The 72,089-nt window shown below is 40.7% G+C and overlaps 1 protein-coding gene across 1 annotated transcript; it reads left to right on the top strand.

Annotated features, from left to right (window-relative positions):
• The first annotated feature begins 29,093 nt into the window (after nucleotides 1-29,093).
• On the top strand, nucleotides 29,094-29,270 carry LOC100817291 (uncharacterized). Its single transcript, XM_003552037.5, has one exon. The coding sequence runs from the start codon at nucleotides 29,094-29,096 to the stop codon at nucleotides 29,268-29,270; it is 177 nt and encodes a 58-aa protein (XP_003552085.1).
• The last annotated feature ends 42,819 nt before the right edge of the window (nucleotides 29,271-72,089 follow it).

Here is a 72,089-nt window from a genome sequence, read left to right as displayed (position 1 = left end):
TGTTGAAGCTTTGGAGTTCCTCCTACTAGAGTGTGGAGTGCAACATTGAAGTTTCAAAGATGCGGAGAGCCATGAATGAAGCAAAGCGGATAGTGGAAGGGACTGAGAGGAAACAATATGCCAAAGTATTTGAATATGCCCAGGAATGGTTGAGGAGCAATCTTGGGTCAACAGTAAAGATCTACACAGTTCCATGTCCAGAAGGTACATGACACTTGATAGTCATCATCCAATAAGAACGTGACATGTGGCAGTCAACATCACTTGTTAACGATCAATGTCCAATTGTGGCCTGAGGGACCAACATTGCACAATTTTACAAAATAGGAGGACCAAATTCTTGAACTAAATTATTGGGGACCAAATCCGAAACTGGAGATAAACTGGGGGACCAAAAATGCCATTTTGACATTAAACATTAACATTCATAAGTCCTCGTTAAGCAGTATTAGTATTCATAAAATTTATAGACTAAAAGTAATTGTTGGTTCTTTGTAAAAGTCTGCTACTCTTAAACTTGCACAAGATCAAAAAGAAAAAAACATAAAACACAGCAAACAAACACAGCAGAGCAAGAACCCAAAGATTTACGTGGTTCAACAATGTGCCTACATCCATGGGAAAGTGCATCTCCTCATCATCACATTGATCATGAAATTACAAGTTCAATACAAGCAGCAGCTAGCTTTGATCTCTCTTGGTTTCTCTTTTGACAAAACCTCTCTCAATCACCTAGCTCACTACCTCCCTTTTGAACTCTCTGATTTCTGCAGTTTATCAGCTTCTCTGTTTTCAGCCTCTTAAAACCACTCACTGCATTACATGATCAAGAATATATATGTACACTCTAGCTATGCTTTGGTGCCAAAAACCAATTTAGTTATAATAACTGAAAACAGTTATGACAGCACTACTTTAAAGTCTTCTCACTTGTGCCATTTGTGATTTTGAGTCACACACCACAAATTTCCACCTTGACTCTAAATCAGCAAGTGTCTACCTTGTGATTCAGGGCTGCACTTCTACCAATCTGCTTTAGGCATCTTCAAAATTTATCAAGTCCAAGCAGTGCTTGAACTTGACACTAGAGAGGGACTTTGTGAACATATCAGTCGGGTTTTCTTCTGTTGAAACCTTCTCCACCTTCACCTTCTCAGATTCAATCACATCTCTGATGAAGTGTAGTTTCACATCTATGTGCTTTGTCCTCTCATGGTACATTAGGTGATTTGCTAAGTGAATGGCACTTTGACTGCCACAATGAATTGTGACACAAGCTTAAGCTATTCCAAGTTCATTAATCATACCTTTAAGCCAGATTGCTTCCTTCACTCCTTCAGCTAAGGCCATGTATTCTGCTTCAGTTGTTGAAAGAGCAACAATTGATTATTGATTTTCTTTCCAACTAATTGTTGTACCAAACAAAGTAAACACATATCCTCTTAAGGACTTCATTGTGTCTACATTTCCTGCAAAATCTGCATCTACATAGCTTGTGATTGCTGCCTCGTGTGCTGTCTTCTTGTACCTTAAACCAGCTTTCAAAGATCCATTTAGATACCTTAGTGTCCACTTCACAGCTTCCTAGTATGCACTGCCAGGATCTCCCATGAATCTGCTTATAATACTTATAGCATGAGCTAAGTCAGGTCTACTGCAAACAATTCCATACATTATGCTTCCAACACCACTGGCATAGGGTGTTTGATTCATTTTAGACCTTTCTTCAGCTGTTTCTAGTGCTTGAATAACATATAGCTTTGTATGATGACCAAGTGGTGTGCTAACAGGTTTGCTTTGATGCATCCTAAACCTCTCCACCACTTTCTTGAGGTAATTGCTTTGGGACAAGAATAGTTCACCCTTTGCTCTATCCCTATGAATATCAATCCCGAGTATCCTCCTAGCTGACCCTAGATCTTTCATCTCAAATTCTGTGTTCAAGCTTTCTTTGAGTTGCCTAATCTCCTCCTTGTTGGCACTTGCTATGAGGATGTCATCCACATACAAGAGAAGGTAAAGAACACACACTTTCCTCTTTTTCAAGATATATACACAGCTGTCATATCTGTTTCTAATGAAGCCATATCTGATCAAGCACTCATCAAATTTCAGGTACCACATTCGAGGACTTTGCTTCAGTCCATACAAAGTTTTTTTCAGCAAGCACACCTTGTTTTCCCCTTCTTCAAAACCTTCAGGTTGGTTCATGTAAATGGTTTCCTTCAGATTTCCATGGAGAAAAGCTGTTTTAACATCCAGCTGTTCAAGTTCCAAGTCATATTGATTTACCAGACCAAGTATGATTCTTATTGAGCAATGCTTCACAACTGGTGAAAAAAATCTCATTGTAATCAATTCCTTCAACCTGTGTAAAGCCTTTTGCTACCAATCTTGCCTTGAATCTAAGCCTTTCTACCCCTAGAATGCCTTCTTTCTTCTTGAAAATCCACTTACATCCAACAACCTTCTGCTTCTTGGGTTGATCCACAAGTATCCAGGTCTTGTTCTTTCTCAAAGATTCTATTTCTTCACTCATTGCCCGAAGCCACAGTTGGCTGTCTTCACTTTCAATTGCTTCCCTCCAGGTCTTTGATTCTGAATTTTGAATCTCCTCAGCAACACTCAAGGCATAGAAAATAATATCAGCATGACCATACCTCTTTGGAGGCTTTATCACCCTTTTTTCTCTATCTCTAGTCAATTGATAATTGGACAAGTCATGCTGAGTATCCAGCTCTTCATTATCTCCAGCTTCTCCTTAATCAGTGAGATCAATAGCATCTCCACTGCCATGATCTAAAATTTCAAAATGCTCCACCTCAGAATTGGTACTCTTACCACTTGAGCTGTTATCCTTCTGCTTCTTATTTTGCATTGCCATTCTGCTCTCATCAAAGGTCACATCCCTGCTGATGATACATCTTGTCTCACCCGGTTCTAATTTCCACAGCTTGTACCCTTTAACTCCTTCAGGATAGCCAATGAAAACACACTTTACAGCCTTTGCATACAACTTTCCTTGTTTAACATGAGCAAAGGCCAGCGATCCAAACACCTTTAATTCTGAATAATCAAGTGGTTCACCACTCCAAGCTTCCATTGGTGTCTTGAAATCTAAGGCTGATGAATGACATCTATTAATCAAATATGCTGTTGTGTTTGCAGCTTCTCCCCAAAAGGTCTTTGGCAGTCCTGCACTTAGAAGCATGCACCTCACTCTTTCCAAAATGGTCCTATTCATTCTTTCTGCCAAACCATTCTGCTGTGGAGTGTGAGGGACTGTTTTATGCCTTTTGATGCCTATTTTCCTGCAAAACTCATTGAATTGCTCTGAAACAAACTCCAGGCCATTGTCAGTTCTTAAAACTTTTAATTTTGTACCAAGTTGATTTCCAACAAGAGTATGCCATTCTCTGAATTTTTGAAAAACTTCCGACTTATTTTTCAAAACATACAGCCATACTCTTCTTGAGAAATCATCTATGATGGTGAGAAAGTATGAGCTTCCACCATGAGTTTTCACTCTAGATGGTCCCTATAAATCTGAATGCACATACTCAAAAGGCCTAGATGAAACATGAATACCCGTGCCAAAGCTTATTCTATGGGATTTACCAAGCACACAATGATCACAAAATTCAAGTTTATCTAGTTTATCACCACCTAACAGATTTTGTTTCTCAAGTTCATGAAATCCTCTTTCACTAACATGACCTAATCTCAAATGCCAAGGTTTTGTTTTATCAATCACTGTATTACTAGCTATCAATGCATGTCCAACAATGGTGGAACCTTCAAGAATAAACAAGCCATTACTTTTATTCTTGTTACCCTTAGCTATGATTAAAGATCCATTTGAAATCTTAAGAACACCATTTAAAATTCTAGTTGAATATCCTAGATCATCAAACATGTTTATGGAAATAAGATTTCTTTTGAGTTCTGGAATGTACCTTACATTTTTGAGTAGATACTCTCTGTTATCAAACATCCTCAATCTCACAGTTCCAATGCCTTGTACCTTGCAGGGGTAGTTGTCTCCTAGCAATACAGCTCCTGCTGGTTTCAGTTCCAAGGTTTCAAAATAGTCCTTTCTCGGGCTGCTGTGATATGAGCATCCAGAATCCAGAATCCATAATCCATTCTGTTTGTGTTTTGGTATTAGAAGCTACTAAAACACCTGCACTCTCATAACCTTCAGAGGCTTCAACAATGTCAACAGAGTCCAAAGATCCTTTCTTGATCTTGTCTGGGCAGTCTTTCTTGAAATGACCAGTTTTGTGACAATTAAAGCATTTGAACTTTGTTTTTTGGCCATTCTTTGAATCCCTTGACCTTGATCTGGACTTCTTTCCTCTTGTTCCCTTTTTTTCACTCCTTCCCCTTGAAATATTCAGGCTTTCACCATTATCCTCAGATTTGGAGTCTTGTTGTTTTTGCATCTCCTTGGTCCTTATTGAGGTCTGGACTTCTTCTAGGGTAATGTCTTGATCTTTGCCATAAATAATTGCATCCTTGAAATATTCAAAGGATTTTGGTAAGGAATTCAGAAGCAAAAGAGCTTTATCCTCCTCTTCAAGCTTTACTTCAATATTTTCCAAATCATCAAGAATCTTGTTGAAATCAGCCAATTGTTCAGTGGTTGTTCTTGACTCTGTCATCTTGAAGGTGTACAGTTGTTGCTTCAAGCGTAGCCGATTTGCAAGGGACTTTGTCATATACAATGACTCTAGTTTCAGCCACATTGAGGCTGCTGTCTTTTCTCTTGCAACTTCTCTTAAAGCTTTATCTCCAAGGCATAGAATGATTGCACTTCTAGCTCTATCAATCATCTCTGATTTCTCCTTTGAGCTTAGAGATTCAGACATCCTTTCTTCTCCTTTAAGAGCTTCTGCACAGCCATGTTGAATCAAGATTGCTTCCATCTTGATTCTCCATAACCCGAAGTCATTTTCCCCCATGTTGAATCAAGATTGCTTCCATCTTGATTCTCCATAACCCGAAGTCATTTTCCCCTTAAAACTTCTATATATCGTACTTTGTTGTTCCCATCTTTCTTGATCTTGATTTCCCCATAGACGGTGCCACTTGTTGGTTCTTTGTAAAAGTCTGCTACTCTTAAACCTGCACAAGATCAAAAAGAAAAAAACAGAAAACACAGCAAACAAACACAACAGAGCAAGAACCCAAAGATTTACATGGTTCGGCAATGTGCCTACATCCACGGGAAAGTGCAGCTCCTCATCATCACATTGATCATGAAATTACAAGTTTAATACAAGCAGCAACTAGCTTTGATCTCTCTTGGTTTCTCTTTTGACAAAACCTCTCTCAATCACCTAGCTCACTACCTCCCTTTTGAACTCTCTGATTTCTGCAGTTTTTCAGCTTCTCTGTTTTCAGCCTCTTAAAACCACTCACTGCATTACATGATCAAGAATATATATGTACACTCTAGCTATGCTTTGCTTTGGTGCCAAAACCAATTTAATTATAATAACTGAAAACAGTTATGACAGCACTACTTTAAAGTCTTCTCACTTGTGCCATTTGTGATTTTGAGTCACACACCACAGTAATTTTAGATAATTTTTTGTTTTGAATAAAAAAATGATTAAAATATGTTTTTAGTTAAAAGAAATATAAATACTTAAAATTCGTTCTTGCGTTATATGTTTTTTCTTCTAATAAAATTGAAATTTATTATTTTTTCATCTGAAGTCTGGATTGATTTTCACAACTATTAGAGTGTTCATTTGCATAAAAAAAGAATGGAAGAAAAAAAAAAGTAAAATAATGTGAATTTCACTCAACTTTAATTGAAATTTTTTTATCTAAATTTCCACTTTTTTTCATTTCTTTTTACTCTATCGACCCCAATGTTACTCTTTTACGTGTCAACCTCTAACTCAAATTTTTCTATTACACCAACCTACCCCTCATCCTCACCCCACCCCTCAAATTTGAATTTGAAATTCATCCTCACCCCTTCCAGCTTCTCCTATATGTTTCTATGTTTCTTACTTCTTTCAGAAGAATGTGAATCTTCTTTTTCCTCAGGATTTCAGTTAATCCTAACTTGCAAGTTCTGTTAGGGCATCACTGGTCTCCATAACAAAGTAAGTCAATCTTTTTCTTTCCTCTTGGCTGGTGAGTTTGTTCTTTTCTTTTTCTATCTTATTGATATTCTACTTTCCCTCTTTTTTCCCTCATTTGATCCATTCTTGACCACTTAACAATGAAGAACTTATATACCAAAAGGAGAAAAATTGTTCTGTCATCGAGAATTAAGGTGCGTGCATAGTCACTAAGATGGTGGAAGAGGAATTTCTCAAGTACCAAACATGTTCATAGCTCCTGCTTGAGGTAAAAAAATCATTAGAGTTTTTTGTGTGTTTAATTTTCACCTTGGTCATTCTTCTTTCCCATTGATATTCTATTTTTTTTTTCCTTTTTTCCCATTTGATGGATTGCTAGTTGTTTAACAAAGAAGAACTTAAAAACCAACAAGAAAAAATTTGGTCCATCATGAAGAATTAAGAGTGTTGCATTGTCACTAAGATGGAAAGTTTTTCTTTTGTTTAGATAAGATAAGGTTCTGCATAACAAAATCCTGATCAATTGTTCATATTTGAATAATTTTAGATTTATCTGTTTTGATAAGATTAGATTTTGATTTACAAAATCCTTATCAGCCTTATTTTGAATTTAGTTTGGATTTAGAAGTTTAGATAGGATCTTATCAATTAGGTTCTTTTTCTTAAGCATTATAATTTCTTATTGATATTTGTAGTCTTCACTACTAGAAAAGTTATTTACTATGACGCGCTAACAACATCGGTGGGTGTATCACCGTCTTTGAAACTAATGGGATGGAATTTTGGTAATTAAATTGTAAATTTAAGGACGTTCGTTATAGAGACCGTCGTAATGCTTTTCTTACAAAGACTTTTTTACCCCACCGTCTTTAAATGTTTATATTTTTATCATTTCATCTTATCGGTGTCAGCTGAAACGTTTCCTTACTCTCATCTTCTCTCTCTTCTCCTTCAAGAAATGTTTCCTTACTCTCAGCTTCTCTCTCTTCTCCTTCAGGAACTCCTCAAGGAGGCTTTTAACTCTCACATTCAATCTCATAGAGGTTTCAAAATCAAAACTGGTTTCATCCACCTCCAATTTCAAACCCTTTGAATCCTTTTTCAATTCCAAATTTCTCTTGCTCCCTCTTCAAAACCCTAGACTCCACCGACCCCAACTTTGCCGCGTGCCTCCGCTAAGCATTCGCGCCCGATGCTTTGGTCCAGATCCTTCTCGTCCTCCTCCATGCTCCAACACAATTCCCCATTCCCAAAATTTATCATTCTCCCTTTCCTCTCCGAACCCAAAATTTCATACTTTCATTTCGTTCATTCGGCATAGAAGCAAGAGAGAGAGAGAGAGAGAGAGGGAAAAAGGTTGCTACCAACAAGAAACAAACACAGTGTTGCTTGATTCCATGGTGGCGAGAACCAACGTGAGCGGCGGAGGAGAGGGGCGAAACGGTGGTCTTCAGGGTTTTTGTTCTTCTTTTTGTTGTTTTTGTTGTTTTCTTGCTGCCGGTGTTGATAAATATTTGAATGTTTTTGGGTTTTAGGTTTTAAGATTTGTTTGGATAAAGTTTGGGTTTTTATTTTTTTCATTTATGAAATTCCCCTTTTGTGATTTTTTGTGTGTGTGGTTTAAGATTTGTTTTATCTTTTTAAGCTCTCATAATTTTTCTTCTGTTTTCTTTTGCCTAATTCTTCTCTTTTCTGTTTTACTAGGAACTTTTGTGCTCAACTATTGGCCAATGCAGAAGTCGCAACAGAAAAGAACAAGGTTGTTATTCTCTTTAACCTGATTTTTTTTTGGACTTTTTAGTTTTTACGTATCTGATTTTCAAATAAACCAGTGAAGAAATTTGTTTTTTTTTTGTGACTGCTATGTCTCTAACTCTAAGTGAATGGTTGTTATCCAAAAACCAAGCACTGAAGTGAATAATGGAGCAGTGTTGGCAACTGATGGGGTTGGTGTGCATAGGAAGATGTTTGTGTGCATGACTACATGGGTTTGAGCTCATGCCAGAAACTCTTTATTTGACCTTGAACAATGTATGTTTGCAGGTTAATGACATTGTTTGCATGTTAATGGTGTTTTTTTCATTATGTTTGTTTAAACTTTTTTCATTAGAATAAAGAAAAATGAGGATTTATAAGGGAAATTTTCTTACAAAAATGTTATTTTCTATAATTTTTCTCTTTTCTTGTTATTGTTTGTATATGTAAATTGACTGCTATTTTACTCTTTTGTTCTATTTGTTAATTGTTTTATTTTGGGGCCTTTTTCAGTTTTCCATCCATGAACCAGGTGTCACTCATGTTTTATTTTAGTGTGCGCATGATAACAACTTTAAGAAAATATATTATGTTATTGATATTTGTTATAATTAGTGTTGATATATAATTCTGATATGATTGTTTCCTTATTTACATTAGGATTGTTTCCTTATTTATGTTGTTGATTTAGTTTTGTAGTTACTATTTTTTATTTAATTGATTAATATTTAGCTTGATTATTATTATCCCTACAATTAAGGGATTAGATTATTATTGTAATTAAACCTGAAGAACATACTCAAATTCGAATACGTGTGCGAGGTAAGGAGGGGCTTGTTTTAACTTTTGCATTTCTAACTTTATATCATTGATTTTTTTTCTTTCTACTTGAACTTGTTTCTTTTGGCCTTCTTAACAGGCTTTTTGAATCTAATGTTGAGTAAATTACTGGGGAATTGTCCCTGATCTTTTAGGTATGTCACTCATAGTCTTGCAAATGCATGCTTGTTTTATATCTTGTAACAAAATTTATATGCTTTTGTTTTGAAATGGATAAAAGGAGAGGTGAGAAAGAGGATGAAAATGATTCTAGGAAGGGTTAAAAATTATCCTTTTATTCCTGCTATTGCACTTAACTTTTTGTAATTGAAAAGAGATTTTATTTTTAAATTATCTGTGAGGCCATAACTTAAAAAATGGGAGTAATAAAACTCTTTGGTTATTATTGATTAGAGTATAAGCTCAAATAATCCATAATCCATTTAATAGGTGCAATCCTAGTTGTCATACCCTAATTTCGTCCGGGGACCTTTGCTCGATGACGTGCGACCATTCTTTGGTCCTCGTGAGGTGCTTGGCACCCATCATTAGGCAATTTGTGAAATTCCAGGACATGCCGAAAAACCAAAAAAAATATTGATGCATAATCCGTAAGTTTCCGTGACACACCGGAAATCAAATGGAAGCATCGTTGCATAATTAAGTGAGGTTCCGTAACATTCCGTAAGTCAAAAAGGGGATGATTATGTAATCCGCAAGGTTCCGTAACATTACGGAAAGAAAACAAGTATCGTTACGAAATTCGTAAGTTTCCGTAACTTTACGAAAAAAGAATCACCAAAAAACAGCAGAGGGGGGTGTACTTAGTAAAAATGGGGGTGCAAATAGCACCCAGGCCCACTTGGGCCCTCCGGAATATTCCTCCAGAAGGCGGTTGCTTCTGGAGGAAGCAACCCTGCTCGCCTGGGCGAGCTGAGCTCGCCTGGGCGAGCTGGGCGGCAACCACCTCCCCTATTTTGCTATAAATAGGGGAGGAAGTGAAGAAGGAAGGGGTTCAGCCCCTTAGGCACTTCTCTCTCTTTCGAATTTGCTTGGAAAAATTGTTTCCGTGAAGAAAATCTAAGCCGAGGCGCTTCCGAAACGTTTCCGTAACGTTTTCCGTGAGGAATCTCGCAAAGGTTTCAACCGTTCTTCGACGTTCTTCATTCGTTCTTCATCGTTCTTCGATCTTCAACGGGTAAGTACCTCGAACCAAGCTTTTCGATTCATTCTATGTACCCGTAGTGGTCCACATTGTGTTTCGTGCATTTTTATTCTCGTTTTGTTTACTTTTTATACCCCCTGTTGACGTGCTTAAGCCATTTTACTTAAGTCATTTCTCGCTTAACTTAAAAATAAAATAAATTTCCACCGAACGTTTGAATTGTATTATCCATTAACTTCGGTTAAAATAAATTCCGACCGTTCGGTCGTGCCGTAACCACGTTGGAAATCAAAAAGAGGTAAAAAATAATATAATAATCAAAAAGACATCTTTTAGTAAAATAAAGCGGAAAATCAATCGGACGTTTTCTCTTTGGGATTTCTCATTCTTAATCGAATTGATTAATAACTAAAGTGAAACTAAAGGCTAAAATCAATTCGCCTAGTCAAGCTCGTCCATAAAAATAGGCTTTTGAAGTTTGTCATTTCATTTTCTCACTAAGTAAAATGGATCATTTTTTAAGGTCCAACGCCTTAAAATGACCACCACTTAAGTAAAAAAGAATCACTTGATAAGCAAGAACTACGTAGGTCTGATTTCCTCATCGCAATTGAGGATACGTAGGAGCAAGAGCCCCGCTTTTGTCGACCACCCCAAGAGATCGTTAATGGTCCAAATGCCTTAACGTTTCTCTCCTTTCAAAAAACAAGAGATCGTTAATGGTCCAAAGCCTTAACGTTTCTCCCCTTTCAAAATCAAAAGACCGTTTAATGGTTCAACACCTTAAATGACCTTTTGTTCAATAAAAACATATTTTGCAAAAAAGACAAAAACAACTTAACCAAACACTTTGTTCCGAAAGAACTACGTAGGTCTGATTTCCTCATCGCAAATTGAGGAATACGTAGGAGCAAAGGGAAACACCCTTGTCGACCACAAAAAAGGAAAAAATATAAAAAGGGTATAAAGGATATAGAGACATAAAAAGGGAACATAAAAAATCAAAGTCATGTTTGCACATTCGATTAAAGGCTGCCGTCCCTTGGGACGGACGTGTGGGGTGCTAATACCTTCCCCGTGCGTAAATACAACTCCCGAACCTTTCACTTAAAAGTTCGTAGATCGCGTCTTTTCCGGTTTTTCCGACGTTTTCCTCAAATAAACGTTGGTGGCGACTCCGCGCATATTCCTTTCGTGGAACACGCATCCCGCGAGTCTCGCGTCGCCCTCCCACCGAAGGGTAGGTTGCGACAGTTGGCGACTCCACTGGGGACTGTTTTTTAGAGAGTTAGGCCATTTAATCTTGTGCAATGTTTTATCATGACTTTCTCCTTTGTTGGTTTCCCTTTATTTGTCTTATGTTCTTGTGTATATAAACTATTTGTTGCTTTTAGTGTGTTTTAGAATGTATGCATGAGGTAAATATTTATTCATTTGATGCACACAAACACCAACACTATTTGCACACACTGTGAGTGAAAAAGGGCCCTATACCCGGGTTCATGGGAACATAAGGAGTGGAGGTGAATCTGTGATCATGCTAGGTCTCCGACTTGCTTGATTATAGTGAACCCTCATCTAGAGCTTTTCTCTTTGAAAACTTATTGTTGCTAGTAGTCCCTACTGCTGCAATATGTTCTTCGAAGGGGATGATACCTCTAGAAACCATCAAGAGAGATATGACTACCTTGGGGATTATTGCTAAAAGCCTAGTTAGTTCTCTCCCTTATAGGTCCCTTAAATAGGGGCACGGAGCAAACACGCTGCGTGCCATTTTTCACACTGCCATGCATAAGTATCATATACCCGTTTGCTTATGTTCAGTGAATATTATCATACTATGTACATCCTCGTATTGTACCTTTCGCATGTGCATCATGTGCGGGTTCCGTCTTAATCCCCTCTCTTGGGCAAACCAACGGAGGGTCCGTGTCACCTTCTTAAATACATACGTTGGGCACTTTGCTACCCCAAGACGTTGTATCTAAGAAGGAGACAATTTCCCGAGCTCCCGTATTCATAAATTGCATCCGTGTCATATGCATTCCTTCATGCATTCATCCATTCCACCCATGATAGATGTCGGAGTTTTGATTCGCACTAGATTTTATTTCACTTTAGTAAAACATGGGATCAAGTCAAAAGCCTTCACTTAAAAAGAGGTTTTATCAAGTCAAAATCAAGAGCTTAGAGGTCACCAGTTTACGAAAGTTGGGGCAATTAATGGGTCAACTTCAACGGCAAGCCTTCCGCAAAGCCTATGGTAAGCATTTGGGACCTAGCTAGGGTAGAAGTCTCCATGGAACCAATTGCCTCCCTTGCCCAGTATTATGATCAGCCGTTGAGGTGCTTCATCTTTGGGGACTTCCAGCTATCACCAATGGTGGAAGAATTTGAAGAGATCCTAGGATGTCCTCTAGGGGGAAGGAAACCATACCTCTTCTCAGGGTTCTACCCCTCATTGGCCAGAATTTCTAAAAAAGTCCAAATCTCGGCGCAGGAATTAGACCGCCAAAGGCAAGTCGAAAATGGGGTGGTCGGAATACCGAGAAAATATTTGGAGGTAAAAGCAAGAATCTTGGCAGATAAAGGCGAGTGGACCCCATTCATAGATATTCTCACACTGTTGATTTTCGAGGGAGTCCTCTTTCCAAATGTGGATGGGTTGGTGGACCTGGCAGCGATCGACGTTTTTCTCGCCTATCATAACCACAAGGAATGTCCGGTTGTCGCTATGCTAGCCGACCTATATGACACCTTCGACCGAAGATGTGAAGAAAGCAATGCAAGGATTGTTTGTTGTACTCCAGCTCTCTATGTGGGGCTGGTTTCACACCTTTTTCTCCAAGAAGGTAGGCCCGTCTATCCGCTACAAGGTTACCGCTCGTGCGTCGAAAAAGGAAAGGCGAATTGGGACCAACTCTTGGCTAGCATGGGGGGGGCGTCTGTTAATTGGTTCCCTCGCTAGAAGGAAGGAAGAATCAAGATTCTATCTTCATGCGAAGGATGTCCAAATGTTCCCTTGATGGGAACAAGGAGTTGTATTAATTATAATCCCGTTCTCGCCATAAGACAGCTTGGCTACCCCATGAGAGGAGCGCCATTAGACGAAAGCATCACGCCTTTCATCGCACGGGGTTTTAGTGACCACAACGCGAGGGTACTCCAAGGAGTTCGCAAGGCATGGGATGCGGCGTGAAGAAAGGACAGAGAGCTTAGGGGAAGCAGTAATGGGATCATCGGCGGCTATCATAAGTGGCTGAGAGTCCGAACACAAGGATTGGATTGGCTCCCAAATCTAAAGACTGTGAGGGACGATGAGGGTAAAGCTTCGGAAGAAAGTGATGAGGTACAAGCCCTAAAGGCAGAGCTTGAAAGAGCCCGAGTAGTCGAAGAGAAGTTCAAGTCCATAGCCATCAAAGTCTGAAAAGAGTATGATGAACTAAGGGACATCAATATGGCCACCGCTGAAGCCTTGGAACGAGAAACCAAGAAGGCCCGAAAGGAAGAACACGTGCCAGCAAAGTTTTGAGGGGCTTTATAAGGAAGCAATAGTAAGCTCAAGCTCCGAAGAGGTGAAAGGAATCATCACGGGTCAAAGGCATGATCTTGAAGGACGAGCTAAAGGCTTACCTTAGGTCGAAAAGAAATTTGTCCCAACAGTTAAGCGAGACTGAAGGGAATATGTGGGCCGTCATCGATGAGTGCAAAGAGAAGCTAAATCTAGCGGCGACTCACGAGCAAAGGCTAGAGGATGAGTACGCCAAGATATCAGCAGAAAGCGAAGCAAGGGATAGGGTAATTGATTCATGGCACCAAGAGGCAACAATGTGGACGGACCGATTTACTCTTACTTTGAACAGGAGTCAAGAACTTCCCCGATTGCTAGCCAAGGCCAAAGCAATGGCGGACACCTACTCCGCCCCCAAGAAGATCCACAGACTTCTCAGCTATTGTCAACAGATGATAGACTTAATGGACCATATGATTAGAAACCGCTAGGAAGTTTGTATTGTCGCTCAGATCTTGACTAGTTATAACTTTTTGAATAAAATGAGTTTATCCCACGTTTTTACTCCAAAAATCAGTGCGAATCAAGTCACTCCCGCATTTTATCTCTAGCATGCATTGTATGTTGGTCTCGTCCTTTGTCACGGGAAGCCGGAAGGTCCATATCACCTTCTTAATTGTACACATGGGGCACTGCGCCCCCAAATGCGCAAGTAAGAAGAGATAATTTTCCGGGCTCTCGTGTCCGTAAAATGCATTCATATCATGCATCGCATAAGCATCTCTTCATAACATCATAATGGACATATCCTGCATTTGTCCGTTATCATATTCCAGCCTCACATTTTGCATGAGTCATGGCATCATCATGCATATGCGTTCAACAAACTTTTTGATCTGCAAAATTGCATACCATTTGTTTTCATGTTTGCTCATCCTTGCGTTTTCCTCTACAAAACAAAAACAAAAAAGGGGGAAGCGTGAAGCTTCACACTACATTCTTAGTTGCATGTGTTAGGCACCATGAGCCAACCATGTTAGGATCATAAACCCGTTTCACTTAAAAAACAAAATGAGTGAACATGGTACCTAATGCATGGTTAACTAGGAAATGGTGTTTCTTCGGGCATCTCAATTTCATAATTACATTTTCCATGCATAGCTTAAAGTATGCCCGAGTCATTCATCCCTATGAGATGTTGTTGAAGTATTGGCGATCAGAATTGCCATTCCTTGGATTATAGGGTTGAACCAAGCTCATGCTTTTACAAAAAGGTTCATCAAGTCAAGTTGAAATATGGAAGTAACCGTCCTGCAAAATTGGGGCAAAAGATGAATTGAGTCACATCACTGCTTTGTCTACTGCCAAACATATTTAGGATTGTTGATGTCCTTGTTACTTCCAGTTTCACCTTGACAAAGATGTCATGGACCATGTTGAAAATCTAAATTGATTCAACCCCATATCCTGCGTAAAAATTCGCAATACTTCGACTGTACATCATTCGCATGCATCCATGCTTTTCATTGGTTGCATTGCTCGTTGCATTCTTTCCTTGAAAAATAAAATAAAATAAAATAAAATGAACTTAATCATTGTTATAAAAAAAAAAAACATGCTTTACGGCGTCCTCACCGAACTTGTGCTAGAGCTAGAGTAATGGGTGAAGTAGAGGAGATACAAGAGAAGATGAAGGCCGACATGGAGGCCATTAAAGAGAAAATGGCCACAATGATGGAGGCCATGATGAGCGTGAAGAAGATAATGGAAGCCAATGCGGTTGCAATTGCCGCTACCAGCGTTGTTGCTAAGGTGAACCTGATGTCCCCATCCGGCATCAACCAAATGAATCATCCAACCTCAGATATGGTAGGCAAAGATTTGGGAAGTACGGGCAGCCCCCATGATGTGCAAATTCAAAACAAGCACGCCTTCCCGCCATATGGCTTGCCTCCCAAACTATACACCACCCAATGTGGCGTACATTCCCAATGAGGATGTCAAAAACTCCACTTCCATACTCATTAAGAGCCAACAACCTCAATCTGATCATGCACATGTCTCTCGACCCATGGAGGAGACACATGGAATGCCCCACCACAATCTAGCCGACTTCGAGCCTTGCCTCGGATATGCCACTGAAGGGCAAGCAGTTGGTGGTATACCCCTGCAAAACACTTTGGAGGGCCCTCAGTGTCATCCACAACCACAACCCTCACGTTCCACAGCGGTTAAAAACCCTCATGACTATGGCAGGAATGGGAAAGTTGGATCATCTAGAGGAAAGGCTCAGGGCCATTGAAGGAGGTGAAGATTATGCCTTTGCTAACCTAAAAGAGTTGTTCCTAGAACCCAATATCATCACCCCTCCCAAGTTCAAGGTGCTGGACCTTGACAAGTACAAGGGGACTACTTGTCCCAAGAACCATTTAAAGATGTATTGTCAGAAGATGGGGGAATACGCAAAAGATGAGGAATTGCTAATACATTCCTTCCAAGAAAGTCTTACTGGGGTAGCTGTTACCTGGTACACTAACTTGGAATCTTCCCGAGTCCATTCTTGGAAGGACCTAATGGTTGCCTTTGTTAGCAGTATCAGTACAATTTTGATATGGTTCCGGATAGGATGCAACTATAGAACATTTGCAAAAAGGGGGACGGATCTTTCAAAGAACACGCCCAAAAGGTGGAGGGATCTGGCGGCCCAGGTGGTACCCCCAATGATGGAAAGGGAGACGATGATCGTGATGGTAGACACATTATCGATACTCTACTATGAAAAGATGGTGGGCTATGCACCCTCAAAGCTTTGCGGATTTGGTCTTCGCCAGTGAAAGGATCGATGTGGGTCCGAAAAGAGGCAAATTGATCATCCTACTAGGACGACTGAGAAAACTGGGGCAAATGAAGAGGGTGAGAAAGAGGGAGAAACCCATGCTGTGAATGATATTCCTATACGGCCAAGTTTCCCACCAACCCAAAAATGTCATTACTCAGCCAATAACAAACCTCCTTACCCACCACCCAGTTATCCACAAAGGCCATCCCTAAATCAACCACAAAGCCTGTCTACCGCACTTCCAATGACGAAGACCACCTTTAGCACAAACCAAAAAAAACACCAACCAAGAAATGAATTTTGCAGCGAAAAGCCTGTAGGATTCACCCCAAATTCCGGTGTCATATGCTAAACTTGATCCCATATCTACTTGATAATTCAATGGTAGCCATAACCCTAGCCAAGGTTCATCAACCTCCATTTCTCCGAGAATACGACTCGAACGCAACGTGTGCTTGTCACGGAGAAGCCCCGGGGCGTTCCATTGAGCATTGTAGGGCTCTGAAGCGTAAGGTGCAAGGTCTAATTGATGCGGGCTGGCTGAAATTTAAGGAGAATCGCTTGTTGAATCATAACATTGATTCAACACCATACATGGGGCAATTTTGAAAGCTGTTGTTAGGTGTCCCTAATGACTCATCAGGGTTTCCAAGTTTATGCCATTATTGTAAACCACAGCTACAATGTTAAATGAAATGGATAAAGTTGATATCTTTGTCCCTCATCCTCTCACAAACGCATGTTTGCTTATTCAACTTTCACCAGAATGTGGGTGTAAGCCATTGGTCTGTTTGCTCAAGCAACCTGCGCTCTTGAGTGTTGACTTCCAAGACCGTTCAATCAGAGATTACTCATCTTGCGCGTTGGTGGGGGTGCCATAAAACAACGAGCAAAGTTCAAAACAAATAAGTTTCAAAATAAAAAATAAGTTTCAAAATAAAAAATAAAAAGGCATTTGATTGACTGTGTTTTCAAGTAAAAATATAGACGTTCATGTGACCTCATTTTTAGAGAGAAGTGAGTTATCAAGAATAGGATGTTGGACAAATGGCCTCAATTACCTTAAGAAAAAGGGGGGTTGAATTAAGATGCAAAGACTATTCCCCAATTGAACTATCAATCTCTCTTTTCGAATTAACAATGCACACAGGGATAACCATTCCCTTGTGTTCAAGAATCCTCTACTACAAGAGACCCACGGTCTCTTAATCCCTTTTTCAGAAATAAGAAGAAGAGAAGAAGAGGTCTCTCGTAAAAAAGGTAGATTGTAAAATGAAGATCAATCAAAATTCCTTATTGAATAAGCAAGTGGTTGACCAAGGAATCTTTTTGAGAGGATAAGACATTTCAGTTCAGAAAAACTCTTGATCTTTCGAGAGGATAAAACTGTTTGGGCAATGAAAACTCTCTTTAAAACATTTGAATGGCCATTCATAAAACATTTGAATAGATATGTCTCTTGGAAATTATTTTCTGAAAATCCCCTCTGGTAATCAATTACAAGACTTATGTAATCGATTACAGGTTTTAAAAATTTGAATTAAAACATTTTTAACTAATGGTAATCGATTACCAGAGAGCAAATCTCAATTTGAAATGATAGAATTCTTTGGTCAAACCTTTTGCTTCTTCAATTTGGAAACTTCTTCCTAAAGATTCTAAGAGATCAAACTTGATCATATATCTTGACTTTCTTGGATTCTTGTCTTGAATAAAACTTGGAAGCACTTGATCCTTTGGCATCATCAAAACATCAAAACATCTTGCTTCTACATAGGAGTCATTAGACTTAATCCATCAACTGAAAGATCCTTCAACTATTTCTCTTCCTTGGAAAATTCTTTTTGCAAGAATCAACTGCTTCTTTCATTCTTCCTCACTACGAGGTCGTGAAAACAAGACAATGATTGGTACCTCAAAGCCTTACACTGGGGCAATGAGGGGCACCGTGCATGAGCCTCAAGCGAACCTAGGGGCAGATTAGAAGTTCTCACCCAATAGGTTCCCTCCTACAAGGTCATGACGAAAGACAACGATTGGTACCTCAAAGCCTTACACTGGGGCAATGAGGGGCACCGTGCATGAGCCTCAAGTGAACCTAGGGGCAGATTAGAAGTTCTCACCCAATAGGTTCCCTCCTACAAGGTCATGACGAAAGACAACGATTGGTACCTCAAAGCCTTACACTGGGGCAATGAGGGGCATCGTGCATGAGCCTCAAGTGAACATAGGGGCAGATCAAAAGTTCTCACCTGTCGATGTTTTTAAACAAGAAAAAGAAAAGGGGGGACAAACCCTAGGTTTTCAATGGATTGATCAAACATCAAACGACTCCATTGCCGTCACTCCAAAATGGTCAAGTGACTAAATCAAACAGAACACACACTCTGAGGGAGTTCCCGGAGAGATTTGCAAAAAAAGATAGGATGAGGTTGCATGAATTATCAACTCTTTCAAAAGGACAGTCAATCTGTGTTTTCCAAAAAAAAAAAAAAAAAAAAAAAAATTAAATCAAAATCAAAATCACAAAATAGGGAAAGAATGTCATGAACATTGTACAACTTTCCATTACATTGCATTGTTTCATATGAAGTCTGCATTTACCAAAATTTCACGACAAAGGTTGCATGCATCTGCATCCCCAAAAATTATGTTAACTGCATAGATTTCCTACATCTAATGTCCAAATCTGGTGGATTTGGGATGACCGGCCCTCTCGATGAGTCGATCTCTTGCTTTCTCATAAGGGTGGAGCCTTGGGTACTTGTACCTATCACCTTTAGAGGACTACACGTCCTCGCCTTGAGAGGACTACATGTCCTCGCCATCAGAGGACTACATGTCCTCGCCATCAAAGGACTTCATGTCCTTGCCATCAGAGGGCTGCATGCCCTCACCTCCAGAGGACTACCTGTCCTCGCCTTGAGAGGGCTACACGCCCTCACCTTGGGTACTAGTTACCCTCACCAGTGAGAGGACTACACGTCCTCGCCATCAGAGGGCTGCACGCCCTCACCTTCAGAGGACTACACGTCCTCGCCTTGAGAGGGCTACACGCCCTCACCTTGGGTACTAGTTACCCTCACCGTTGAGAGGACTACATGTCCTCGCCATCAGAGGGCTGCACGCCCTCACCTCCAGAGGACTACCTGTCCTCGCCTTGAGAGGGCTACACGCCCTCACCTTGGGTACTAGTTACCCTCACCGTTGAGAGGGCTACACGTCCTCGCCATCAGAGGGCTGCACGCCCTCACCTCCAGAGGACTACCTGTCCTCGCCTTGAGAGGGCTACACGCCCTCACCTTGGGTACTAGTTACCCTCACCGTTGAGAGGACTACACGTCCTCGCCTGGAGAGGACTACACGTCCTCACCATCAGAGGGCTGCACGCCCTCACCTCTAGAGGACTACATGTCCTCGCCTTGAGAGGGCTACACGCCCTCACCTTGGGTACTAGTTACCCTCACCGTTGAGGGGACTACACGTCCTCGCCTCCAGAGGACTACATGTCCTCGCCTTGAGAGGGCTACACGCCCTCACCTTGGGTACTAGTTACCCTCACCGTTGAGAGGACTACACGTCCTCGCCTTGAGAGGACTACACGTCCTCACCATCAGAGGGCTGCACGCCCTCACCTCTAGAGGACTACATGTCCTCGCCTTGAGAGGGCTACACGCCCTCACCTTGGGTACTAGTTACCCTCACCGTCAGAGGACTACACGTCCTCGCCTTGAGAGGACTACACGTCCTCACCATCAGAGGGCTGCACGCCCTTACCTCCAGAGGACTACATGTCCTCGCCTTGAGAGGGCTACACGCCCTCATCTTGGGTACTAGTTACCCTCACCGTCAGAGGACTACACGTCCTCGCCTTGAGAGGACTACACGTCCTCACCACCAGAGGGCTGCACGCCCTCACCTTGAGAGGACTACATGTCCTCGCCTTGAGAGGGCTACACGTCCTCACCTTGGGTACTAGTTACCCTCACCATCAGAGGACTACATGTCCTCGCCTTGAGAGGGCTACACATCGTCACCTTGGGTACTAGTTACCCTCACCATCAGAGGGCTGCACGCCCTCACCATCAGAGGACTACACGTCCTCGCCTTGAGAGGGCTACACGCCCTCACCTTCGGTACTAGTTACCCTCACCGTTGAGAGGACTACACGTCCTCGCCTTGAGAGGATTACACGTCCTCACCATCAGAGGGCTGCACGCCCTCACCTTTAGAGGACTACATGTCCTCGCCTTGAGAGGGCTACACGCCCTCACCTTGGGTACTAGTTACCCTCACCGTTGAGAGGACTACACGTCCTCGCCTTGAGAGGACTACACGTCCTCACCATCAGAGGGCTGCACGCCCTCACCATCAGAGGACTACATGTCCTCGCCTTGAGAGGGCTGCACGCCCTCACCTTTAGAGGACTACATGTCCTCGCCTTGAGAGGGCTACACGCCCTCACCTTGGGTACTAGTTACCCTCACCGTTGAGAGGACTACACGTCCTCGCCTTGAGAGGACTACACGTCCTCACCATCAAAGGGCTGCACGCCCTCACCATCAGAGGACTACATGTCCTCGCCTTGAGAGGGCTACACGTCCTCACCTTGGGTACTAGTTACCCTCACCATCAGAGGACTACATGTCCTCGCCTTGAGAGGGCTACACGTCCTCACCTTGGGTACTAGTTACCCTCACCATCAGAGGGCTGCACGCCCTCACCATCAGAGGACTACACGTCCTCGCCTTGAGAGGGCTACACGCCCTCACCTTGGGTACTAGTTACCCTCACCATCAGAGGGCTGCACGCCCTCACCATCAGAGGACTACACGTCCTCGCCTTGAGAGGGCTACACGCCCTCACCTTGGGTACTAGTTACCCTCACCGTTGAGAGGACTACACGTCCTCGCCTTGAGAGGACTACACGTCCTCACCATCAGAGGGTTGCACGCCCTCACCTCCAGAGGACTACATGTCCTCGCCTTGAGAGGGCTACACGTCCTCACCTTGGGTACTAGTTACCCTCACCGTCAGAGGGCTACACGCCCTCACCTTGAAAGGACTACACGTCCTCGCCAGCAGAGGGCTGCACGCCCTCATCTCCAGAGGACTGCACCTCCTCGCCTTGAGAGGGCTGCACGCCCTCACCTTTAGAGGGCTACGTGTCCTCATTTTCAGTGTGCTCGACATCCACACCTTAAAAGAATTTAAGGTCCTCTGCCCTTAAATGCTTAACCGAGACTTGCACTTTCGGTTAAGGGGCCAGTAGTTTCCTTTTAACGGTTCCTGGGCCACCCCCTGATATTGGAGGAGGGCCAACTGTGCGAGCACAACCAGAGAGGGAGGCTATCACACAGCTACTATGCATACCGGGGCAAGATTTCACCCGTGCCTGCAAAGAGACGAGTGCGGATCATGCGCACTAACATGACCACTCTTACACAGATATAGATGACATTGCTACTTAGCAACATTCTGCCCAGCGACCGCAATGCCAATCTCCCCCTGCAAAAGTATCAGTTGGTCTGTGTCGTCCCAACATGGGTAAGTATGCATATAGTTCAACTGATTTCTGATACCATCTATTGTTTGCAGGGATCGCACCCAAGAGACACCCAGTGGACCCGGAAAAGTCCAACAGGGCCCTGGGGTTTCCAGCTCTGGTTACGGGCCTCTATCAGTCCTACAGGGTGCTCGTACCCCCCCGACAAGGTCACATCATCATAGGTAAGTATGCACATCGCTCAACTGATTTCTGATTTCATCTATTGTTTGCAGGGATCGCGCCTGCAAGACACCCAGTGGACCCGAAGAAGTCCAACAGGGTCTTGGAGTTGTCAAGCTCTAATTACGGGTCTCTGTCAGTTCTACAGAGTACCTGTCACCTCCAGCAAGGGCATCAGGCCCCCTACTAATCGAGCTTTCATCAAGAAGTACTGCGTCTCCAGGCAGGCGCAGGGTGAAGCACCACAGCAGCATTGGGATGGTCGGTAGCAGGCAATAGACGCACCGCCACCACCTTTAGAGTTCACCTCTGCTCATCCACAAAAAGGTTTGAGTATTGCCTACGCAACATGGCCGACCAATAGGCGACCAAGTCCAAAGCCAAATGTAAGAAAAGTACTAGGTCAGTGACCGACAAGTCATAAGGCGTCCAGCTAAAGACGTTAAAGAAGCGCTACTAGGAGGCAACCTAGTACCTTTTGAATCTATGCTTGTTATTTGATCACTTTTTATAGTAGGACGCACCTAGTTGCTCATGATCCTGGGAATTTAAATAAAACAAGCGCAAGCTCGGAAGGTAGTCATACCTTACAAAACATATATATGTATGTTTAGGTAGTGAAAATACCTTAGATATGCATGTATGTAAACAAAAAACACTTCACAAAATATATATATGTATGTTTAGGTAGAAAGATACCTTAGATATGCATGTATGTAAACAAAAAATACTTCACAAAATATATATGTATGTTTAGGTAGAAAGATACCTTGGATATGCATGTATATAGCAAAAATACCTTACAAAACATATATATGTATGTTTAGGTAGCAAGATACCTTGGATATGCATGTATATAGCAAAAATACCTCATAAAAATATGCACATGTTTAGGTAGCAAAATACCTCATGAAAAAAAAGAAGAAAAAAAAAACAAACAAGAAAAAGAAATAAACAAATGATAATGATAAAAAAAAAGAAGGAGAAAAAAGAAAAAATAAGTTGTCAAGCTGAAAAACCAACATGCTTTTGAAAAGAGATGATTTCCAACTCTTCTTCGAAAAAATTCACTGATCATAACCGATTTTTGAAGAGGAAAAAACGTGTCTACACCTGAAGGGTGAATGCTGTGAAATTTCCCCGGACGCCCGAAATGGACCCAGATGAATGCACAAATTGATAAAAGAACATATTTTGGAAACATTGGGTTGATTTAAAATAGAGGAAATGAATCCTGAGCCCTAGCATCACATGACCATAAAAGTTTGACACTTGAGTGTCCACATAGGTGCATGCATAACCAGTTTTGCATAAAATTTCCAAATCATCATTTTTGCATTTGTGTCATGGAAATAATGTGGGGCATCCCTTTTTATCCTTGAACCAAACCAAACCCTGACATGTATCATGTCTAGCCATTCTACAAGCCTTGAGCCAAAATCCTGACTCACCATAAACCTTACCCTCGGAAGCAAAAAAAAAAAAAAGGGAAGAAGGAAAGGAAATTTCCAATCAAAGAGAAAGCAAAAAAAGGAAGGAAAGGAAATTCCCAATCAAAGAGAAAGCAAAAAAGGAAGGAAAGGAAATTCCCAATCAAAGAGTGGGAGAAAGCAAAAAGGAAAGAAAGGAAATTCCCAATCAAAGAGTGGGAGAAAGCAAAAAGAAGAGAAAGAAAATTCCCAACCAAAGAATGGGAGAAAGTAAAAAAGGAAGGAAAGAAAGTTCTTGATCAAAGAAACTAGAAGAAATGTGCAGAAAGGTCTTTTGACCAGACAATATCTGAACAATACAGAATTGTCACCAAATGAACGAAAAAAGAAGGAAAGGGAACCACGACCTAAAATGGTCTTCTCCCTTTAATTACCAACCAAAATCCCGTGCGCTAGCGACTTTTTTTTTCTCGCCCCGCACTAAACAAAAAAAACAGAAAAAGGAAAAGCCAGAAAAATCAAAAGCCAAAAACACACAAAAGCCGAAAAAAAAACCACCAAAAGAACCCATTCCCAAGGGAAGCCCTATTGATCCATGATCACGCATGTAATTTTTGATTCGATAGGAAATAATTTGCAAAGTCAAGTCATGACATATCTATGGTTCGGAATTAGGATGAAACACTTACCTGTGCGAGATTGATACACTTTGAGTGATTTTCTTCTATTTTTGTCGGACCCAGTGTTTCCTCTAAATGTTCATTTAGAAACGAAATGCTAACATCCAAAATCTCATTTATGGTTATGGGGGGATTTCATCAGTAGACTCTCCTTCCCCGGTAAACGCATTGTTTTCCACTCAAAAAAGCGTATGCTGCTCTAATCAGTTGGAATATTTATCTCTTTACTAAAGCATGTTTGCATTTTAGCAAAGAAAACACCGAGACTTTTTCAAGTCTCACCAGTTATCCAGAACTACGTAGGTCTGAGTTCCTCATTGGAGGATACGTAGGAGCAAGAGCTTTGCTTTTGTCGGCCGCCCCATAATCTTTGTCATACTGACCCTGAGGTCATGTGATCCGCACCTCGTCATTCAGTGACCCCAAGTGTGATTCACGAGCAGAGACCAAGTTTGGTCATTCTGCACCCTTGTATCATCCAGAGGCGGCGGGCCCGATGATACGCGGAGATACCTTATGGTTATCCGCACCCTTTTGTCATCCAGAGGCGGCGGGCCCGATGACAAGCAGAGACCAAGTTTGGTCATTCTGCACCCTTGTATCATCCAGAGGCGGCGGGCCCGATGATACGCGGAGATACCTTACGGTTATCCGCACCCTTTTGTCATCCAGAGGCGGCGGGCCCGATGACAAGCAGAGACCAAGTTTGGTCATTCTGCACCCTTGTATCATCCAGAGGCGGCGGGCCCGATGATACGCGGAGATACCTTATGGTTATTCGCACCCTTTTGTCATCCAGAGGCGGCGGGCCCGATGACAAGCAGAGACCAAGTTTGGTCATTCTGCACCCTTGTATCATCCAGAGGCGGCGGGCCCGATGATACGCGGAGATACCTTACGGTTATTCGCACCCTTTTGTCATCCAGAGGCGGCGGGCCCGATGACAAGCAGAGACCAAGTTTGGTCATTCTGCACCCTTGTATCATCCAGAGGCGGCGGGCCCGATGATACGCGGAGATACCTTATGGTTATTCGCACCCTTTTGTCATCCAGAGGCGGCGGGCCCGATGACAAGCAGAGACCAAGTTTGGTCATTCTGCACCCTTGTATCATCCAGAGGCGGCGGGCCCGATGATACGCGGAGATACCTTACGGTTATTCGCACCCTTTTGTCATCCAGAGGCGGCGAGCCCGATGACAAGCAGAGACCAAGTTTGGTCATTCTGCACCCTTGTATCATCCAGAGGCGGCGGGCCCGATGATACGCGGAGATACCTTATGGTTATTCGCACCCTTTTGTCATCCAGAGGCGGCGGGCCCGATGACAAGCAGAGACCAAATTTGGTCATTCTGCACCCTTGTATCATCCAGAGGCGGCGGGCCCGATGATACGTGGAAATACCCGAGTGGTTATCCGTATAAACATTCTTTTGCTATCTGTAAGACAGAACGCTTGATAGCATGCAGAGACTGACATAGTCTTCTGCACCTTTTGTTCCTCCGGGAACAACAAGTCATTTACATGCGGAAATTTCATGGTCACCCGCGACTCTCGTCAACCGAGAGGAGCGAAATTAGTGTCATACACTGATTTTCGTCCGGGGACCTTTGCTTGATGACATGCGACCATTCTTTGGTCCTTGTGAGGTGCTTGGCATCCATCATTAGGAAATTTGTGAAATTCTAGGAACGACAAGTCATGGTCACCCGCGACTCTCGTCAACCGAGAGGAGAGAAATGAGTGTCGTACACTGATTTTCGTCCGGGGACCTTTGCTTGATGACATGCGACCATTCTTTGGTCCTTGTGAGGTGTTTGGCATCCATCATTAGGCAATTTGTGAAATTCTAGGAACGACAAGTCATGGTCACCCGCGACTCTCGTCAACCGAGAGGAGCGAAATTAGTGTCATACACTGATTTTCGTCCGGGGACCTTTGCTTGATGACATGCGACCATTCTTTGGTCCTTGTGAGGTGCTTGGCATCCATCATTAGGCAATTTGTGAGATTCTGGGAACAACAAGTCATTTGCATGTGGAAATTTTATGGTCACCCGCGACTCTCGCCAAATCGAGAGGAACGAAATTAGTGTCTTATCTTTACTTTCCTTTTATCTCCAATAAAAGACAAGTAAAGAGGGGCAACTGTCATACCCTAATTTCGTCCGGGGACCTTTGCTCGATGACGTGCGACCATTCTTTGGTCCTCGTGAGGTGCTTGGCACCCATCATTAGGCAATTTGTGAAATTCCAGGACATGCCGAAAAACCAAAAAAAATATTGATGCACAATCCGTAAGTTTCCGTGACACACCGGAAATCAAATGGAAGCATCGTTGCATAATTAAGTGAGGTTCCGTAACATTCCGTAAGTCAAAAAGGGGATGATTATGTAATCCGCAAGGTTCCGTAACATTACGGAAAGAAAACAAGTATCGTTACGAAATTCGTAAGTTTCCGTAACTTTACGAAAAAAGAATCACCAAAAAACAGCAGAGGGGGGTGTACTTAGTAAAAATGGGGGTGCAAATAGCACCCAGGCCCCTCCAGAAGGCGGTTGCTTCTGGAGGAAGCAACCCTGCTCGCCTGGGCGAGCTGAGCTCGCCTGGGCGAGCTGAGCGGCAACCACCTCCCCTATTTTGCTATAAATAGGGGAGGAAGTGAAGAAGGAAGGGGTTCAGCCCCTTAGGCACTTCTCTCTCTTTCGAATTTGCTTGGAAAAATTGTTTCCGTGAAGAAAATCTAAGCCGAGGCGCTTCCGAAACGTTTCGCTTCCGAAACGTTTCCGTAACGTTTTCCGTGAGGAATCTCGCAAAGGTTTCAACCGTTCTTCGACGTTCTTCATTCGTTCTTCATCGTTCTTCGATCTTCAACGGGTAAGTACCTCGAACCAAGCTTTTCGATTCATTCTATGTACCCGTAGTGGTCCACATTGTGTTTCGTGCATTTTTATTCTCGTTTTGTTTACTTTTTATACCCCCTGTTGACGTGCTTAAGCCATTTTACTTAAGTCATTTCTCGCTTAACTTAAAAATAAAATAAATTTCCACCGAACGTTTGAATTGTATTATCCATTAACTTCGGTTAAAATAAATTCCGACCGTTCGGTCGTGCCGTAACCACGTTGGAAATCAAAAAGAGGTAAAAAATAATATAATAATCAAAAAGACATCTTTTAGTAAAATAAAGCGGAAAATCAATCGGACGTTTTCTCTTTGGGATTTCTCATTCTTAATCGAATTGATTAATAACTAAAGTGAAACTAAAGGCTAAAATCAATTCGCCTAGTCAAGCTCGTCCATAAAAATAGGCTTTTGAAGTTTGTCATTTCATTTTCTCACTAAGTAAAATGGATCATTTTTTAAGGTCCAACGCCTTAAAATGACCACCACTTAAGTAAAAAAGAATCACTTGATAAGCAAGAACTACGTAGGTCTGATTTCCTCATCGCAATTGAGGATACGTAGGAGCAAGAGCCCCGCTTTTGTCGACCACCCCAAGAGATCGTTAATGGTCCAAATGCCTTAACGTTTCTCTCCTTTCAAAAAACAAGAGATCGTTAATGGTCCAAAGCCTTAACGTTTCTCCCCTTTCAAAATCAAAAGACCGTTTAATGGTTCAACACCTTAAATGACCTTTTGTTCAATAAAAACATATTTTGCAAAAAAGACAAAAACAACTTAACCAAACACTTTGTTCCGAAAGAACTACGTAGGTCTGATTTCCTCATCGCAAATTGAGGAATACGTAGGAGCAAAGGGAAACACCCTTGTCGACCACAAAAAAGGAAAAAATATAAAAAGGGTATAAAGGATATAGAGACATAAAAAGGGAACATAAAAAATCAAAGTCATGTTTGCACATTCGATTAAAGGCTGCCGTCCCTTGGGACGGACGTGTGGGGTGCTAATACCTTCCCCGTGCGTAAATACAACTCCCGAACCTTTCACTTAAAAGTTCGTAGATCGCGTCTTTTCCGGTTTTTCCGACGTTTTCCTCAAATAAACGTTGGTGGCGACTCCGCGCGTATTCCTTTCGTGAAACACGCATCCCGCGAGTCTCGCGTCGCCCTCCCACCGAAGGGTAGGTTGCGACACTAGTCAAAAATCCCTTTATGCTGCCTTGGCTGTGCTATACTGTGGAATTATGTGTTACTAGTCAGCTTGGATATCTTGCTATATGCTTATAGAACATAGATATAATTGTCATTGTCACTTCATTGAGTTTTATGAGATGTATATAAATGCGCCCATAGTTTCTCATATATATTGGCACATTGTTTGTATATATATTGTAATTGTGTTTTCTATATAATATGAGCTATATTTGAGAATAGCTGCAGTTTGATATGCTATATGGCATATTATGTTACAATCATTCTAGCAACCTATAGGCTAGTGAGCTATTCACAATTAGCAACTTTGGTTTTGTGAATGAATCATAAATAAGTAATTTGGATTTGTCTATCATAATGTTTTCTAAATGATGTAAAACACTTCTATGGACTTTAAGTTTTTTATCCTATCTTTGATGTTGTTTGCTATAAATTTCATATAATTTTGTATCAATCTAAAAGTCTTTTTATTTTATTTTATTTTAATAGCAACGTATTTTTTTTTTTTTTATGATTAATAATTCCATTCACTTCTTAAGTTCATGACAATACAACAAATGACTAACATTTGAATTAATCTCTGAAATAAAGGTTAATTCTAAAGAAATGCGTAATAATTTGTTTTAAACAGAGAAAATCAAATTTATATAACTAGTTTTTAATTTGAACAACTTTGAACCAGTTCTCTGGTCCTTTAAGATTAGCATATAGGTTAAGATTACCATTTATGCATCCATACACTATCAATTTCGATAATACTTCATCACTGATGTGAGTGATGCCCTTTAATATATGCCAATGAAACTTTTTCCCAGTCAATGGCCAAACGCACAAACTCTAAAATTACTTCTCATATGATGTTAACTAAATGCTGATTTGCTTATTTCTGACAGTGATTCTTGCTAAAGTGGTTTCTCAATAGCACAAATTCACAACAAGTACTTGAGCATCTATGGGTATAATCAGGAGTTGCTTCTCTTTCAGAGCAGGGACAGTATGTGGAGCTTACTTGGCTCAGAATTATCAAGTTCCTAATGTCACAAAGTTAGCCAACACTGCCTTGTTCATGGCAAAAGTTGTGGAGGAAAAATACCGCAAGCCCAAGAAGAGGGATGATGATGATGATTAGTGCCTAACAGGTGCTATATTGGAATCAGGTTCTTGTTTAGTTTTGTCTTTTAAAATCCTGGATTATAGGATCGAATGCCTCAATTAACTAAGCTTTTGGAAAACATGAATTAGTAGAAGGTTTTTGTCGAAGCATTCTTAGCAATTATGAGCTTATTATTTTATCCTTTCCTAGGGAAACATTCTCATTCTTCTGTTGTCTTCCTTGCTATGAAATCTGAATCTTACTCTTAGACACGAGTTAAGAGGTATCATATACTCTGTTTCTTGAATCTTTGATCATAAGTTTCTTGAATCTTTGATCATATCTAAAATATCTGAATCTTACTCTTATTCTGTGTAGTTTAGAATAATTAATCTTGGGTGTCAAGATTGAGGTCATTGTTATTATTGTAAACATTGTGTAGGGATTCAGAAAGTATTATTTGATCTTTGGATATGTCAAATTCTTTGTCATACCCTAATTTCGTCCGGGGACCTTTGCTTGATGACATGCGACCATTCTTTGGTCCTTGTGAGGTGCTTGGCACCCATCATTAGGCAATTTGTGAAATTTCAGGACATGCCGGAAAACCAAAAAAATATTGATGCACAATCCGTAAGTTTCCGTGACACATCGGAAATCAAATGGAAGCATCGTTGCATAATTAAGTGAGGTTCCGTAACATTCCGTAAGTCAAAAAGGGGATGATTATGTAATCCGCAAGGTTCCGTAACATTACGGAAAGAAAACAAGTATCGTTACGAAATTCGTAAGTTTCCGTAACTTTACGAAAAAAGAATCACCAAAAAATAGCAGAGGGGGGTGTACTTAGTAAAAATGGGGGTGCAAATAGCACCCAGGCCCATTTGGGCCCTCCAGAAGATTCCTCCAGAAGGCGGTTGCTTCTGGAGGAAGCAACCCTGCTCGCCTGGGCGAGCTGAGCTCGCCTGGGCGAGCTGAGCTCGCCTGGGCGAGCTGAGCTCGCCTGGGCGAGCTGGGCGGCAACCACCTCCCCTATTTTGCTATAAATAGGGGAGGAAAGCAAGAAGGAAAGGGGTCCAGCCCCTTAGGCACTTCTCTCTCTTTCGAATTTGCTTGGAAAAATTGTTTCCGTGAAGAAAATCTAAGCCGAGGCGCTTCCGAAACGTTTCCGTAACGTTTTCCGTGAGGAATCTCGCAAAGGTTTCGATCGTTCTTCGACCGTTCTTCATTCGTTCTTCATCGTTCTTCGATCTTCAACGGGTAAGTACCTCGAACCAAGCTTTTCGATTCATTCTATGTACCCGTAGTGGTCCACATTGTGTTTCGTGCATTTTTATTCTCGTTTTGTTTACTTTTTATACCCCCTGTTGACGTGCTTAAGCCATTTTACTTAAGTCATTTCTCGCTTAACTTAAAAATAAAATAAATTTCCACCGAACGTTTGAATTGTATTATCCATTAACTTTGGTTAAAATCAATTCCGACCGTTCGGTCGTGCCGTAACCACGTTGGAAATCAAAAAGAGGTAAAAAAATAATATAATAATCAAAAAGACATCTTTAGGTAAAATAAAGCGGAAAATCAATTGGACGTTTTCTCTTTGGGATTCCTCATTCTTAATCGAATTGATTAATAACTAAAGTGAAACTAAAGGCTAAAATCAATCCACCTAGTCAAGCTCGTCCACAAAAATAGGCTTTTGAAGTTCGTCATTTCATTTTCTCACTAAGTAAAATGGATCATTTTTAAGGTCCAACACCTTAAAATGATCACCTCTTAAAATAAAAAAGAATCACTTGATAAGAAAGAACTACGTAGGTCTGAGTTCCTCATTGAGGATACGTAGGAGCAAAAGCCCCGCTTTTGTCGACCACCCCAAGAGATCGTTAATGGTCCAATGCCTTAACGTTTCTCTCCTTTCAAAAATAAGAGATCGTTAATGGTCCAATGCCTTAACGTTTCTCTCCTTTCAAAAACAAGAGGTCGTTAATGGTCCAACGCCTTAACGTTTCTCTCCTTCCAAAATCAAAAGACCGTTTAATGGTCCAACACCTTAAATGACCTTTTGTTTAATAAAAATATATTTTACAAAAAAAGACAAAAAAACAACTTAACCAAACACTATTGTTCCGAAAGAACTACGTAGGTCTGATTTTCTCATCCCAAATTGAGGAATACGTAGGAGCAAAGGGAAACACCCTTGTCGACCACAAAAAAGGAAAAAATATAAAAAGGGTATAAAGGATATAAGAACATAAAAGGGAACATAAAAATCAAATTCATGTTTGCACATTCGATTAAAGGCTGCCGTCCCTTGGGACGGGCGTGTGGGGTGCTAATACCTTCCCCGTGCGTAAATACAACTCCCGAACCTTTCACTAAAAAGTTCGTAGATCTCGTCTTTTCCGGTTTTTCCGACGTTTTCCTCAAATAAACGTTGGTGGCGACTCCGCGCGTATTCCTTTCGTGGAACACGCATCCCGCGAGTCACGCGTCGCCCTCCCGCCGAAGGGTAGGTTGCGACAGTTGGCGACTCCACTGGGGAGATGTTTTTAGAGAGTTAGGCCATTTAATTTTGTGCAATGTTTTACCGTGACTTACCCCTTTGTTGGTTTCCTTTCATTATGTTCTTGTGTATATAAACTCTTTGTTGCTTTTAGTGCGTTTTAAATGTATGCATGAAGTAAATATTTATTCATTTGATGCACACAAACACCAACACTATTTGCACACACTGTGAGTGAAAAAGGACCCTATACCCGGGTTCATGGGAACATAAAGAGTGGAGGTGAATCTGTGATCATGCTAGGTCTCCGACTTGCTTGATTACAGTGAACCCTCATCTAGAGCTTTTCTCTTTGAAAACCTATTGTTGCTAGTAGTCCCTACTGCTACAATATGTTCTTCAAAGGGGATGATACCTCTAGAAACCATCAAGAGAGATATAACTACCTTGGGGATTATTGCTAAAAGCCTAGTTAGTTCTCTCCCTTATAGGTCCCTTAAATAGGGGCACGAAGCAAACACGCTGCGTGCCATTTTTCACACTGCCATGCATGAGTATCATATACCCTTTTGCTTATGTGCGGTAAATATCTTCATACTGTGTACATTCCCGCATTGTGTCTTTTGCATAGGCATTGCATATGGGTTCTGTCTTGATCCCTACTGTAAACAAACCAACGGAGGGTCCGTGTCGCCTTCTTAAAAACGTGCGTTGGGGCATTTTGCTACCCCTAGACGTCGTATCTAAGAAGGGGACAAATTCCCCGGACCCCCGCATTCCTAGATTGCATCTGTGTCTTATGCATTCCATCATGCATTCATCCATTCCACCCATGAGATATCGGAGTTTTGATTTGCACCAGCTTTTATCTCACTTTAGTAAGCATGGGAACAAATCAAACCGGCAAGAGGTTCTACCAAGTCAAGGTCAAAAGCCCAGATACCACCAGCATCAAGGAATTAGGGCGGTTGATGGAACCCCTCCAAATGCAAGCCTTCCGCAAGACTTACGGAAAGATCTTAGAGTTGACCATAGCAGAGGTGTCCATAGAAGCCATTGCATCACTTACCCAATACTACGACCAGCCCTTGAGATGCTTCACATTCGGGGACTTCCAATTAGTACCAACCATTGAAGAATTTGAGGAAATTCTAGGATGTCCTCTCGGGGGAAGGAAACCATATCTTTCCTCCGGGTGTCTCCCCTCTTTGAGCAGAATTGCAACTGTGGTCAAGGATTCAGCCAGAGGTTTGGACCGCATAAAACAGACTCGGAACGGCATAGCGGGCCTGCCACAGAAGTACCTAGAAGACAAGGCGAGGGGTATGGCCAATCAAGGAGACTGGGTCCCGAACGTGGATGGTTTGATAGACCTAGCAGCAATCGACGCTTTCCTTGCCTACCACCATAGTAAGGAAAGTCCAGTGGTAGCTGTCTTGGCAGATCTATTTGACACATTTGACCGAAGGTGCGAAAAGAGTAGCGCACGGATCATCTGTTGCTTACCCGCCCTCTGTGTTTGGTTGGTTTCACACTTGTTCCAACAAGACACAAGACATCTATGTCCGCTCCTGAGCCACCGCTCATGTACTGAAAAGAGGAGAATAGATTGGGACCAGCTCTTGGCCGGGATAGGAGGTAGAACAATCAGTTGGTTCCCCCGATGGAAGGAAGGAAAAGAAGGAGTCCTTTTCTCATGTGGAAGATACCCAAACATTCCGCTGGTAGGAACGAGGGGTTGTATTAATTACAATCCCACGCTCGCTATAAGACAACTAGGGTACCCCATGAGGGGAGCACCGACGGAAGAAAGCATGTCTCCTTTCCTTGTGAGGGATCTCGGCGCACAAAATTCCAAGACTATACAAAGAATCCATAAGGCATGGGAAACCCCGTTAAGGAAAGATCAAGAGCTTAGAGGCATTCGTAATGGCATCATTGGTGGGTACCACGAATGGCTGAAAGTTCGCATACGAGGTTTAGATTGGCTCGCCAAGTTAAAAGTCGTCAGCGAAGAGAATTGTGAAGCACCGGAAGAGGACGAGGAAGTCCAAGCTCTCAAGAGCGAGTTAGGAAAGGCAAAACTCGCCAAGGAGAAGTTCAAGTTGGCTGCTACGCACGTTCGGAAGGAGTGTGCCGGGTTACGGGAAGAGAATGCAATTACCGCAAGAGCCCTTGAACAAGAGACCAAGAGGGCTCGCAAGGAAGAGTATGGCCGGAACAAATTTCGCGGAGCTCTATGGGGTAGCAATAATGAACTCAAGTTGCGAAGGGAAGAAAGGGACCAGTCGCGAGCACATAGCATGGTTCTGAGAGAGGAGTTGATTGCTTGTTCAAGGTCCAAAAGAAGCTTGTCTCAGCGTCTATGCGAGACAGAAACCAACATGTTAGCTATCATCGCCAAGTACCAAGAAGAGTTGGGTCTAGCCACGGCCCACGAGCATAGAATCGCGGATGAGTATGCCCAAGTATATGCGGAAAAAGAGGCTAGAGGAAGGGTGATCGACTCTTTACACCAAGAGGCAACCGTGTGGATGGATCGGTTTGCTCTTACCTTGAACGGGAGTCAAGAACTTCCCCGATTGTTAGCCAAGGCCAAGGCGATGGCAGACACCTACTCCGCCCCCGAAGAGATTCATGGGCTTCTCGGCTATTGTCAGCATATGATAGACTTAATGGCCCACATAATTAGAAATCGTTAGGAAACTTGTATGGTCTCTCAGACCTTGACTAGATATGATTTCTTTTTTTTTTGAAATAAAATGAGTTGGTCCCATGTTTCTACTCCAAAAAGCTTGTGCAAATCAAATCACTCCTACATCTCATCTCTAGCATGCATTTTCTTTCTTTACCCACTCCTCACGTTTGGTTTTTTAGGGAAAACACCATAACTAAACGCGCCGCAAGGGATCCCTATCGCACCAGATCCAAATCTAGAACGATGGGTGATCAAGAGGAGACACAGGAACAGATAAAAGCCGACATGTCGGCTCTGAAAGAACAAATGGCCTCCATGATGGAGGCCATGTTAGGTATGAAGCAGCTCATGGAGAAGAACGCGGCCACTGCCGCCGCTGTCAGTTCGGCTGCCGAAGCAGACCCGACTCTCTTGGCAACTACGCACCATCCTCCCCCAAACATAGTAGGACGGGAAGGGACGCACTGGGCACGATGGCAGCCCTCACCTGGGATACAACCGAGCGGCTTACCCTTATGGATTGCCGCCCAACTATTCACCACCCATCTTGCAAGAAGATGCGGGCCACATTGCTTCTCCCGTCCATGAAAAAGAGCCTCCTCAGCAGCCCGACGAAGTCCATAAAGACCCTCAAGATTATGCTCGGAGGGATGTCGAGTTTTATCCCCCGATCCCCGAAGGGCCGGCACCAGGCACGTTGCCTCAACCCAACCTCGCAGCATCGCCAATAGTTTTGTCTATGGAAAGGCCGACCCGGCAACGAAGAAAGGAGGAAGCTCGACTCCTTGAGGAAAGATTGAGGGCTGTGGAAGGATTTGGGACTATCCATTTGCAGACATGACGGATCTTTGCTTAGTACCCGATGTTGTTATTCCCCCGAAGTTCAAAGTGCCGGACTTCGACAAGTATAAAGGACGACTTGTCCCAAAAACCACCTCAAAATGTACTGCCGTAAGATGGGCGCCCATTCTAAAGATGAAAAGCTGTTGATACACTTCTTTCAGGATAGCTTGGCCGGAGCTGCGGTAGTGTGGTACACTAATTTGGAAGCTTCCCGTATCCGTACTTGGAAGGATCTGATTACCGCCTTCCTAAGGCAGTATCAGTACAATTCTGATATGGCTCCTGACCGTACTCAACTGCAGAATATGTTCAAGAAAGAGGGTGAAACCTTTAAAGAATATGCGCAGCGATGGAGGGATTTGGCGGCACAAGTAGCTCCTCCCATGGTTGAGAGAGAGATGATCACCATGATGGTAGACACTCTGCCAGTGTTCTACTATGAGAAGCTAGTGGGTTACATGCCGTCCAGCTTTGCGGATCTGGTGTTTGCCGGGGAAAGAATCGAGGTGGGATTGAAGAGAGGAAAGTTTGATTACGTTTCCTCCACAAACGTGAACGCCAAAAGAATCGGGGCAACAGGGGCAAAAAGGAAGGAAGGAGATGCCCATGCCGTCTCTTCAACACCCGCATGGGTCAAACCCAGCAAACACCTCATGGTACCCATCAGTACGCGCAACATCACCCGAGCTTCTCGGCTCATGCTGGGAACGCCTCTAGTTCAACACCCGTGCAGCCTAAGGCACCCACCCAGAGGGAAGCTCCCCAAGTTCCAACTCCGAACGCGACTCGACCGGCCGGTAATTCCAACACGACAAGGAACTTCCCTCCGAGGCCGTTGCCGGAATTCACCCCGCTCCCAATGACGTACGAAGATCTTCTACCATCCCTCATCGCCAATCATTTGGCCGTGGTAACTCCCGGAAGGGTCCTCGAACCCCCTTTTCCGAAGTGGTATGACCCTAATGCAACTTGCAAGTACCATGGGGGTGCCCCGGGGCATTCCATCGAAAAATGCTTGGCCCTTAAATACAAGGTCCAACATCTAATGGATGCCGGATGGCTGACTTTCCAAGAGGATCGGCCCAATGTGAGGACCAACCCGCTCGCCAATCATGGAGGGGGAGCAGTTAATGCAGTTGAATCCGATAGGCCCACAGGTCTAAACCGTGAGAGATGTGGCAACCCCTAGGAGGTTTATCTTTGAGGCCCTACAAAAGGGAGGTGTAATTCCCATAGTGGGTGTAAGGAGGATTCCTGTCTGCTACATCCGGCGAGATGCATGACATGGAGACGTGTTTGGAAGTAGAGGAATTGTTACAACGGATGATAGACCAAGGTCGACTAGAAGTCGGCATTAAAGGAAAAGAAGAGCAGCATATATGCATGCAATCTACGGAGGGGAGCGGTGTTGCGAAGCCCAAACCCTTGGTGATATACTTCACTAAAAGTGCAGCCTCGCAAAAGCCCGGGCACCCTTAATGGTCAAACCTGTTCCTTTCCCGTACCAGAATAGTCACGCGGTCCCGTGGAGATATACACCTCCGGGGAAGAAGGAAGAAGAAGTCACTGACGTCAGCTCGCTGTCAGCTAAAGTAACAAATATCACGGGGCTGAGCGGTGTGACCCGTAGTGGTCGTGTGTTCGCACCTCCGGACCTACCAGTCCAACCCGCCGACGTCAAAGGAAAAGGAAAAGTGGTGGAGAACAAGATGGCGAAGCACCCCACGCTTCGAGTAAAGATATGCCGGCAAAGGGGCCCCCAGAGAAAAGGGATGGTAGAAAGGAGGTGTCGCTAGAGGAAGCCAGCGAGTTCCTTCGGATAATTCAGCAGAGCGAATTCAAGGTTATCGAACAGCTCAACAAAACCCCGGCTAGGGTCTCGCTGCTAGAGTTACTTATGAGCTCCGAGCCTCATCGGGCTCTGCTGGTAAAAGTGCTGAACGAGGCTCACGTGGCCCAAGATATTTCGGTAGAAGGTTTCGGAGGGCTGGTCAACAATATCACTGCCAACAACTATCTTGCCTTCGCCGAAGAAGAAATCCCCGCCGAGGGGAGAGGGCATAATAAGGCTTTACACGTATCAGTCAAGTGTATGGACCATATCGTGGCCAAGGTACTCATCGATAATGGTTCCAGTTTAAACGTGATGCCTAAGAGCACTTTGGACAAGTTACCATTCAATGCTTCCCGTTTAAAACCAAGTTCAATGGTGGTTCGGGCCTTCGACGACACTCGTCGAGAGGTTAGGGGAGAGATCGATCTCCCTGTACAGATAGGCCCTCACACCTGCCAAGTCACTTTCCAGATAATGGACATTAACCCACCCTACAGTTGCCTGTTGGGGCGCCCGTGGATTCACTCAGTGGGTGTTGTGCCTTCTACACTCCACCAAAAGCTGAAATTCGTAGTGGAGGGGCACTTGGTCATCGTGTCAGGCGAGGAAGATATCTTGGTAAGCTGCCCATCCTCCATGCCTTATGTGGAAGCCGCAGAAGAATCGTTAGAAACCGCTTTCCAGTCTTTTGAGGTGGTCAGCATTTCCTCCGTGGACTCCCTCTTTGGGCAACCTTGTCTGTCCGAGGCGGCGGTAATGATGGCCCGAGTTATGTTGGGGAACGGTTATGAACCCGGGATGGGTTTAGGCAAAGACAATGGCGGCATAACTAGTCTGATAAAAACCCAAGGGAATCGTGGGAAGTATGGTTTAGGCTATAAGCCCACTCAGGCGGACATGAAAAGAAGCATCGCGGGAAGGAAGAACAGTGGTCAGAGCTCGCGTTGGAAACAAGAAAGTGAAGGAAACCCGCCCTGCCACATAAGTAGGAGCTTTATAAGTGCGGGTCTGGGAGACGAAGGTCAAGTGGTCGCGATATGTGAAGATGATGTTCCAAGTACTTTGGATTTGGTCCGACCATGCCCTCCTGATTTCCAGCTGGGAAATTGGCGGGTGGAGGAACGCCCCGGCATTTACGCAACAAGCATAATGTAAACCTTTACGGTTTTAAAAGCTCTATAGTTGGGCCTAGGCTTTAGAGTTTTCATTTTGTTAAGGCTTTGTGTCTTTTGTCTTTGAATTTATAATACAAGGATCTTTCTTCATCTGTTCCTGGTCTCTACCCATTCTCATTCACTTGCATGTTTACTTCTTTTTCTGAAAACGGCAGATTCGATGACGAGTCCCCCGAAGGTACTAATACCTGGGACCCGTCTATCAACTTCGAGCAAGAAATGAACCAAACGGAAGATGAAGGAGATGAGGATGTGGGACTTCCTTCGGAGCTAGAAAGAATGGTCGCCCATGAGGACCAAGAAATGGGACCTCATCAAGAAGAAACAGAGCTAGTAGACTTAGGAATTGGTAGTGGAAAGAGGGAAGTAAAGATAGGTACAGGCATTACCGCACCTATCCGTGAAGAATTAATAACCCTGCTAAGAGACTACCAAGACATCTTTGCTTGGTCATACCAAGATATGCCCGGTTTGAGTTCTGACATTGTGCAGCACCGATTGCCTCTAAATCCCGGGTGTTCCCCAGTAAAACAGAAATTGAGGAGGATGAAGCCCGAAACGTCCTTGAAGATAAAAGAAGAAGTGAAGAAGCAGTTTGACGCTGGATTTCTGGCCGTCGCTCGGTATCCAGAATGGGTTGCCAACATCGTACCAGTTCCTAAAAAAGGAGGGAAAGTACGAATGTGTGTAGATTACCGGGACCTGAATCGGGCCAGTCCCAAGGACAATTTTCCGTTACCACACATCGATATCCTCGTAGATAACACGGCCAATTTCGCTTTATTTTCCTTCATGGATGGTTTCTCTGGTTACAATCAGATAAAGATGGCGCCCGAGGATATGGAAAAGACTACTTTCGTCACCCTGTGGGGAACGTTCTGTTACAAGGTGATGTCCTTTGGACTCAAGAATGCCGGGGCAACTTATCAACGGGCCATGGTAGCTTTGTTCCATGATATGATGCATCAAGAGATCGAGGTCTACGTGGACGACATAATTGCTAAATCTAAATCTGAGGAAGAACACCTTGTCAACCTGCGGAAGTTGTTCGAAAGGCTTAAGAAATATCAATTAAGGTTGAACCCCGCTAAGTGTACCTTTGGGGTCAAATCAGGGAAATTGCTTGGTTTCGTTGTAAGCCAGAAAGGGATAGAGGTAGACCCCGAAAAAGTGAGGGCTATCCTTGAGATGCCAGAACCCCGTACAGAGAGGCAAGTCCGAGGTTTCCTGGGGCGCTTGAATTATATTGCCAGATTCATATCGCAGCTCACCGCCATTTGTGAGCCGTTGTTTAAACTCTTGCGCAAAAACCAAACTGATCGGTGGAATGAGGATTGCCAAGAGGCTTTTGGAAGGATCAAAAAGTGCCTAATGAATCCTCCTGTGCTTATGCCACCAGTACCTGGAAGGCCTCTCATTTTGTACATGACAATCTTGGACGAGTCAATGGGGTGTATGCTGGGGCAACATGACGAATCCGGGAAGAAAGAGCGCGCTGTTTACTACCTAAGTAAGAAGTTCACGACCTGTGAGATGAATTACTCCTTGCTCGAAAGAACGTGTTGTGCTTTAGTATGGGCGTCCCATCGCCTAAGGCAGTACATGCTGAGTCATACTACCTGGTTGATATCCAAAATGGACCCGGTTAAGTACATCTTTGAAAAGCCAGCTCTCACAGGACGAATCGCCCGGTGGCAAGTCTTGCTATCTGAGTTTGATATAGTCTACGTCACCCAAAAGGCGATAAAAGGAAGCGCGTTGGCAGATTATTTGGCTCAACAGCCTCTTAACGACTACCAGCCCATGCATCCGGAATTCCCGGATGAGGACATCATGGCCTTGTTCGAGGAAAGGTTGGACGAAGATCGGGACAAATGGACTGTATGGTTTGACGGAGCGTCAAACATTCTAGGTCATGGCGTTGGGGCAGTGTTGATCTCTCCGGACAATCAATGTGTACCTTTCACAGCCAGGCTAGGATTCGACTGCACCAACAACATGGCCGAATATGAAGCATGTGCCCTAGCCGTCCAGGCAGCAATTGACTCCGATGTCAAACTACTCAAGGTGTACGGCGACTCAGCGTTGGTAATCCATCAGCTGAGAGGAGAATGGGAAACTAGAGATCCCAAGCTGATACCCTACAAAGCCTACATCAAGGAGTTGGCTGAGACTTTCGATGAGATCTCCTTCCATCATGTTCCCCGCGAGGAAAATCAAATGGCGGATGCACTTGCTACATTGGCATCTATGTTCCAGCTAACACCGCACGGGGACCTACCCTACATTGAATTTCAGTGTCGTGGCAAACCCGCACATTGTTGCCAAGTGGAAGAGGAACGGGACGGAAAGCCCTGGTATTACGACATCAAGCGATATGTCGAAAGCAAAGAATACCCGCCAGAGATTGCCGACAACGATAAAAGGACATTGAGGAGGTTGGCAGCCAGTTTCTTCATGAGCGGAGGCACACTGTATAAGAGAAATCACGACATGACACTCCTGCGATGTGTGGATGCCAAGGAGGCAAATCACATGATCGAAGAAGTCCATGAGGGCTCGTTTGGAACACACGCCAACGGGCATGCTATGGCCAGGAAGATCTTAAGAGCAGGTTATTACTGGCTTACCATGGAAAGTGATTGTTGTGTCCATGTGAGGAAGTGCCACAAATGTCAAGTATTCGCAGATAATGTCAATGCCCCACCACATCCTCTGAATGTCATGTCCGCCCCTTGGCCTTTCTCCATGTGGGGAATAGATGTCATCGGGGCCATTGAGCCCAAGGCCTCGAATGGTCATCGCTTCATCCTCGTAGCGATAGATTATTTCACCAAGTGGGTCGAGGAGGCTTCATATACCAATGTCACGAGGAATGTGGTGGTCAGGTTCATTAAGAAGGAGATTATCTGCCGATATGGTTTGCCAAGGAAGATTATCACGGACAACGGCACCAACCTGAATAACAAGATGATGGGGGAAATGTGCGAGGAGTTTAAAATCCAGCATCACAATTCCACACCCTACCGGCCAAAGATGAATGGAGCCGTGGAAGCAGCCAATAAGAATATCAAAAAGATTATCCAAAAGATGACCGTGTCATACAAGGATTGGCACGAGATGCTCCCATTCGCGTTACACGGTTACCGGACTTCAGTGCGAACGTCAACTGGGGCAACGCCGTTCTCATTGGTATATGGGATGGAGGCTGTGTTACCGTTTGAGGTAGAAGTCCCGTCATTAAGGATCTTGGCAGAATCCGGATTAAAGGAATCAGAGTGGGCTCAAACACGCTACGATCAGCTCAACCTCATTGAGGGTAAGCGCTTAACAGCCATGAGTCATGGGCGCTTATACCAGCAAAGAATGAAGAGTGCATTCGACAAGAAAGTACGCTTACGCAAGTTCCATGAGGGAGACCTTGTGCTAAAGAAAATGTCCCATGCTGTCAAGGACCATCGAGGGAAATGGGCCCCGAACTACGAAGGGCCTTTTGTTGTGAAGAGGGCTTTTTCCGGAGGAGCCCTGGTGCTTACCAACATGGAGGGCGAAGAGCTACCTTCACCCGTGAACTCTGATGTCGTCAAACAATATTATGCTTAGAAGCTGGGGCAATTAAGGATGTCGCTGCATGTTCTGTATCTTTATGCGTTTTCTGGATTTCCCCCAGGGATTTCCTGTCTGTTGTATCTCTCGTTACAATCTTTCAAAGAAATGAACGTGGATTCGAGGCTTTTAGTCCTCACGTTAGTTTCACACCTTGCGTTAATTTGTGATCACCTGAGCCCTTCCGCTCAGTTCATGGGATCCCCCAAGCGCTTAATTAGAATTGAACCTGAACCAACTTTCCCTAAATTTTCTGCGTTTGAAAACATTCATGCATACGCACACGCATACGCATGTATATTGTTGTGGTAAAACAGGGGCAGGATCACCTTGGGCTACCTTCTGGAGTGAAGACAAAACATGAATGGCAGAAACCAGTCAAGGTAGGGTAATGATGCGGCCAAGATGGGCCATACCTGGTTGTTTATTACTTGCAGGTACTTAAGGATGAACGCAAGCGGGGATGGGGTCACGACCGACCGATCGTTGCTCTTCTCTGTGCAAAACAAACAGGGAATGTCGCTGCAAGGCAGCTCCGTATCCTTTGTATTTTGCAGCTTTCTTTTACTATTTGTTTGTTTTAAAAAGGAAAAGGGTAATAATAAAATAAGTAATCAACGCCTAATTCTGACCTAAGTAAGTTCAAGTTAGGCAAAATGCTAATCCCTGAGAAGGGAGGAGACATGGTTAATGTTCTCCTCAAAAAAAAAAAAAAAAAAAAAAAGGGGGGGGGGTGCAGGTTAGCTCGCCTGGGCGAGCTGAGCTCGCCTGGGCGAGCCACCTCTGCACCAAAATATAAGAATGACGAGAGGGGGGACGTTTTTGCATTCAAAAACTTCCCTTCCCCCCTTTCAAAAGCAATACCCACGGGATTGACGAGTTTGCAGCCTTAGGGTCATCCTTTTTCGCATTTTTGATTCCATTTTGCGTTTTTGTTCATCACCAACAAGTAAGTATTCCATCCCTAAGCTTTCTAGCTTTTCATTGGTGTATTTTGATCTCCTTTTTGTGCTCTAAATTGTGGGAGTGTGCTCAAATATATGGGGCAATTTTGATTTGTTTTCTTGCTTGATTAGGTTGAATTAGGGGTTTGTATGAGATGGCCCTAGGCCTATAATGCATTTTGAAGTAATGGGGCATGCCACATTGTCCCCGTTCTCTTGCTATTGACGCCTAAACGCGCGCCCACCAAGTGTTCGGTGAAATGCCTCAATGGCATTAGCGCGTGATTTTTGTAGGGAAACAACCCATGGGGCAATTTGGTTTGCACATATTTTTGGGACATGCATTCATTTTCGAAAGAGCTAGAGTAATTGCCCCGCATGTGTCCTAGGCCTAGAAACTAAATTTTATGCAAAAAGAATACAAAAGGAGGTGCATATTGGGTAAAGTTACCCTTTTTGGCCAGCAATCAGCTATGGGCCACACTATAATATTTTCCCTACGCCTAGATGTTTAGGAATTGTGCTCGTCATGAATGTGTAGGTTTAGAATAGGTAGCAAGATACCTTTGGCAATTTGCACTTTGGGTATGAATAGCAAAATACTTGAATGTATGTATGTATAATTTTTGGTAGTCAAAATGTCTCACAAAAAATATATATAAATATGTTGCATGAAGAAAACATATTGCAAAAAATATACCTTTTAAATTTGAATGCAATTTTAGTCAGCAAAGAAAAATATGCTTGAATTTGCATGCGGCTTTAGGTAGCAAAAACTTGAAAAAAGAGCATGAAATGTAGCACCTTATTGTGTAGATAGTCAAGATTCATCATGAAGTTTGCGTATGTAGGTATTAGAAATGCCAAGATGTGCACATGTGCAATTTTTGGTGCCCCAAAATGCTTGAGTATGCATGTATGTGAGTTTAGCCAAGGAGATGTGTGTGATGTAAATAACAAATACACCTTGGAGGTACGTGTAAATAATCTAGGTAACGAAGCTGCCTTGATTGTAAATGGGCGCATGTTTTTCGGTTAAATGTCTTGTGCAAGAGAACGTTTGTAAGGAAATAGGCGCATAAGCTTGCTCTAAATTTACATTGATGTTTGTATTTATGGGAGGAGGTTATATGCCATTTTTGCTTTAAGAGTAATGTCCCACTAAAACTAACTTTCCAAATGTTTGCCTTCGCAGGAATGGCCCCGAGGAAGCTTGCCTCAAAGAGGTCCAGGAAGGACAAGGCGGCCGAAGGAACTAGTTCCGCCCCGGAGTACGACAGTCACCGCTTTAGGAGCGTTGTACACCAGCAGCGCTTCGAAGCCATCAAGGGATGGTCGTTTCTCCGGGAGCAACGCGTCCAGCTCAGGGACGACGAGTATACTGATTTTCAGGAGGAAATAGGGCGCCGGCGGTGGGCACCACTGGTTACTCCTATGGCCAAGTTTGATCCAGAAATAGTCCTTGAATTTTATGCCAATGCTTGGCCAACAGAGGAGGGCGTGCGTGACATGAGATCCTGGGTTAGGGGTCAGTGGATCCCGTTCGATGCCGACGCTATCAGCCAGCTCCTGGGATATCCGATGGTGTTGGAAGAGGGCCAGGAATGCGAGTATGGCCAGAGGAGGAACCGGTCTGATGGGTTCGATGAGGAAGCCATCGCCCAGCTGCTATGTATACCGGGGCAGGATTTTGCCCGGACTGCTGCAGGGAGGCGAGTGCGAATCATGCGCACCAATATGACCACCCTGACCCAGATATGGATGGCGTTGCTCCTCAGCAACATCCTGCCCACCGATCATAATTCCAACCTCCCCATGCCTAAGTGCCAGCTGGTGTACGCCATCCTGACACGGATGAGCATCCATGTGGCTCAGTTGATCGCTGATGCCATCTATATTTTTGCAGGTATGGCACCCACTAGGCACCCTTTGGACCCAGATAAGTCCAACAGGGCCCTGGGATTCCCCGCACTGATCACAGGACTCTGCCAGTCGTTCGGAGTCCCCGTTGCACCTACCAAGGTGATTCGGCCGCCCATCACCCGGGCTTTTATTGAGAAGTACTGTACCCAGAGACAGGCTCAGGGTGATGCTCCACAGGCCGCAGGCGTGCCACCACCACCTCATCAGGCTGGCCAGGCTGGGGCATTTGACATAGAGCAGTATTTACGGCATTTGGTTCGCCAGCAGGCGGCCAACCACCGAGCACATGTACGGACCCATGATTGTCTGTACCAGATGAGCCTTAGCATGCAGAGCCAGGGCTTCGCTCCTTTTTCATGCCCTACTCAACACCAGTTCAGGGCAGAGGTTGCATGGCCCGGAGATTGGCCCGAGGCCCAAGCAGGAGAGGCACCCCCAGAAGCTCCCGGCGATGGAGAAGAAGCCCACGAGGATGAGGAGATGGCTGATTTGCTTGACTTCTTGGGAGGGAGTGGAGAAACGTGACTGGGAGATCCCCAGATTCATGTTTTCTTTCATATTTCTTTTGTCATTTTTATTCTATGTTATTGTTTTGACTTGAGAGACTAACGTTTGTTTTTGTTGTTTCGATTGTCATTTTGTACAGTGCATACATTTTTGTTTAGATTGTTGCGTTAGTATTTATATATCACTACTATCAATGATGTTTGAAATTCTGGAACCGTGTAGAGTTCTTCGTTTAGGAACATCGTCCAAAAGTATATATGTAAAATAAACAAAAAAATCATGATAAAAATAAAAATAGAAAAGGAAAGAAAATGAAATAGAAAAGAAAAGAAAGTGAAAAGAAAAAGAGAGCAAATAAGAAAAAAGCAAATAAGGAAAAAGGTGGAAAAAAAGAAAATAAGTTGTTAAGCTGAAAAACCAACATGCTTTTGAAAAGAGACGATTTCCAACTTTTCTTTGAAAAAGTTCATTGATCATAACCAATTTTTGGAAAATGTGTCTACACCTGAAGGGTGAATGCTGTGAAATTTCCCCGGACGCCCGAAATGGACTCGGATGAATGCACAAATTGATAAAAGAACATATTTTGGAAACATTGGGTTGATTAAAATAGAGGAAATGAATCCTGAGCCCTAGCATCACATGACCATAAAAATTTGACATTTGAGTGTCCGCATAGATGCATGCATGACCAGTTTTGCATAAAGTTTCCAAATCATCATTTTTGCATTTGTGTCATGGAAATAATGTGGGGCATCCCTTTTATCCTTGAGCCAAACCAAACCCCGACATGTATCATGTCTAGCCATTCTACAAACCTTGAGCCAAAATCCTGACTCACCATAAACCTTGACCTAGGGTGAGAATGTCAATCCTTACCCTCGGAAGCAAAAAAGAAAAGAAGGAAAATTTCCAATCAAAGAGAAAGCAAAAAAGAAAAGAAAGGAAATTCCCAATCAAAGAGTGGGAGAAAGCAAAAAGGAAGGAAAGGAAATTTCCAATCAAAGAATGGGAGAAAGAAAAAAAAAAGAGAAAAGAAGGAAAGAAAGCCCCTGATCGGGGATCGAAGGAAAAAACAGAAGAAATATGCAGAGAGGTCTTTGGACCAGACAATATCTGAACAATACAGAATTGTCACCAAATGAACAAAAAGGAAGGAAAGGAAACCACGACCTAAAATGGTCTTCCCCCTTTAATTACCAACCAAAATTCCGTGCGCTAGCGACCCTTTTTCTCGCCCCGCACTAAACAAAAAAACAGAAAAAGAAAAAGCCAGGAAAATCAAAAGCCAAAAACACACAAAAACCGAAAGAAGAAACCACCAAAAGAACCCATTCCCAAGGGAAGCCCTATTGATCCATGATCACGCATGTAATTTTTGATTTGATAGGAAATAATTTGCAAAGTCAAGTCATGACATATCTATGGTTCGGAATTAGGATGAAACACTTACCTGTGCGAAATTGATACACTTTGAGTGGATTTCTTCTATTTTTGTCGAACCCAGTGTTTCCTCTAAATGGTCATTTAGAAACGAAATGCTAACATCCAAAATCTCATTTATGGTTATGGGAGATTTCATCAGCAGACTCTCCTTCCCCGGTAGACGCATTATTTTTCACTCAAAAAAGCATATGCTGCTCTGAATCAGTTGGAATATTTGTCTCTTTGCTAAAGCATGTTTGCATTTTAGTGGAGAAAACAACGAGACTTTTTCAAGTCTCACAAGTTATCCAGAACTACGTAGGTCTGAATTCCTCATTGGAGGATACGTAGGAGCAAGAGCCTCGCTTTTGTCGACCACACCGTCTTTCGTCGCCATGACTCAAGAGCTGGTAGCCCGCGGAGACACCTTACGGTAATCCGCACCTCGTCATTCAGTGATCCCAAGTGTGATTGATGAGCAGAGGCCAATGTGGTCATCTGGCCTTTTTCGGAGATGTCAGCATTTTCCGATGGAGACTTTTCAAGTCTCACAAGTTATCCAGAACTACGTAGGTCTGAATTCCTCATTGGAGGATACGTAGGAGCAAGAGCTTTGCTTTTGTCGGCCGCCCCATAATCTTTGTCATACTGACCCTGAGGTCATGTGACGCACACCCTTTTGTCATCCAGAGGCGGCGGGCCCGATGACAAGCAGAGACCAAGTTTGGTCATTCTGCACCCATGATACGCGGAGAAACCTTACGGTTATCCGCACCCCTTTGCCATTCAGACACAGTCGTGTCCGATGGCAAGCAGAGGCCAAGTTTGGTCATTCTGCACCCATGATACGCGGAGATACCTTATGGTTATTCGCACCCCTTTTGTCATCCAGAGGCGGCGGGCCCGATGACAAGCAGAGACCAAGTTTGGTCATTCTGCACCCATGATACACGGAGATACCTTACGGTTATCCGCACCCCTTTGCCATTCAGACACAGTCGTGTCCGATGGCAAGCAGAGGCCAAGTTTGGTCATTCTGCACCCATGATACGCGGAGATACCTTACGGTTATCCGCACCCCTTTGCCATTCAGACACAGTCGTGTCCGATGGCAAGCAGAGGCCAAGTTTGGTCATTCTGCACCCATGATACGCGGAGATACCTTATGGTTATTCGCACCCCTTTTGTCATCCAGAGGCGGCGGGCCCGATGACAAGCAGAGACCAAGTTTGGTCATTCTGCACCCATGATACGCGGAGATACCTTACGGTTATCCGCACCCCTTTGCCATTCAGACACAGTCGTGTCCGATGGCAAGCAGAGACCAAGTTTGGTCATTCTGCACCCATGATATGCGGAGATACCTTATGGTTATTCGCACCCCTTTTGTCATCCAGAGGCGGCGGGCCCGATGACAAGCAGAGACCAAGTTTGGTCATTCTGCACCCATGATACGCGGAGATACCTTACGGTTATCCACACCCCTTTGCCATTCAGACACAGTCGTGTCCGATGGCAAGCAGAGACCAAGTTTGGTCATTCTGCACCCATGATACGCGGAGATACCTTATGGTTATTCGCACCCCTTTTGTCATCCAGAGGCGGCGGGCCCGATGACAAGCAGAGACCAAGTTTGGTCATTCTGCACCCATGATACGTGGAGATACCTTACGGTTATCCGCACCCCTTTGCCATTCAGACACAGTCGTGTCCGATGGCAAGCAGAGACCAAGTTTGGTCATTCTGCACCCATGATACGCGGAGATACCTTACGGTTATCCGCACCCTTTTGTCATCCAGAGGCGGCGGGCCCGATGACAAGCAGAGTCCAAGTTTGGTCGTTCTGCACCCATGATACGCGGAGATACCTTATGGTTATTCGCACCCATTCTTTTGCTATCTGTAAGACAGAACGCTTGATAGCATGCAGGGGCTGACCCAGTCTTCTGCACCTTTTGTTCCTCCGGGAACAACAAAGTCATTTACATGCGGAAATTTCATGGTCGCCCGCGACTCTCGTCAACCGAGAGGAGCGAAATTAGTGTCATACACTAATTTTCGGGGACCTTTGCTTGATGACATGTGACCATTCTTTGGTCCTTGTGAGGTGCTTGGCACCCATCATTAGGCAATTTGTGAAATCCTAGGAACGACAAGTCACGGTCACCCGCGACTCTCGTCAACCGAGAGGAGCGAAATTAGTGTCATACACTGATTTTTGGGGACCTTTGCTTGATGACATGCGACCATTCTTTGGTCCTTGTGAGGTGCTTGGCACCTATCATTAGGCAATTTGTGAAATTCTGGGAACAACAAGTCATTTGCATGTGGAGATTTTATGGTCACCCGCGACTCTCGTCAAATCGAGAGGGACGAAATTAGTGTCTTATCTTTACTTTTCTTTTATCTCCAATAAAAGACAAGTAAAGAGGGGCAACTGTCATACCCTAATTTCGTCCGGGGACCTTTGCTTGATGACTTGCGACCATTCTTTGGTCCTTGTGAGGTGCTTGGCACCCATCATTAGGCAATTTGTGAAATTTCAGGACATGCCGGAAAACCAAAAAAATATTGATGCACAATCCGTAAGTTTCCGTGACACATCGGAAATCAAATGGAAGCATCGTTGCATAATTAAGTGAGGTTCCGTAACATTCCGTAAGTCAAAAAGGGGATGATTATGTAATCCGCAAGGTTCCGTAACATTACGGAAAGAAAACAAGTATCGTTACGAAATTCGTAAGTTTCCGTAACTTTACGAAAAAAGAATCACCAAAAAATAGCAGAGGGGGGTGTACTTAGTAAAAATGGGGGTGCAAATAGCACCCAGGCCCATTTGGGCCCTCCAGAAGATTCCTCCAGAAGGCGGTTGCTTCTGGAGGAAGCAACCCTGCTCGCCTGGGCGAGCTGGGCGGCAACCACCTCCCCTATTTTGCTATAAATAGGGGAGGAAAGCAAGAAGGAAAGGGGTCCAGCCCCTTAGGCACTTCTCTCTCTTTCGAATTTGCTTGGAAAAATTGTTTCCGTGAAGAAAATCTAAGCCGAGGCGCTTCCGAAACGTTTCCGTAACGTTTTCCGTGAGGAATCTCGCAAAGGTTTCGATCGTTCTTCGACCGTTCTTCATTCGTTCTTCATCGTTCTTCGATCTTCAACGGGTAAGTACCTCGAACCAAGCTTTTCGATTCATTCTATGCACCCGTAGTGGTCCACATTGTGTTTCGTGCATTTTTATTCTCGTTTTGTTTACTTTTTATACCCCCTGTTGACATGCTTAAGCCATTTTACTTAAGTCGTTTCTCGCTTTAACTTAAAAATAAAATAAATTTCCACCGAACGTTTGAATTGTATTATCCATTAACTTTGGTTAAAATCAATTCCGACCGTTCGGTCGTGCCGTAACCACGTTGGAAATCAAAAAGAGGTAAAAAAATAATATAATAATCAAAAAGACATCTTTAGGTAAAATAAAGCGGAAAATCAATTGGACGTTTTCTCTTTGGGATTCCTCATTCTTAATCGAATTGATTAATAACTAAAGTGAAACTAAAGGCTAAAATCAATCCACCTAGTCAAGCTCGTCCACAAAAATAGGCTTTTGAAGTTCGTCATTTCATTTTCTCACTAAGTAAAATGGATCATTTTTAAGGTCCAACACCTTAAAATGATCACCTCTTAAAATAAAAAAGAATCACTTGATAAGAAAGAACTACGTAGGTCTGAGTTCCTCATTGAGGATACGTAGGAGCAAAAGCCCCGCTTTTGTCGACCACCCCAAGAGATCGTTAATGGTCCAATGCCTTAACGTTTCTCTCCTTTCAAAAATAAGAGATCGTTAATGGTCCAATGCCTTAACGTTTCTCTCCTTTCAAAAACAAGAGGTCGTTAATGGTCCAACGCCTTAACGTTTCTCTCCTTCCAAAATCAAAAGACCGTTTAATGGTCCAACACCTTAAATGACCTTTTGTTTAATAAAAATATATTTTACAAAAAAAGACAAAAAAACAACTTAACCAAACACTATTGTTCCGAAAGAACTACGTAGGTCTGATTTTCTCATCCCAAATTGAGGAATACGTAGGAGCAAAGGGAAACACCCTTGTCGACCACAAAAAAGGAAAAAAATATAAAAAGGGTATAAAGGATATAAGAACATAAAAGGGAACATAAAAATCAAAGTCATGTTTGCACATTCGATTAAAGGCTGCCGTCCCTTGGGACGGGCGTGTGGGGTGCTAATACCTTCCCCGTGCGTAAATACAACTCCCGAACCTTTCACTAAAAAGTTCGTAGATCTCGTCTTTTCCGGTTTTTCCGACGTTTTCCTCAAATAAACGTTGGTGGCGACTCCGCGCGTATTCCTTTCGTGGAACACGCATCCCGCGAGTCACGCGTCGCCCTCCCGCCGAAGGGTAGGTTGCGACATTCTTCCTCCTTGATCTTGTGTTAAAAATAATTAAAAATAATATTCAATTTAAAGATGGTGCTTACATCAGCACCGTCTTTGAAAGTAAGCATTCTAAGACGGTGCTTACATCAGCAACGTCTTAGAATGCCTACTTTCAAAGACGTTGTTGAGGTAAGCACCGTCTTAGAATGCCTACTTTCAAAGACGTTGGTGAGGTAAGCACCATCTTTGAAAGTTGCTCACTTTCAAAGACGGTGTTTTGGGACCCGTCGTTGAAATTTTTAAGCTTCGATGACGTCACATTCAACGACGTTCGAAGAATGTCGTTGTATCCCCTATTTGACCGTCGTAGAATCGCTTTTTTCCAGTAGTGCTTTAAAAAGATAGTTTCCTATTGGATTGAGTTTGCTTGCATTCACCATAAATTGCAAGGTGTTTATCGTGTCTAGACCGGTGACTTAGTCCTACAAGGCTCATAACATAATCTTTTAGCTTTTTAATTAAAGTCAATACTTTGTGCATTGAAATATGCTAATTATTTTCATATAACTTCATCGATGTAACTCAAGTGCTTTACATTTGTTATAGAAATAACATTTCAAATTATTATATATATTATAATGTATTAACTATAAAGAAGGAAGAAAGCAGTTTCCACAATGTAAACCTTTGAAATATACGTTCTGCATGTTTTTTAATTAAAGTCAATACTTTGTGCATTGAAGTTTGCTAATTATTTTCATATAACTTCATTGATAAATTGAAAAGAAAAATTCATTTTATAACTCAAGTGTTTTACAATTGTTACAAAAATAACATTTCAATTATTATATATAATTGTCTATATCATAGTGTATTAACTACCAGGAAGGATTAAGCGGTTTCCACAATGTAAACCTTTGAAATATACATTATGAAGTGTTCTTTTGTTGTTGCTGGTAAGGCTTCTAAATTCTAGATTTTTGGTGTCTCATGTTGTTCACGATGTTACAATTAATTTTATCACTATTAGTTCAGTTATTTTTTTATTTCTTTCTAACAGAGGAGTATTTTTATGGTTAGAGGCACCAGCCATGAATGAAGGCAATGTGTTTGTAAGAAATTTTATGTTTTTTTTAAACTTAATACAAGTAGTTTCAAAACAAATACTTTAGGATAGATGCTCATGTAATATTTGGTTTTTCTCTGCTTTTCATTACCAAGAATATGACCTACATTAAATAATGACCACTATTTTTTGGTTCAGTGATGCCATTCGAGAATGATATTAGAAGTTTCTTGCTTATTTTAAACCTTTTGAGATAGCCAAGTTCATGCTTGTCTTTGTTGGTACTTTTCTATACTTATTTCTTATAAGTTCATGTTTGGTGCCTCTAGAATTGGTATGTTCAATTTCCATGCAATATTAGCTACTATTGTTTGGTCCTGTGATGCCATTTCTTATAAAAGAAAAAAAAAGAAAAATGTTTTAATTTTAAAAAAAAATCATCAGGTGTTTATTTTTATGATGAATAAATGTCTTTCTCAATTAATATAGGATCCCTATAAATAAGACCATGATAATGTTGAACAGGTACATACTTTTATTTGGAGTAATTATCTATGAAGGAATTGAAGCAAGAAGATATTGTTGATTTCATGTTGCGCATGGATATTAAAGATTGAATGAAGGCCAATTCTAGCTTCATCACAATATCTTTGTTCAAGCTGTGAAATTATATAAAGGGAAGCATATATTAGGATAAATAGCAAATGTGTATCACTAACAATTTTTATATTTCAATTGTTAGAGGTTATGTTTTTTTTATTTACTGAAAGAAATTGTTTCCTTCCATAATTCATTAAGCACCATTTGCTTATATACAAGATTATAAGCTAAAGATGTATAAGTTAAAAATATGACTAAAGATAAATCTAATAGAATGACTAAAGATAAATCTAATAGATATAACAACTATAGAACTAAAGATAAACCTAATAGCTTAAGATATGATTAACTAAATCTAATAGATATAAAAACTATATAAAATCAGAATATATTATCATATCTTCTAATACACCCCCGCAGTTGAAGCGGGAGGTCGACAGACATTGAGACTGTCTCGAAAATCCTTAAATAACACCAAAGGATGTCCTTTGGTAAATATGTTTGCAATCTGATAACGAGACGGGACATGTAAAACTCGAACTTGACCACGAGCAACCTTTTCATGAACAAAATGTATATCCATCTCAATGTGTTTAGTGCATTGATGTTGAACTGGATTACCCGCAAGATATATCATACTCAAATTATCACAATAAACCAATGTAGCCTTTTGGATCGGACAATGAAGCTCCAAAAGTAGATTTTGCAACCAACACGACTCTGAAACTACATTGGCAACCCCTCGGTATTCAGCCTCTGCACTAGACCTGGACAAAGTAGTATGTTGTTTAGCTGACCAAGAGATCAAATTATCACCAAGAAATACACAATACCCAGAAGTAGACTGTCTCGTATCCGGGCATCCACCCCAGTCAGCATCCGTATAAGAAACAAGAGTGGATGTAGATGATGGATAAAGATGAAGACCATGGTCTATAGTACCCTGAATGTAGCACAATATGCGCTTGAGAGTGTGCATGTGCTCATCCTTTGGGTCATGCATGAATAAGCACACTTGTTGCACTACATATGTAATGTCAGGTCTGGTAAAAGTAAGGTATTGTAGAGCCCCCGCAAGGCTCCTGTAGAGAGTTGGATCCTCAAATGGAGTGCTTGATGTAGCACTAAGCTTTGGTTTAATATCAACAGGGGTAGGTGATGACTTACAAGAAGACATGCCAACACGATCAATAATCTCCATGGCATATTTCTTTTGAGATAAAAACAAACCACCTACATGATGAGTTACAGCAATGCCCAAAAAATAGCTCAACCGTCCCAAGTCCTTCATAGCAAATTCCGAGCTAAGAAGGGTAATAATGGACTTACGAAGCTCATCAAAGGAAGCAGTCAAAATGATGTCATCCACATATAACAAAATATAAGCCATAGAAGTACCTTGTCGATAGATGAAAAGAGAATGATCCGTAGTGCTATGAGAGAACCCGAGTGTATGAACAAAATCAGCAAATCTCTTATACCAAGCCCGCGGTGCCTGTTTAAGCTCGTATAGAAACTTCTTTAATAGACAAACATGATTAGGTTTTTGCGGGTTGCTAAAACCTATAGGCTGATGCATGTAGACAGTCTCATTAAGTTCACCATGTAAGAAGTCATTTTTGACGTCAAGTTGATGAATGGGCCATGCCTTAGACAAAGCTAGACTCAGAACTGTGCGAATAGTTGCTGGTTTGACCATTGGACTAAATGTGTCACCACAACCTATGCCAATCTATTGATTTTTGCCATCACCTACAAGACGGGCTTTATGCCTCTCCAAAGAACCATCAGATTTTTCTTTATGAGCAAAAATCCACAATGACCGAATTACATTAACATCAGGTGGACGAGGCACCAACTCCCACGTCTTATTTTTAATAAGAGCATCAAATTCATCATCCATAGCCTTTTTCCAATTCGGGTCCCGAAGGGCTGACACGGGGTTACGTGGTAGAGGGGATTTAGCAACAGTAGTATGAAGATTAAAGATCTTTTTTGGCTTAACTATCCCATGTTGGTTGCGTGTAACAACCCGAGGAGGTGGGCTGGGACGTGAAGAAGGGGCTGGACTAGGAGGAGGGGAAGCAGTCACTGGACAATTCGTACAATTAACAATATTCTTCTTTGGCTCAATGGTTGGGCCGGTTGCAATATTAGGGGAGTTGGGCCCGAATGGAACTAGAACAGGAGTTTGAGCATTAGGAGTAGTGGATTGAGACACTAAATGGTGGACCATGTATGGGTTTGGGCCATCATCTAAGAAATCATAAGTCTGAATATGAGGAGTATGTAATTTAGCAAATGGAAATTGTGTCTCATCGAAAATGACATGATGACTTATAATTATTTTCCCAGAAGATAAGTCATAGCATTTATAACCACGGTGATTCGAAGGATATCCCAAAAAAACACATGGAGTAGAGCGGGGTTGAAGTTTATTTATGGTAGTGGAAGGAAATAAAGGATAACATAAACACCCAAAAACCCAAAGATGAGAATAGGTCGGATCCTTATGATAAAGAACCCTAAGAGGAGATTTATAGTTCAATAACTTATGAGGAAGAATATTGAGAAGGTAAGTTGCCATTTGCAAGGCATGATGCCAAAAGGAAGAAGTTAATGACGCATGGGCAAGTGAAGTACGAACAATATTGTTAATGATACAAATTATCCTTTTGGCTTTCCCATTTTGAGGAGAAGTATGAGGACAAGAAAATCGGAAAGAAATACCATTCACTTTACAAAAATTCCAAAAAGGCTTATTATCAAACTCTTTACCATTATCACATTGTATATTCTTTACTTCCCGTTCGAATTGAGTTCGGATGAAGGTTCTAAAATTATGAATGTGGAATAAGCATATGATTTGTTTGACAAAGGAAAAGTCCACAAAAATTTAGAATAATCATCTAATAACAAAATATAATATCGGTGCCCTGAGGAACTCAAAACAGGTGATGTTCAAAGATTAGTGTGAACAATATCAAATGGCATAAGAGTATGAGAATGTGACAAAACAAAAGGTAACTTAATATGTTTTCCAAGAGAACATGAATGACAAATACGAGAATATCTAATTTGATTACATTTAATAAATTTATTTTTCCTAAGAGAATGCAAGATAGATACTCTCGGGTGTCCCAACCGCTCATGCCAAAGAGAAGGAGCTAAGGCAGCAAAAGCAGAGGAAGAAGTGGCTGGAGTCGTGGACTCGGTGATAGGATAAAGCACACCCCGAATCTCACACCTCATTAGAGGCATCCCTGTCTGAAAATCCTTCACAAAAAACCCAAAGGGATCAAATTCAAGAGTCACAGAGTTATCAATGGTAAATTTTCTAACCAACACTAAGTTTTTGATCAATTTAGGAGCATGAAGGACATTTTTCAAGGCTAAAGGAGGATGTGGGGAAGGCAAGTTAGTTTGACCATAACCACAAATAGGAATTGATTGACCATTACCAACAGTGATACCACGATGATTGTTCATATTAAAATAAGACGTGAGATTACCTGAGGTGGATGTCATATGAGAGGTGGCACCGGTGTCCATATAACAATTCGGATCCGAAGAAGTAATACCGAGGGTGTGCATTGCAGCCTCGATGTTTGTTGGAGTAGGAGCTGTGGCTGTGTATGCCTATTGAGGTCTGGACCCAAGAATACCGGGCTGTTGGCGTGGAGGTTGCTAATAATTGGGCCTGGCCCATGGAGCAGTTGGGTACGGATAAGGAGGAGCAACCCACTGCATCCATGGCCAAGGCCATTGCTGTCCTGCAGGCCAAGGGTTGTTCTGGGGCTGCTGCTGTCCACCCTCGCTATTGCTACCATTGCCACCAGAGCCTCCCTTGCCAGTGCTTGAGTTATCACGACCACCAGTGTTGTTGCAATTCTTTCTAGAATTGCCACGGTTTGAATATCGTTTTCCACCATTATTTGTGCGGTGTGTTGATGAATGATCAGACATCTCTTGAGATTCATCTGAGTCACGAGCCACCATGGTGGAGGACGAGGTCTGAGCCACCTTCTTGAGGCCGGATTCTTCGAGAACAAGCATCGACCGTGCTTGATAAAACTAAGGCAAGGGATCACTTTGACGGATGAGTGTGGCCACTCCCTTGTAAGGTTCAGTGAGACCGGACACCAATTGCAGAACCAACCTATTGTTATCGACTGGAAAGCCAACGTTCTTGAGTTGATCTGACAGTGACTTGAGATGTTGACAGTAAGCAGAGACACTTGAAAAGGCCTCCATGGTTGTGTGGGTGAAATCATACTCAAGTGTAACGTCACAAGAGTGTTTGCTATTTTGGAATATATCATGCAACCTATTCCAAGCCTCCATTGCCGTGGTGTCGGGTTCAAGAATAGTATGTAAAAGATCATGAGAAATGATGGCATAATCCATTGTAGAACGGTGGCGTCTAGTGTCAACCAGAGTTCTGTCTCCTCCTCTGTTGGTGGCACCTTCTGCTTGCCATCCTGCAGAGGAATTATATGATCAATTACCCTATGGGATTATGCGTGAATTTTGAAAAGTTCAGCCCATGTCGCGTATTGGACATTTTCCATTTCAAGAATGATTGGGACATGATTCTTGATGTTGGATACAACAAGAGCAGGGTGAAAGGTAGATTTTGAGTCAGGCATGGTGACGGAGAAGAAGGGGAGAAGAAGAAGAAAGGGGCAGAACGGCGCTAGGGCCTATGTGCGAAAGGCTAAGGAAGGTTCAAAAATCTTTCCCTAAGTAATCTGATACCATGAAAGAAATTGTTTCCTTCCATAATTCATTAAGCATCATTCGCTTATATATAAGATTACAAGCTAAAGATATATAAGCTAAAGATATGACTAAAGATAAATCTAATAGAATGATTAAAGATAAATCTAATAGATATAATAACTATAGAACTAAAGATAAACCTAATAGCTAAAGATATGATTAAAGATAAATCTAATAGATATAACAACTATATAAAATCAGAATATATTATCATATCTTCTAACATTTACATTAATAATTTTTTTTTACCTTTCGCCTTTCAAAAAATTCTTTAACCGTAAAACCTTCCATATATTCTTAAGTTAATTCAAAATTTGTGACCTGTACTTCTATCTTTATCATTTCATAATTATTTTGAAAAACTTAGTATTTAGTTACCTTGACAAATAATGAACAAAAATAAAATTAGCATTGATATTTTTACACATTATGCAAAAGAATCAATTATAGTTATATTGTAACTTTTGACATGGCTAACGTATATATAGAGCAAGGAAAATAATTAAAACTATAGCTCTAGATCTACCAACAACAACAAAAATATTTTATATCAATTTTAATAAACAAAAATGGTCACATATGTTAGTTAAAAGATTCAATAGATGGCTCTCTCGGTTAAAGAATAAAAAAACTCTTAAAATTTGTTGATGGACTCTAAGAGAGAGGAAAAATTAAGTTATTCTCTTATGTTAATTAGCTTTAAAAGAATTACTCTTCATTTGTACCTTCTATTGAATTAAATATGTTTCTAATGGACCAAAAATTTAAATATACAATATTTCGATTGCCGTTGACAAGTATTTTGATAGTATTATTGTTGTTTTTTTATTAACAACAATTGTAATTACTCCATTTGACTTAAGGCTCCTTACTCCCTTCCCATGAGTATATTATGCGAGAATGCAACCTAGGTTTTTTTTTTTTTTTTTTTTTTTACAAATTTAACTAAATTACACTCATTGTGTTATTATTATTATTATTGTTATCATATAATATTTCCTAAAAAATGAATATTATTGGCCAAAAAAAGAATATTGTTGTTCCTTAATATTATTATTATTATTATTATTTTTATTTATTGATAATTAAACAACAATATTTTTAAAAATAATAAAGAAATATGGAATTATCAATAAGTAAAATAATAATAATATTAACAAACAGCAATATTCTTTTTAAAAGCAATATGGAATTATCATTTCTTGCTGAATCTTGAATATGTGGTTTCCATTATAGGCTGTGTAAGCACTATGCACTATGCAACATATGCTGCTTAGACAGTTTCTTATGGTTATTGCTATCTTTTGTACTTTGCAATGCTTTCAATATATTAAATTTCTATTGTTATTGCTATTGCGGATATAAAAAAAATACATTTTGTACTGCACCTCAATTTTTGCTTAATAGTTTCTTTATTTGACCTTCAAAAAAAAAGATTGAATATAATTTCTAATTTTAACAATTGTAATCAACTTAAACAATTTTTCTTCTTTTTTTATGCAAAAGGCATGCGAAACTGTCGGGTTTCATTTGTATCATAGCGCCTATATTTTAAATAATAATTAGCTAATCGATTATGATAAATACAATTTATTTTTCATTGTTACATATTTTTGTAAATATTTTTTCGTTCCCTTGACAATAGGTGTTATGATATTAGTATCAGAAAAGGAAAAATATTTTCTATTATTTTCAGTTAAATAAATATTTCATGAACATGAGTAAACAAATGTAGATTTAAGAGTTTTAAGTTCATTATAGTAAGATTTTTGAATTTTTTTTAAGTCTTTGTAATTATTTTTTTAAAATATTTAAAAAGATATATGAGATAAATGTGTAACAGTAATATTAGAATGTATGAAAATAAATCCTAATTCTATTCATTCAAATTTAAAATAAAATAAAATATTGAATTTTATGAAATTAACCTTAATTCTAGTGTGTGACAAATGATATACACGGATGAAACAATGTTATTTAAGTCTTCAAGACTTCATACCACTATTTCATCATTTTAAATATTCACATAGGTAAAATGTTGAATATATAAATTTTTGAGATAAATAGTTATGAAAAATTAATTAATCCAAATATTGTAATTATCAATGAATAAAGTTATTAAATTAATAGAAATAAAAAAATTATGCAAATATAATTTTTTTCAAAATAAAAATATTATATAAAACACAATATATGGGAGATAATTTATCTACTTACTTTAAAAAAAAAATATTCATCCTTGAGTGTAATTTTCATTTTAATATATATATATATATATATATATATTAAAAATGGAAATTATATATAACAATGAGGATGAACATTTTTTATGAAAATAAGTAGATAATTTTATACCTAAATACAATTGACTTTCAAGCTCAAAGTTTGAAGCCATCAAATTGATATTTTGAATATCATAATTTGCTTGAATATATTGTATTGTGCTTGTATTTGGTTCAAACTCATGATTATATAATATTTATAATCATTGCTGATGACGCCTTTCCTGTTTAGGGGATCGAACTTAAATGCTGATCTATAGATACAAATATCGTATAATCATTGCTCTTCTTGTTTCTCTTTTATATCCTTATGTCAATGAATATATTTTCTTTACCGATTTTTTAAGAAAATCTATTGTTTAGTTTTTCACAATATGCATCATCGTTGGTGTCACCCGTGATAGGTGTCATATTAGTTAAAATTATAAAGAATATGATGAATTTCCTCACAACTTTACTCAAATCTCTAAAACTAGATATGACCTAAACATGCAAACACATGAATGTGGCTTTCAAGGAAGTCTTCCAAAATCTATGGTAAGTATCTCAAAATTGACTCATTATATTTATAATATTTATCTTTCTATAAAATACTAATCATATTCTGGATAATTATGCAAATTTGCATACTACAACAACAATTGAATGCATTTTTAATTGACACTGAATATATTTTTGGTAAGTGCTATTAGGAAATGATGTTCTTAGATTCAGTACTCTTGCTTCCAATTCACAAATTCAATAATTATTGACAATACATTTTCTTATATAAAAATCTAAAGAAGGATAATGTCAACTATTATACTATAAATTTTGTTAATAAATATTTTTTAGAGATATGCATTTGTGTGGACACTAATCAATCAATATTCACATTTTTTATTATATAAAACACTAATTTGCTAATATAATTTGTCACTAGATATCACTTTACCACAACAGATTCAACCATAATTTTACATACAATAGATTATACATTAACCAACTTTTGTCAATTTGGGTTATAAGTTTCTTTTGAAAAGGGTTTGTAACAATTATATTAAGTTATATTAGGACATCCAAATACAATTATGTTTTTTTTTGCTAATTTTGTAACACCCCATTTTTCATAAAATAAATTAAAAAAAATGATTTTATTTAAAAATAAATAGAGTTTTAGAAAAATAATGAAGTTTTTATAATTAAATAAATAAGAAGAAATAATTTTATTAATTAAAATAATATTTTTAAGGTAAATAAAATAAATATATGTCCTTAAAAAATATTTTATTTATTCATTTGATAGGGAGTAAAAGAAAATTTATTTTTATAAAATGATAAAATGAAGAAAAATAGAGTAAATAATAGGCATTGAGTACCTTAGTTATAATAGAGACATGTTAAGTAAGTTTTCAAACGATACCTCTCTACGCTTCATTTTCCTCTCAATTTCGTTTTCCCTTCTTCCTCTCCCAAAACCTTCTCTTTTTCCCGCATACACCCAAATTTGTATCAATAAAACGATGATCTCGGAATTGTTAACCGTTGGATCATCGTGAAATTTTAACATGTTCATAACTTATTTTCGCACATATCTATTGTTAGATTTTTGAAATAATATCTGTGGTGAGGGGAATGTCCCTCACACGTAGCCCTTTGTTATACTCCCAAACCTATCCCATTAGAACTATAATCTCGGACTCGTTAACCGTTAGATTATTATGAAATTTGAATAGTAGGTTTGAAAAGTAATTTCTGATGAGGGAGAAATTTTCATCACACGCACAGACAATGAATTGGAGGCTTCAATCCCTTTTGATCCTCTCTAATGCTTGGAAACCCTAACAAAGCAAACACATGAAAAACTTAAGGAATCTTAGGGAACCGCTAGAGATGTCACTATCACTGCTGGACTACACACGTGAGCCCGCTTAGAGGTAAGAGATGAGTTTATCGCAATTGGGGTTAGAATGAACATGTGTAGGGATCCTTAGGGGATCAAATTGGGGTTTACTTTGGGATGTTTATTGTATTGTAATTTTTCATGTATGATTATAATTAGGAGATTGTAATATTGAGATCATGAAATTATGATTAAAATTGTGTGTAAGTGATAAATTGAATATGTGACGAATTGTGAGATAACATGTTGCTTTGAGATCATAACATTGTTATTGAAATTGAGTATAAGTGCAAAGTTGAACATGTGTTGACTTGTGAGATAACGTAAACATGTGATGGTGGATTGTGACTTGTGATATGTTAAAATTATGGACATGAAATTTGGTTGTGAATAAGTGTGTGGTTAACACTTGATGTGACAACACTTGTGTTGTGAACGGTGAATTATACAATAGCCCAAATGGTGTTTACCTTGAGAAAAGTGTTTATGCCAGTGTTAAAGGGAAAGTGTAGGATTCCTAGTTAGGAACCTAAAGTGTTAAATTGTAGCACAAAATGTTAAACGTGTTTGAAACACGAGTGTGAGATCGTGAGTATTGTATAATTCATGAGCAGTATCTGCGTGCAAAAATTGTTTTAGGGGTTGGACTTGAAACAGGAAGGTGAGGCCCAAACGGATTCTTCGAAGTCTAGGCCTTGGGGTAAAAACACTCGAGTTGAGTGCTCATTTAAGCCTATATTGATCTCATATGGTTGGAGTGTTCTTGCAAAACAGAGTGACATTGACTGTGAATTGTTTATTATGAAATTGATGAGTGTTGTTACGTCTTGACTCAAGTGTGTGATTCATGCATAACATGATTGGTGATTTAAAAATGAATTTTAAATGATAAAGTAAAGTAATGTGGATTGTATTAAGTTGAACTATGTTATAAATACTTCTATAATTTATATTGATTATGTCTTTGTTTATCTGTATTTTATTTAGAAATGTGATAACTCACTTTTTGTGTGTTGCTTGTGTTTGGATCCTGTGATGATCTCGAATCTTGTGTTCGTGTGAGTAAATGGTTAAGTGAATGACTTTAAAGAATTTTGTGCTAGAGGATGCTGGGATACAACGCTTTGTAAACATGAGTTTCTGTTTTAATTATTTGATGTTCCAAACATGTTTTTTACTTTATTTTATTTCGATGTTTAACTTGAGTTCTTTTGTAATCTTGGATGACCTTGTTCTGAGCCAGATATGTTTTTAATAAGTTTTATTTGGTAATAGTAAAATGAATGTGACCCTTTTACTCACATGAACTCCTTTTGTGTTAATTGAATAAAATCATTTTAGTTAAGTCCGCATTTTTATATGTTTTTCTTATTTATATGTATGTCGAGGTAGAGAGTACCACAAATTTACTGTAATTGGTATAGTTATATTTAAGATAGGAGGAGATTTGTTTAAACTCCTTTCTCAATATTATATTTTGTTTGTTTGGTTATGTAATTTACTGTCAATCCTAGATGTATTACATACATTCATTTAAAAAGACAATCACTAACAATGTTTTATGTAACACCCTGATATATATATCTATATATTAATAATTATGTTTGATGTTTGATTGTATTTGTTGTGTTATTTTATCCGTAATTATTTTCAAGGAGGTTAATTTAGTTAATAGAGGGGTGTGGGTAGATAAGAATTTAGCTTCTCAAAGAAGCCACAAGGAAGCTTCTTGAGGAAGCCTCTTAATGAAGCTTCTTGAGGAAGCTACATGAGCTGCCTCGGTAAAAATGCTGCCCAGCCTTCGTTAATCGTTGAATCTTCTCGAAATTTGGTCTGCAGCTTCACAAGACACTTGTCCATGATCTGACCGTTGGGATCTTCGAGAAGATATATGAAGTGTTCGCGACGCTTTCGTGTCCGAGACCATTTCTCACTTGAGCGTTTTCAGCCTTTCCTTTCGTTTAGCTTAGGAAAAACACCATTTCTTCTTCTTTCTTTCTTCCAAATTCATTTCCAATGACCCAAGCTTTTTCTCCATCATCCACAACCACCATTAGCCACCACAAACCACCGTTGTTTTTCGTTGAAATCTCACACCGAGAGGAACCCTTCAACCGAAATGGAATCTTCCAACTTGGCTTGTGGTTTCGGTAGAGAATGAAACCCTAATCTGACCTTTCATTTTCTTTTGAGGTAACCATGGTTCTATGCTTGTTTCTTGTTAGTTTCATCATGTCTTTGCATCTTTTCTGACTTTGGAACCACCATTGCATGTTTTACGTTTCCTCTGAAAAATCCTAGAGAAAGAGACTTTGTAAACGTTATCTTGTCATGAAATGCATGTTATTTTCGTAACCTACACTAAACCCCAGTCACATTGGCGTTGTTGGAATTTCCAAATGATATCCCTTTGTAAAACCCGAAATGCTCTCAGCTCTTTCATGAAGTAACGTGGGTGTTTGACCCAGAGCATTATTGTTAGCTTTGTTTTCTGAAATCCATATCAAGTCTCCTTCGTTTTGGTATGGTAGAGGCTTGCATGGAATCGACGAGCAAGGACGAAAAGGAATCTTCAAGTGACGCGACGAGGAACCCTCGGGGTAGCTCACGATAGGTGAGGGGAGTTTATTATAAAATTTACCGTTTTATCACCATAGTTAGGGTCAGGGAACCTAGCTATGAGGATATCTGCCTGTCCCTGTTGCATGTTGATTTTTCTTCAAAGAAAATTATGTTTTTAACTAATGGGATGCGATAAAATTACTATTGATATGCATGCTGGTTTTTTTTAGGAGAAAGTATGTTTTGACGAATGGGATGCGATATATATATATATGTATTGTGATGAATGATATTGTTGTGTTTGTTTGATTTGTGTTGTTTGAAGACCTGTGAGTATGAATCTTAGGCATGAAAGAAATATATATATATATATATATATATGCGAAATGCGATTTGTTGTTAATGTCGCTATTGAGGATTTTAATTGATATGTGATGAGGATGATAATTATGATGATATTTATGTTGAGAATGACATGGAAATGGAATGTTGATTGATGTTGGAAATGCATTGGCATGTGCATGTTGTGTATGTTCGTGGGGGGCACTGTGCACTGACCTTCCAGGGTCTTTGGCACTAGCTTTTGGCCACGTTCATACGTCGTATGGAGTGTATCTCATGGGGGGTAGAGTGCACTGACCTTGTTGGATGGCCCAAACGTGGGTAACTAGCATGGTTAGAGAATCTAATCATTTCTGAGGGGATGCTTAGGCGCTTTAATTGGTCCATGGTCTTTGTCACTTACTTTTGGCCGTGATCATAGCTCATACGACACAGGAAATAGAGTAACTATGGCCAAGTGTACTTTGTACTAGGGGACTTGTCACCTGGTAGGGAACACCTTTGGGCTCCCAGGCTTATCACCTATGGGAGGGGGGCTGTTACATGCACAACCGGGTGGTCTCGACAAACTCAGCACAGTTCCCTAAGTGAGAGTGTCGTGTGGACACGCTTAGGCTATTTCCTGAGATTTGATTGTTGTTGGTATGTACCACATTGCATCTAAGTGTTGAGTCAGGTGCATGCATCATTCTGTGCAGTCTTGATTGGGTCCATTGATGTGCCATCATTTTCTTCTATTTTCTAAACCCTTTTTGCACCATTTTAATTACTGATTGGTCTTAATTGTCAATTAATTAGGCAATTTTATTATTTGGGCTCATTTAGCTAATTTGATGTTTTTAATCTAATTTCAGGAATTAATGAAACATTGGGCTTAATCCGGATTTTGGTTGTGGACTTGAAGAGGGCAAATAAAGCAGCGCTTACCTTAATTAATTTTTAATTAGGAAATTTCACAATTTTATTTTATGTGGTTCAGTGTTTATTTCGTTTTGGGCTAGAGTATTGTAAGAGGGCCCAGTGACTTTGAGTGACTCTTTTTAAATAGCAGCCTTGGGATTCATGAAGGCTAGGCTGTTAGACTATTATTCAGAGCTTAGGGTTTATGGTTTCAAAGTTCTTTCTGTTCTAATGCTACTGTTTCGTTCTTAATGCAATTTCCTATTTCCTGCTTCTAATTACAATTTCGTTCTTGTTTTTTCTTCTACTTTCATTTACGTTTCTATTTTCATTTTCGTTTCTGTCTCATTTATGTTTCTGCTTCATGTTTCATTTACGTTTTCTGTTTGAATCTATGGAAGGCTAAATATTCTGGTGTTGTTTCCTTCTGAGGAAGAAGCCCAACTCTCTTTGAGGTTTCGTTTATAATGTGGTTCCCTGGCAGTTTTCCCCTCACCAGTTAACCCAATTTCATGAACATTAATCAGTGCACGCTTCGTGTTCGATTAATTGCCTCTGAGCCTAACTTGCGTTCATGCTTAATGGACGAAGGGCTAACTGGTGTATGTGGTGCCTAATCACATATTTACAACCCTAGGTTGATTTTTGCTTAGTAAATTGAAATAGGGTTGGATTAAGTGGTTAACTGTTAGACGAATTCTCCATAACCCAGGATAAGAGAATGGCTTCTGAATCAGAGGAAACAACCCATTTTTAATATTATTAGTTTCGTATTCCAGTTTACTTGCTCTGCTCCTTAAATCACAAAACAAACAAACCCCCCAATCGTTAATGTTACTGCAAGTATATTATGAACAATTGATTTATCATTGCTCGTTGGGAAACGACCTAGGATCACTTCCTAGTTACTACATTTTCATGTTTATTTGATTCGGGTACGGCCTCGATCAAATTTGGTGTCGTTGCCAGGGAGCAGTGTCCAAAGGTTCATAATAACTAGCTAGTGTTGTGTGTTTAATTCTTTCGTGTTTTAAGTTTAATTGTTAGTATTGTGTTAGTATGTGTGTTAGTGTTGTTTAGTGTCCTGGTATTCTGTTTAGTGTGTGTTCTTTTCCTATTAAGCGCTTCCCCTGTTTCAGTTTTGGGTGTTTTGCTGTGAATAGTGTTTTGCGACGGACTTAGCGACCACTTTTGCTTGCGGCAAAACAGAGTAGTAGTAGAAATCAAGTAGAGACGAATTTTAGCGACCACCCATGCTGAATTATTTGAGATTTTTTGTTTTAGTAGCTAGGGTTGTTATTTTTGGCTGAATTTTTTTGTGGTAACTTCTTTTAATCTATATTTTTTGGGAAAAATAGCTAGAACATTTAGTTTGGTCAGATTTGAAAGTTCCAAAAAAGTAGCAAATTTTGTGTTTGTCGAAACTTCAAACGGCCATAACTTTTGTTCCGGTTATCAGAATCGCAATTATTATATATGTATTTGGGGTAGAAAAAAATTTCCTACGCTTGAGGTCTCCATCGTCCAAAAATAGTGATTCTGTCAAAAGTTTTTTATTTTTCAAGTTTTATTCACTTATTTTTCTTAACCTACCATTTTTAGCTTCCATAGTTAGACTTTGAATTTTTGCCTGAAATTTTTTTGTGCTATCTTCTCATCATTTTATAAGGTTGCTCACAAAATTTCAAGTCATTTGGATATCATTTGAGGGTAGCTGTAGTTCAAACCTACACCTTTATTTACATGACAAAGCAACTAGTTGTGCATGCTGAATGTAGTGTATGACTAGAGACAATCCATCTGACTTACAACCCTTTGATCCTGAGATAGATAGGACATTTCATAGATTAGTTAGGCATCATTTTATACCTTTTGATCATCTTGGTCATTCCATTACTGGTGAATCTGTGCATTCTGTTATTGGTGATTTTGAACATCCTGATTTTGAGCATTACAATTTTGAGCATTCTGATTTTGAACATTCTGAGAACATGGCACAACCTCCACCCCGTGAGAGGACTCTAAGGGAGATGGTTGCACCTGATTTCACCTACGAAAGCTTGTGCATCCAATACCCCGATGAGGATGTCCCATATGTTCTTAAAACTGGATTGATTCATTTGCTTCCAAAGTTTCATGGCCTTGCAGGTGAAAACCCGCACAAACATTTGAAGGAATTTCATATTGTCTGCTCCACCATGAAACCCCCAGATGTCCAAGAGGATCATATATTTCTGAAGGTTTTTCCTTATTCTTTAGAGGGAGTGGCAAAGGACTGGTTGTATTACCTTGCTCCAAGGTCCATCACGAGCTGGGATGACCTGAAGAGAGTATTCTTAGAAAAAAAATTTCCCTGCTTCTAGGACCACATCCATCAGGAAGGATATCTTAGGTATTAGATAACTCAGTGGAGAGAGCCTGTATGAATACTGGGAGAGATTTAAAAACTATGTGCCAGTTGCCCTCACCATCAGATTTCAGAGCAGCTGCTTCTCCAATATTTTTATGAAGGACTCAGTAATATGGAGAGAAGTATGATAGATGCTGCCAGTGGTGGAGCCCTTGGAGACATGACTCCTGCTGAAGTCAGAAATTTAATTGAGAAGATGGCTTCCAACTCCCAGAAGTTTAGCGCCAGAAATGATGCTATAGTCATTAGAGGAGTGCATGAGGTAGCTACAAACTCAGCTGCATCATTTGAAATTAAGAAGCTTGAAGGAAAACTGGATGCATTGGTTAACTTGGTAACCCAGCTGGCCTTGAACCATAAATTTGTACCTGTTGCAAGGGTCTGTGGTTTATGCTCCTCTGCTGACCACCATACAGACCTTTGCCCTTCCATGCAGCAACCTGGAGCAATTGAGCAGCCCGAAGCTTATGCTGCAAATATTTACAATAGACCTCCTCAATCTCAGCAGCAAAATCAACCACAGCAGAACAATTATGACCTCTCCAGCAACAGATACAACCCTGGATGGAGGAATCACCCTAATCTCAGATGGTCTAGCCCTCAGCAACAACAACAGCAGCCTGCTCCTTCCTTCCAAAATGTTGTTGGCCCAAGCAGACCATACATTCCTCCACCAATCCAACAACAACAACAGCCCCAGAAACAGCCAACAGTTAAGGCTCCTCCACAACCTTCCCTCGAAGAACTTGTGAGGCAAATGACTATGCAGAACATGCAGTTTCTGTAGATGCAATTGCCTTTGATGTTTTGATGATGATCATGATGATATGATGCAATTGATGTAAATGGGCTTTTCAAGATTAAATTCAAGACAATACTTCAAGATTACAAGTCACAACATCAAGATGATCACTAGTATATTAGGAAGGAAATTCCTAATTGAATTAGCAAAAGGTTTGGCCAAGTAATTTAAATTAAAAAGTGTTTTTCAAAGAATTTATTCTCTGGTAATTGATTACCAAAGGATGTAATCGATTACCAGTGGCCAAATATGTTTTATAACAGCTACTAAAATTTGAATTCAAAATTTTAGACTGTGTAATCGATTACACAATTTTGGTAACCGATTACCAGCAGTTAATAAACGTTTTAATTCAAATTTTAAAAGCTGTAATCGATTACACAATTCCTGTAATCGATTACCAGACAGGATTTTCAGAAAAATATTTCTAAGAGTCACAACTTTTCAAAGGCTTTATTCATGACTACCATTGGTCTATATATATGTGACTTATAACACGAATTTGCTCAGAGTTTTTCAGAACAACAAGTGTTTATCCTCTCAAAGAGCAAAAAAAAATCATTTTATCCTCTTAAAAATTCCTTGGCCAATTCAATTGCAATTCATTAAGGAATTATTTGAGTGCTCAATCTGTAAAATCTATCTCTTTCTAGAGAGATTCATTCTTCTTCTTCTCCTCATTCTCTAAGGGATTAAAAGACCGTGGGTCTCTTGTTGTAAAGGAATTCTAAACACAAAGGAAGGATTGTCCTTGTGTGTTTAGAACTTGTAAAAGGAATTTACAAGATAGTGGAACTCTCAAGCGGGTTGCTTGGGGACTGGACGTAGGCACAAGGGTGTGGCCGAACCAGTATAAATCTGAGTTTGCACTTTCTCTTCCCTTAATCTCCTTTGTTTATTATTGCTTTATATTCATATTCAAATTGTTTTATTTGAATCAATATTTAAGAAGTTCATTATTAAGGGAATTTTATAACTTGAATAAAAAGTGAAATAGATTTTTAATTGGGGAAGTAGTTTGGAATATCTTAATTCAACACCCCCCCTTCTTAAGATATCTGAGGCCACTTGTCTAACAAGTGGTATCAGAGCTTCATTCTTGTATAAAGTTTAGAAGCTTCAAGAAAAAGATGGCCTCAGCAAATTCCTTATTTCCATAAGGGAATTCTATCAATAGACCTCCAATCTTTAATGGGGAGGGTTACCACTACTGGAAAACCCGAATGCAAATTTTTATTGAGGCAATAGATCTGAATATTTGGGAAGCCATAGAAATAGGGCCTTATATACCCACCACAGTAGAAAGAGTTTCAATAGATGGTAGTTCATCAAGTGAAAGCATAACTATAGAAAAACCTAGAGATAGATGGTCCGAAGAGGATAGAAAACGAGTACAATACAACTTAAAAGCCAAAAACAAAAACATAATAACATCTGCCCTGGGAATGGATGAATATTTCAGGGTTTCAAATTGTAAGAGTGCTAAGGAAATGTGGGACACTCTTCGATTAACACATGAAGGAACTACAGATGTTAAAAGATCTAGGATAAATGCACTAACTCATGAGTATGAATTATTTAGAATGAATGCAAATGAAAATATTCAAAGCATGCAAAAGAGATTTACACATATAGTAAATCATCTAGCAGCCTTAGGCAAAGAATTTCAAAATGAGGATCTCATAAACAAGGTGTTAAGATGTTTAAGTAGAGAATGGCAACCCAAAGTAACGGCCATTACTGAGTCAAGAGATTTGTCTAATATGTCCCTTGCCACTTTATTTGGAAAGTTGCAAGAACACGAGATGAAACTATTGAGATTACATCAACATGAAGAAAATGACAAGAAAAAGAAAGGAATTGCTCTTAAAGCATCATCCTCAATTCAAGAAGAAAGTGATCAGGATAATGATCCAGATGATGATGATGATCTAAGTTTTTTTGTAAGAAGATTCAACAAGTTTCTTAAAGTAAGAGAAAATCAGAGGCGAGCCAATTTTAAATCAAAGAGAAGGACATAAAATTCATCCTCTACTCTAAAATGCTTTGAATGCAATCAACCTGGACATCTGAGGGTTGATTGTCCCATCTTCAAGAAAAAGATGGAAAAATCTGAAAAGAAAAATCATAGTGAAAAGAAACTGAAGAAAGCATACATCACATGGGATGAAAATGATATGGAATCTTCTGAAGATTCTGAAAATGAAGAGATAAATCTCTGCCTTATGGCTAAAAGTTACGAAAGTGATGAAGAGGTAACATCTTCAAATAACTTATCTATTTCTTTTGATGAATTGCAAGATGCAATTGCTGATCTGCATAAAGAGTCAATTAAACTTGCAAAATTAGTTTCATCTTCAAAGAAAACAATTTCAAATTTAGAAAATGAAATTTTGAAATTAAACAAAGAATTAGATCTTCTTAGAAATGAAGTCTCAATTTCTAAAACAAATGAAAAAGTTAATATCTCCACTATTTTTGACAAGAAAATATCAGATTCTTGTAGTTGTTGTGATAAATATGTAAAAGAAATTAAAGAGTTGAAAAATTCACTTGCAAAATTTTCATATAGTAAAAATAATTTAGATGTTATATTAAGTAAACAAAGATATGTGTCTAATAAAAATGGACTAGGGTATAAATCTGAAAAACAACAAAAGTTTCATAAAAACTTTTCCACTTCCACACAAAAATGTAATTCTAATTCTATCACTTGCTTTTACTGTGGAAGAAGAGGACATGGCATATCAACTTGCTACTTCAAGAAAAATTACAGTAATATTAAAATGATATGGGTTCCAAAAGGATCCTCAGTTTATACTAACATGCAAGGACCCAATAAAGTTTGGGTACCTAAGTCAAAAACTTGATTATGTAGGTATCTTTGAGAAAGAAGTGGTACATAGATAGCGGATGCTCAAAACATATGACTGGAGATGCATCAAATTTTACACACATCTCTCCAAAGAAAAGCGGGTGTCATACCCTAATTTCGTCCGGGGACCTTTGCTCGATGACGTGCGACCATTCTTTGGTCCTCGTGAGGTGCTTGGCACCCATCATTAGGCAATTTGTGAAATTCCAGGACATGCCGAAAAACCAAAAAAATATTGATGCATAATCCGTAAGTTTCCGTGACACACCGGAAATCAAATGGAAGCATCGTTGCATAATTAAGTGAGGTTCCGTAACATTCCGTAAGTCAAAAAGGGGATGATTATGTAATCCGCAAGGTTCCGTAACATTACGGAAAGAAAACAAGTATCGTTACGAAATTCGTAAGTTTCCGTAACTTTACGAAAAAAGAATCACCAAAAAATAGCAGAGGGGGGTGTACTTAGTAAAAATGGGGGTGCAAATAGCACCCAGGCCCATTTGG

The sequence above is a fragment of the Glycine max genome, chromosome 18, assembly GCF_000004515.6.
Source record: "Glycine max cultivar Williams 82 chromosome 18, Glycine_max_v4.0, whole genome shotgun sequence".
Taxonomy (NCBI): domain Eukaryota; kingdom Viridiplantae; phylum Streptophyta; class Magnoliopsida; order Fabales; family Fabaceae; genus Glycine; species Glycine max.
Note: the sequence above shows the minus strand (reverse complement) of the source record. Positions and strands in the feature narration are given on the sequence as shown.

Bases quoted from the DNA above. Each gene is read 5' to 3' on its own strand.
- LOC100817291 (XM_003552037.5), top strand. From the start codon at position 29,094: ATGGGTATAATCAGGAGTTGCTTCTCTTTCAGAGCAGGGACAGTATGT.